At 39.5% G+C, this 66,534-nt stretch overlaps 2 protein-coding genes across 2 annotated transcripts; both read right to left on the reverse strand.

Annotated features, from left to right (window-relative positions):
* Positions 1–18,158: 18,158 nt before the first annotated feature.
* Positions 18,159–23,041, reverse strand: LOC307117272 (adenosine receptor A1; the record flags this gene model as incomplete). Its single annotated transcript, XM_079802062.1, has 2 exons — positions 18,159–18,849; positions 22,719–23,041. The coding sequence occupies 2 exons, from the start codon at positions 23,039–23,041 to the stop codon at positions 18,159–18,161; spliced, it is 1,014 nt and encodes a 337-aa protein (XP_079658188.1).
* Positions 23,042–29,929: 6,888 nt separating this feature from the next.
* Positions 29,930–35,314, reverse strand: LOC307117146 (uncharacterized protein). The gene is made up of 6 exons (XM_079801869.1): positions 35,194–35,314; positions 34,971–34,988; positions 33,408–33,558; positions 32,698–32,825; positions 32,461–32,605; positions 29,930–30,713 (listed from the first exon to the last, which is right to left on the reverse strand). The coding sequence occupies exons 2-6, from the start codon at positions 34,986–34,988 to the stop codon at positions 30,397–30,399; spliced, it is 759 nt and encodes a 252-aa protein (XP_079657995.1). The 5' UTR covers positions 35,194–35,314; the 3' UTR covers positions 29,930–30,396.
* Positions 35,315–66,534: the final 31,220 nt, after the last annotated feature.

A 66,534-nucleotide genomic window follows, 5' to 3' on the forward strand; every position in this document is an offset into this window, starting at 1 on the left:
CGCCTGAAGTCAATGATTTCATCCATTAAAACTCATCTTGAGTCATTAAAACTCATCTTGAGTCATCAAAACGTTTTTGTTTTGTTTTTTCTGTGTAAAATGTATTCATGTCTTAAAGTAGCTTAAATGTAACTCTACACCCTTGCTTTATTTATTATACGCGGATCCCTGAATATGCAAATGAGCCCCGCCTCCACTCACTCACACCAGCTCAGAAATCCACTCGTTCAGCTTTACTCAAGTTACTGTAGTAAACGCTGCACAATGGTATCGCTCTTTACAACGTCGGACACATAATAGCAATTAGCTTGACTATGTTAGCAAACAGCTAATAACGTGTTGCTAATGTTACACAAACCATGTTCCCGTTCGCCATCCCGTTCCTAAATGTACCCGATTTTTCACATCAACTGGATTAAACCTGGCTTCTCTAGAGACTCGTCTGCTTCAGAGTGGTTATAGTTAATGATATGCTAAAGTCTGTCCACACATTGACATGATTGGTTACAAGGTAGTTTGTGACGTCAGTCTTTTTTTTCACTGTAGTTTTAATGAGAAAATACTCAGCAATGGTGTTGACATGAATTTACACATGCTTTGTTTGATTTTCACCACAGGGGATCTTTAACTGTTATCTGTGCTTCCCTCTTGAAAAGCACCGGTGCACCGATAGTAACATGCACAATATGGAAAAAAGGGAACTGTAGGTAGGCGTGACGGGAACTTGCCCTAAACAAGCTCTGCAGGTGGGGATGAACATAAATGTGACAGTCAGCTGCTCAGACCTGCCATCAGTCATTTTGAGCAGTTCTCTGCTACGCAATGCCAACACCTGTGGAGTGCACCAAGCCAAAGTCAACAGTTCGGGTTGGAAAGTGAGATGACTACGGGGCCACAGACCCAAAACAAACTTGCAGAAAAACAATCAGCGTACAGGCATCACAGCCCATCCCATCCGTGCGTTTCCGGGCACATGCTTTACACAGAATTCAGGATTACAGATACTTCTTTGAAAGCGCTTAGGCGCAGGTGGGCTGATAGTCTTTTGAAAGGTATGAGGAGTAACTAGACCTGGTCAGGATCCTGCTTTGAGTTGGCATGTGCAGGAAACAGTAAGTGCCGAGGGAGGAGTACACCTCACACACATGAAAAGGTGCTCTGATCTGTCCCACAACAGGCACACTGGGTCTGACCTAGATTCCCCCCTATCCTGTAAAAAGCGGCTCTGCCAAGTAAGGCAGGGTGGGAAGGGCTGAGCCGTGGCGCGTAGCTTTGCCCCATCTCTCTCTCTCTCTCCCTCTCCCTCTCTCTCTCTCTCTCTCTCTCACTCTCCCAAACATGGGCGGAGTGTAGTGTGGCCTTTTCAAACTCACCCGGCTGGCAAGCAGACTGGCTTTTGGAAGCAAGCAATGCTGTTTTGAACTGCTGCCAAATGAGACAGCCTCTGCCGGCGCAGCTGAAACTTTTTACAGCCTCCCCTCACTCCGACAGGAAGAGACACAGGGAGCAAATTTGTAGGAGAGGGGAGAGAGAAAAAAAGCGCGAAATAAATCTTTGTAGCGTCTGCAACTAAGGCACTGCATCAAGGATTTCCTTCTGTGCCTTCACGCTCCCCTACTTTGGCAAGGCGCCATCTGAAAAAGGTGTTTAAAAGTGATGTTTTTTCTCTCTCTCTGGGAGTACTGAACGGGGAACGGATGTGCTAGGAAGTGAAGAGTTCAGCGAGTTCAGTAAATGAGAAATATGTAAATGCACCAATAACAAAGGAACCGTGACGTCACGCACTGTGCTGCCCAGGACACTGCCTGCGACCAGACGGGACAAGCGTGCACACATCTGACAAGATGCCATCTGCGTACCATAAAGAGGATGCCTGTTTTACATCAGAACTTTCTTGCACAGGAAGATGACCATGTGAAGGCTGCCGTTGCAACGACTGACACGTCGTAGTAACTTCCTCTTTCATGGTAAGGGCTTGAGCACCTGACCAACTTGTAGCGATATGACTCCTCTGCAAACTGCAATAACTTCCCCAGTGCTTATTTGAATGCCGTTTTGCTACTCTTGACTAAATGTCTGCATGCAAAGTGCAACTTGGATGATGGTGTCAAACACATGGTGAGTCATAAAACCAAATGAATCAGGCAAGTGGGATCAGCCAACTGTGGTGTCTTTGAGGAAGTACAACGGACCACTCATGTCATGTTCCCCTGATAAAGAAATCCAAAACACAGACGGTGGCAGAACAGCCTCTGGATGTGTGTAATGATTAGCGAGGACTATAACTGGACGGCTCAAACTACCTGGGACGGATGCCAAATGCTGACAAAGGCAATCGTTGCATTCTCAGGGGCGAGCAAAATCAACTCTTCGTCCTCTCGCGCTTCTTTTGGGAGGGTTATTTATATTCCTCGAGAAACCGTTTGAGTAATTGCTGAAGGAGTCGGGTCACATGCTTTGGCTAAAGGGAGGGAAAAAAAAAATCACGTAAGTATTAACCTGTTCTGAATCTGGTGTTACTCGGGTCCCGCTCGGCTGATCAAGTTTGTCCTTTAAATAATCAATTCTGACTGCTTTTATTCCAGACATCTGCTTGGGATAACTGGGACAGAGGGGTACAAGCTGACTCTCGAGTATGTCATGTTTTGCGTGCTAGTGTATCGCAGACTGTAGCAAAAGCTGTACCTCTATGCTTTTTCTACATGGCAAATACTCTTGATCTCTGCTTTCAGTGCCTTTCTTTCTCCACCTCCTCTCTCCCTCTCTCAGCTTCTGTCTTTCACTTCGCATCCTGTGCCAAAGTGGGCAGGGAGAAAGAGCTTGTGGTGAGGCGGGTGAAGCGGAGGCCGCTGTACGTGCTCTTTCTTCAGCCACAACCCCATGGAAGAGCATGTTTGGTGGTAGCACGTTTCTAGGTCTCTCTCTCTCTCCCTGAGATAGGCGTACTATGTGCATGAGTCTACCTCTTCTCGCCGCCATGACCCTGCCTTGTGTTCTTTGACGTTGAAGCCTCTAGTCTGCAGGTATTCCGTTTATTTCCCCTCCCCAGCTTTCATACTTTGTTATATTCCACAGACTATTTAGTCACTTTTTAAGCAATTCTCTTAAAGCATCACTGTCGATTATTTCCCCCAGCTGCTCTGGCTCTCTTGTTCACTGTTGTCTTCCTCTTGTAAACGTGTCTGCTTCACTCCTGAGCCCATGCCTCGGATTCCGCCATTTCTACTACCCTTCTCGGCCAAATGAATTGTTGATGTGCTTTTGATAAATGTTTTTTTGGTTCGATGCTATTTTAAAAAAAGCTTGTTTTGTTAAGATTTTTTTAAAAGGTGCAATTCCTTCGGATGCGTGTATGTTCCCTTAGTTTTTGATCATTCTTTTTGGGGTTTAAGTTTGTTTAAGATGTTTGATTTCGATGATTTAAGCATCCAAATGGTATTTGGCTGCTGCCTTAATGCTTTTGGAAGGAAAATAACTGATATTTTTGGTTATGATGGCAGTGATTTGTGGATGGCCTATGGAATGCTAAATATATATTGTACATCCCTCAAATTTCTGTATAACAATTACCTTTTATCTTTGTCGACTGTATTACTGCCAGTTTTTTTAATTTTGTTTTATATCTTTCTATAAAAAAGCGCTTAGCTGCGACATATAATTTGCATATACGAAAGCATAAACAAAGTTTATCTTGCATGTACAGTATACGAGAGCATTCGGTTGCTTGTTTGGCATTGGTAGATATAATCAAATTACTTATTTTTATATTCAGCTGGTAATCTTTCAAAAGGTAGGCTTGTTCTGTTTGGATTCGACAGCTTTTTTCCTGTTGCATTTGCAGTGCAAATTAAATGAATGGCAAAATAAACCGAGTGGTGCTAATTTGGGAAAGAGAATAATGAAAGGCAACGGTTTCGGAACTAATTGTATGTGTTATTGACCAAATTATATTTGTTATGCAGATAGGCAGAAGTAACTGATGAAAATACTGATCAGATATTACATACAGAAAACATCAAATAGGGGTGTTTAAGACCAAATTTTAGTTATTGAACGTAACGTAAGGTGATACATACGACAACTATCTTGTTAATATTTTGTGCATTTCTGTGAAGTTTACATTCAATTCCTTTAAAACAGGCTGAACAATCGATGATATCTGCTTTCTCTAAAGTAGAGAATGTGATTTGTTTTAAAAAAAAGGATATAACTTTGATGAAATGACACCAGTTGACCACCGAAATTAAAAATGCATCAAAGAAAATGATTTCAATCTGATTCACATCTTTAAAAAAAAAAAATACAAAGAAAAGGTCCCAAGATGGCGTCGACATGCCACGTGTTTGTGTGCTGCTGTACTTAGTGTATTTTACTGAGCCACTTTTTAATGCAGTCTCTTTCAAATAATAGCAAACATTTCTCTTATTTAGTAGGATATCGGCTCTCAACATGCAAACACAAGTGGAAAAGCTGTGAAAAACGGTGGTGTAAGGTTGAAATAACACATGATGTGATGATGTTTTAGCTATAAAGCAAGGATTTTTCTTGGATAATGTTCTTTTTTGTGCTTTATTACTCGTCAGCAGAAGGAACGTGGGCTGCTTTGTACAGTAAAACTGAGAGAAGTTGTGCGTATACATGTTTATTTTGCTCAGAGACACAGAGAGATGGCAACAGGAAAAAAGTGGAGCGAAGGAGGGAGGAAAGGAGAGCATTTCCTCCACCCCCTGTTCTCCTCAGATGAACTTATCATGTAGCTTCATATTTTCTCTCCTTCCCTCCCCCCCCTTTCCCATACAGCCTCGCTCCCTCCTACATTTACTGTAGCTGACGATCAGATGCACCCTGGGCTCCGACCCCACATAAGCAAACAGGAAGTTTCAAAAGAAACCGAGTTTAACCCTATAGATACTAACATTTCACTGCACACACAATCAAAATCTACAACCTCATGCTAGAATAGACAGAACGCAACAGCAGTTTTTTGTAATCTCCAAGTATTTTGACTTCTTATTTAATGTTTTATTTGGAAGAAGTGTTTATACCGAAAGTGAAAAATTCACTGCAGGTGAGAAAACACTGGAAAATGCGCAGACACGCAGCATATGCTCGGAGCCTATTAGTTACACGGCCCCAGACGGGGGCAGAGATCTAAGTCTAATCTGCAAGGTCTTTGTATAAACAAGGCAAAGCAGAATCCTTATCGTTGAGTTTCGATGAGTAACAGCAGGCTCTCCGGAGACCGCGTGACAGAGTCAACCAAGGTCAAGCCAAGCCCAACTTCCTGTTTTTTGGGGACCGCTATTTTTGCAATAAGGGCGTTTCTCTCTGGTGTAGGTTGATGACAGGGGATCATAAGCAGAATGATTAATGACATTGTCGAATGAGTTAAAGCTCTGTTGAGCAGGGACAAAGCTGTGTGGAGGGAATACCTGAGAAGTAAAGTCACTGGTTCAGTAACTAGAACAGGAAGAAATGTAGTTCAGGGTAGTACTACGCTATGTATTGTGTGCAATGATTCGTAAAAAATACAAAATATGGCTCGTGTTAAATAACTTGTGCAACAGTTGTTCTAAAGGATAACATGCTGGATTCACCAATGCTGAGAAGATCAAATGAAAAACATCTATTGTTTGTTCATTTCTCGTATTTTCTTCTTTCATGAGACATCTTTTTCGGTTATGTAGACGCAGAAGGGATTTTCAATGGGGAAGCTCCCCTGATACGTTAAACGAACGCTGCACAAAGGCATTGTCTCAAGTTCTGTATTTTTTCTCTCTCTTGTAATTGTGGCCTCTTAGTCTTCCTCTGCCAACATCCCCCACCCTTCAACGCTCTACCCACCACCCTCTTCCCCGTTCATTGAAATTCAGCCTGGCATACAGGCACTGCCCCTTTCTTGGCACCAGACTCAGGGACTCGGCGACAGAAAGGAGGGGAGAAAATTAAAATGAAAACAAGAATATGTACCAATTTCTCAATCGCTGAGCTTGTGCCAAACATTTAGCCCGTTAGCGCAAGATTATCGATAGCCATTTTCGGGTTCCATTTTCGTAACCGTCTTGGCAACCATAAGGCAGTGGGAGGCGTTCAGAAGGCTAATTGATTTGCCTGTTTACCTCCTGCGATTGGACGGGCACAAGGGCTAACGGCTGTGTCCTTTGATCGCTAGGTAAGATAGAAGGCCTTTTGTTGATCTGATTCCATTTGTTTACCTCTTTTCTGAGTTGCAAAAAAGGGAAGCAAGATGTTCCTTTGTGACTATAAAATGCTTGGTATATGATTATGCCAAGAGGTGGCATGGCTGATGCGTAGACAAATGCAGGCAATTAAAAATGGCAGCCATTTATCGAGAGACACCGAGAAAGCTTTAGCTGTTGCTGGGTGTTTTTATAATAGCTACTTTGAGAAACAGGTTTTGATATATTAGGCAGAGATTATTTGAACAACTGCAATTATAATTGTAATGCCTTTGTGATGTTTTCCATATATTCGAGACACAGGCTCTGTTCCAAAAACCTAGTAACCTAGTGAGGATTTTAAGGCACTCCTGACATGAAGGCGGTTCCAAAAGGTAAGGTGCTTTAGCCAAATTCTCAGCATTGTAAGGCATTGCATGTGTCGCAATCCCAGAATGCACTGCAAGCTCAGTGAAAAGATCAAACCAAGATGGCGAGAGAAATGTTGATTAGAAATAAATGTCATTATATTACAAAAAGTCAAAAAAAAGTGTATATTTTAGTGCATTTTAATGCTTATTAGAGTAGTCTGGGATTAGCTTAGCAACATGCTTACAACAAACTCGACTGAAATCTAATGCATTCAAGTCTTCCATATTTGTATGATCCACAGAGTTTCTGCCTTTAGTCTTCACTTATGTGCTCCATTCCTTATGCAAAATAACCATGGTTTTATTATAGTAAAAGTGTAGTAACCGTGTTTTTTTGGCTAATTGAATACCATTTATAACCACAGTTTTACCACAAATACCACGGTTAAACTGTGGTTAGAGTAGCAAAACCATGGTTAATTTGTGGTTAGCATGGTTTAACTACAATAACCATGTTTTTTGGGTTTTATTTGTAGTAAAACAATGGTTAGTTTTCAAATGGGATGACAATTATGATGCTGCATTTGTAGGATTTAGACTGCAAGGCAGTTCACTAGGTTTTGAAAAGCACAATTTAACTTGTAAAGGACAACTGTACACTCTCACAATTCCGATAAAGACGATACAGATGCTTAATACATAAATGCATAATACAAGGTGTCTCACGAAAACGCTTCTAGCATTTTCACATGATGCTACAACAGTTATTAACTTATTTTGGTTACTAATCTGGATCCCCATATGTAGGTTATAGGGTAAAGCTGATTTAAAATGAATAAACATGTTAACTTAATAACATAAGACACTAATGCCTGCAACATGCAGATTTGTTAGTGCTAAGTTGCTTTCCCTAACACTATGACTTTGTGCATTTTATTTAAGAGTCAAGCATACGGAAACACCTTGTCTCTCTAAAACAAATCAATAACATCATTTGAAAGCCATTATGTAATCTAGTTTTGTAAGAGACTTATAGGGAAATTGTTAGCGTTAAGCTCTGACGTTATCCAAAATTGGCATGTTCTTTTAGTAACACTGTTACTTTAGTATTATTTCTATAACATTATAGTATTAATTATTATTTTGAATTTGATTTGATTTTTTAATTTTCCAGTTTCATTAGTAGTTCTAGTACTTCAACTTCATCTTATTTATTTCAGGTTGCCAAGGCAACATTTCCTTTGCCCAAGGAATTCTTTTAAAGTTTTCATCTAATATTTAAAAAAATAGTAAAAACAATAGTTTTAGTTAACAGTAATACTGTTTCGAAGACATTAATAAAACCTTATATTGTTATAACCTTATATATGCTACTTTGACATTGTTTCTATACTGGGTTCACCCAACAATGAAAATTGTGTCATTATTTACTCACCCTCATATTGTTCCAAACCTGTAAGACTTGTGTTCATCTTCGGAACACAAGTTAAGATACGTTTAATTAAATCTGAGTGCTTTCTGTTTTTCCATTTACAGCCTACACACGTGCTGCGTAACACGAGAATGAACCTCATTGGTTCTCACAGAAGCGCAAATATGCTGCGTAACACAAGAATGAACCTCATTGGTTCTCACAGAAGCGCAAATATGCTGCGTAACACAAGAATGAACCTCATTGGTTCTCACAGAAGCGCAAATATGCTGCGTAACACGAGAATGAACCTCATTGGTTCTCACAGAAGCGCAAATATGCTGCGTAACACGAGAATGAACCTCATTGGTTCTCACAGAAGCGCAAATATGCTGCGTAACACAAGAATGAACCTCATTGGTTCTCACAGAAGCGCAAATATGCTGCGTAACACGAGAATGAACCTCATTGGTTCTCACAGAAGCGCAAATATGCTGCGTAACACGAGAATGAAGAACCTCATTGGTTCTCACAGAAGCTCAAATGTGCTGCATAACACGAGAATGAAGAACCTCATTGGTTCTTGCTGAAGCTAAAATGTGCTGCGTAACACAAGAATGAACCTCATTGGTTCTCGCATGTCAAGCAAGCATGCTTGAGCTTCTGTTTACCATATGTAATGTGTGAGTTGATGAATGTTTATATGTAAATAAAAGCTTAAATTAAATCTGTTCAGCGTATAAAGCGATCGTATCTCTTCAGAAAAAAAAACGGACTAAACCAATTGGATTAGTTTTACGATCTCTTTATGAACTTTTTGAAGCGTCAAAGTGGTAGTTGCATAGACTGTCAATGGAGAGATCAAAAGATTTGTGTTCTTTGTAGTGCAGAAAGGTTCTAAAAGTATGGTTCTTTAAATAACCTTTCACAAAATGGTTCCAAAACCAAAAATGGTTCGTCTATGGCGCATCGCCATGAAAAACCCTTTTTGGTTCTTCCTGGCACCTTTATTTTTTAAGGGTGTATGATCATTTTGAGCTTCAGTACAGTGTCAGTGTTTCTTTTTTGAAGAATAATTTGTGCTCATCTACTTAAGAGTAACGTTAGCAGGCAATTAAAGTCACATTTCAGTCACTTAGTGGAAATTCCCTTAGAGAAAAATACTGTATAGTTGGAAAAGTATGCCGACAATCATATTTACGTTGTGTCATTAGAATTTTGCTTTTGAACATTCTCTTTGTCCTTAAGCGCTATGCAGCACAATCACATGCAGTTTTCATAAATATTATGATTTTGTGGGCTCATTAATACAGACTCTTTCCTGAAGTCCTTGAATAAAAGTGTTGATAGACATATCCAACTGATAAAGCCATCAAAATGCTATTTACATTTTTGCTGCAATATCTATTTTTTGGTATCTTATGATTCTCTTTTCAGTTCCACCCACACTGTCTGAAAGCAACAGAAAATCTCTAATACTCTCTTAAATACTCATGTTGTAAAAATCAGGGTGGTTGTGTCTAATTTGCATTAGCATTAGCATTACATATTTTAAAAATTGACTAAAGAGGTCATTTACATATGAAAAAAAAATCTAAGCGGCACTAAAATGGACTTAAATATCTGGCAAAACACCAAAAACGCTGGTTTGTCCCCATCAAGGCGATTATACCGCACATTGGGGAACAGAAGGCCAGACTAGTTCCCTGTGTAATCTAAAAATCCAAATGCCACATCTGTCAAACCATATTAGCATATTTCACGGGTGAGGCATCATGCGCTGTCCTAAAGAAGCAACTCTATAGAATAGCTGGCCCAATCAAACATCTACTACACGGTAAAAGCTAGTAACTACGTTTATTATTATTATTATATCATAGTAAGACAATTGTGTGTTTTTTATTGATTGATAAAGCTGATGGTGTGAACATAACTATGTAAAATGAATAACTAACCTACACTGATAAGAGATAAAGATATACTTATCACAGACCTGACCTTTACCGACAGTTGGCACAGCAAAGTCATGACATGCCATCTCTCAGCTTCTGCCTCTTCTTTGTGGTACAGCAGACTGCGTCTTGTGCCAAAACTTTTCATTGCCCCCCCCCCCCCCCCCCCCCCCCAAATGGGCCAAAACAGAGCATGTGTATGTTAATTAGCTTAGAAGACTTTTGTATGTTTACAAATTGCTGAAAGTCAATTCACTGGAAGAGATTTGCATGTCTAGTTATGCAAAACAGACACGCTCCACCTCTTAACGCCATACAAACAGCTTTTTTGCATGTCCCACTTGCTTGATCAAGGTTGGAAGTTCAAGAATGAGTGGATAATGGGTAAAAATGTTGCTTTTAACAGCAAAACGTTTACATTTACAAATTAGAGACTGATTTAGTTGGATGCTCACGTTAGAATGCTGATGTTTAGGTTTGTCAGACATGCTAACATGCTAATGGACAATGGACGACTTTCACAGTAGCCTATATCTGTTGCTTTTGTTGTCTGTGAAAGAACGTTATTGACTCGAGGAGGAATCTTGGCTTTCTTGTGGTTGTACTGATGCCAGACATCCCCCAGTGCATCGAGAGGGAGACCCTTACCCTTCCAAACAGCCTCTGAGAACATTGAACGTGTGAATGGGTTTTTCGGGCACACCTCACAGAGGTTGTAAGGAATGCACAGCACTCGCACCCTAAAATGGCCGAAACGCCGCCATTTTGTTTTCCCACTATTTTGCTGTGCGGAATAGCAGAATCAGCTTTGTTAAAGCTACAGGAGACAGCTGGGGAAGCCATGTTTTACATCGTCTGTTTACTTCAAAAGCATAGCTTACGCAATGTTGTCTCGTTGGAATGAGCTCAGTTTTTGGCAAAACGGGCGCGAATTCCTGGCGAAGGATCAAGACTTTTTTTCTTCATGATCCAATGCCAGCCTCGCTAGAATGAGTGAGTAATTTTGCTTTGGCTTTCAAAATTAGCGCTTCCCTTTTAGCCTGCATCCTGGATCAACTCCTCACAGTTCCCTAGTCTTTTTCATGTTTGATCGTTTTTCCGACTCAAATAAGCACCGCTGACTCGAGTCTGGAGAACTACTGCTGTTTTTCGGCAACTACCTAGAAATAAGTAGCTCTGTGCTCTGTGACAGCACCATTCGGGTTATGTGACTGAATGACTGAAGTCAGACCATTGAAGTATCAAGTCAAAATTGAACTTGCATTAGATAATAACATATCTTCACTTTTCTGAGCTGTTTTTGCAATGACTTTTAACCAGCTGATGTCAAGATGATTTGCAGTGGATGTGTGAAGTCAGTCCTCCTTAAGTTCACACAGGGGTCGTAGCAGGTGTTGAGAATCACATTAACTATGAACATGATGCATTAATATTTGACAGCCAGAAAGTGTGTTCAGATGCTCTTGCCGAATTCCAAAAAATGTGGGGGAAAAAAGTACAAATACAGCATACTTTTAAAAAGAGTGCTTATTAAATATGAAATATACTTAAAATAATATTTTTAAGTGTGAACTGCATGAACTTGCATGATATTTACAGTTTACAATTACAGGACTTAAGTACATCTTTATATGTAATTTCACATTACTTCTATTGTCTTTGAAATATAGGTGATAGGTGATGTACTGACAAGCATTTACAATAAACTAAAATATACTTTTATTATTTGTCATATTTAAATATATTTGTAATTACACATTTATAACGATGGAGCTGCTATTTAGTACATTTAAGTTATATTAACTTTAAATGTAATATTGAATTATAATCAAGTACTTTACATGTGCTTTAGTATGTTAGTCGACACTTTAAAGCACGACAAAAGATTATTAAAATATAATGATTTAAAATATAAATCAAACTTTTGTGTGGTAAACAGTCATGAAAGTGTGCTCTCTCTCTCTCTCTCTCTCTCTCTCTCTCTCTCTAAGTGCACTTAAGTGGCCTTTTTCATTAAAATAACATTATCTGCAAGTACTGTTTTTAAAAATAAACCCGTCGGATTTGAAGTGTACACTACAAGCGCACATTCAGTCCAATTAAGCGGAACTCTTTTTTTACAAGGGTAAATATACTTGCTCAAACTGTTATGTGGAGTCCAGCTTCAATGAATATTTGACTGTATAGTCCTAACCATCTTCTCTCTCTCTCTCTCTTTCTGTCTCTCCGCAGGAATGAATCCAGCGGTCTGCTATCTGACTGCTTGACATCTGTTCTGCTGTCCTTGGGGCTGAGGTAGTAGATTGAATAGTTGTGGAGCACGGTGCTCTCTCACTGAGATAACTATACAATCTACTGTCTTTCCTAAGGCGACAGCCAAATCATCCACAAACAACATGGACTCCGTCGTCTGCAGTGTCTGCAGTCGTCCAATGAGTTAGAGAGGATATTCGATCACATTACAGAAGTAAAACGATTAATGTTGCGTGATGACTTTGTAAATACGCAAGTGTGTCAGAGGATGTGCGTCACGGAATTGCACTTTGGTGTCTTGACAGGGTGAGGTAGTAGGTTGTATAGTTTGGTGGGAGGGATCAAACCCTGTTCAGGTGATAACTATACAGTCTATTGCCTTCCTTGTGGTACCAACTCTCTGCCCACTAGTGGAAACTCTCTAAAGTTTATAGTTACAGCTATCGTTCTTTGTTTGAACAGTCCTTTAAAGGAACACGCCGACTTTTTGGGACTTTAGCTTATTCAAATCTGACGCACCCACCGCTAGCCTAGCTTAGCACAAAGACTGGAGGTAAACGGCTCCAATGATATTACACAGCGCCTGAAAATAGGCTAACTTCCGCCAACATAACCAACGTGACAACTTGCTTGCACAGAGAGCGCTGGGGACTATTTTCAGGCGCTGCGTAATATCACTGTGCCGCTGCACTCATGGTACGGCAGCAAAGTTCCTTGATTATTACGCAGGAATGAGAGAACAGTTCCTAGCCATATCGGTCTAGAAAATTGCAACTTTAAATTTTCCGTCGGTCTTAGTACACGATGTAACTATACACATCACAACATGTAAATAGGAAAATGTTGGTGTTATTTTGTCACTTATTGAGCAGTAGGCTAGCTGCAGCCATTTACCTCCAGTCTTTGTGCTAAGCTAGGCTAGCGGTGGGTGTGTCAGACAGAGTTATGGCATGCACAGAGATGAGAACGGTATGTATGGACTTATCTAACTCTGGGGGATACGGTGAGTAAGCCAAAGTCCCAAAAAGTCGTCGTGTTCCTTTAAATCTGAATGTTGTGTGCATTATGAAACATTTTACCTAACAAGTCTGAACAACATCTGTCTCTGATGCAAGCTTAACATGCTGATCTAGCATTACATATGAAGAGAAAAATCAGATTAAATGAGATTTACTGAGCTCAGATTTATGGCTTAATCAATAATTTTCACACATCATAACAGGAAATTCAGTTTCGATCAGAAAATGCATGTGGCCTTGTTCTTTGAATGGAAAAAAATATATATTTAACTGCACAATATGCATTATATGTTCTTGTTCTATGAATAAAAGAGTTTTATTCCCAACACATTTTTATTATTTAAACAGTCATCTTGTATAAACACTTTTGGCAGAAGTTAGAAGGAAACATATATTGTATATTGGTTGTGCAAACCTTATACAATTATAAAACAAACAAAATGTATAACCATAGGTAGCCATTTCTAGGCATGTAGTTTCAGGAGCTTTAGATACCTTCCTAATCACATTGTAAATGTGGATGCAAATGATTCTTGGATCATTTATAAAATCTCAAGCTGACTAGCTGAAGGTGTTACTGTAGCTTTACCCATTAATATACACGATACGTCCTTGAGAATAAATTACAGTAGAGTGCTACAACACCCATAATGAAATGAGCCTTCACAATAGATAATGCTTTACAACAAACTCTGTTAGAGAGCTACATATGGCAATTTATCTGATCAATAAAACACCTTACTCACCTGTTGAGTAATAAAAACGCCATTTCCGTGTCGCTTTTACAACTTTTCAAATCCCTCGGTTCTCGCCATCTCCAAAAAGCCAAGCAAATGTTGATTCCTGTTTTATTACGAGCTCTGTCGTGTTCTCTTTTTGCCAGCAGACTCTCCTCTGTTTGTTTAAAATGGGTGATTCCCCAGAGGTTGGAGATTTAGCGTGGTTTATGTAAACATTTCCCACTCGCTGTGACAACTAACCTCTGCCACTCCCACACCATACACAAGTCAAAGGAGCTGGAGCAACTTTTCTCGATTTACGGATATGAGGAGACGCGCATGGGGACCATTTTTGGGGATTTCCGCCTGGATTTGCCCTCCCAAATTGAAAAGCCTCCTATACCCACATGCAGTGGTCCATATACAACATTTTGGTGTCACTTTACAAGAAACCCTCTGAAATTACATAAAACCGTGTTAAAAGTGATTACAATTTGAGTATATGTTGTCTGAGCTGTAATAAACCCCCTTTGTAAATTTATTTGGTTACAATTCATTTTTGAAAGTGTGTTACTCAGGCCCTGTGTGCTTTAGCACCATGCAGACAGTTTTGGCTGTATACTAGATTCGAGAAAACACTGGAAAAAAATTATTTTGTCTGTATCACGTTGTATTCAAGATTTATTCAAATGGATCTGAAGGAAGGAATATTACCTTTTTTATGTAATTTCCACCTACCGTAATCTACAGTCTCACCACACCCATATACAGTGGTATAAATGCAAAATCCCAGTGTCATTAAATCATTTTTTACAGTGTTTGCTGACATATGCTGGAAACAACCAAAACTGTCTGCAAGGTGCTAGAGCACACGGCCTGAGATATACACTTTTTAAAAAATGAATTTATAATCAAAAAATGTAACTTTATTACAGCTCAGACAACATATACTTAAATGTTTATCACTTTTTGCAGATTTTTATGTAACTTCAAAGGGTTTCCTGTAAAATTACACCTATATTTTGTATTTAGAGACCACTGTATGTGGGTATGGGAAGCCTTTCAAGTAATTTAGTGTAAATAAGTTACTTTGTGTAAAACAAATGCCAATGTGATGCCTGAAAGTAGACATTCTAAGCTTTCAAATGGAACCACATATGAGGTCAAAGCTCCTCCACAGACATTTAAAATTTTAAGTATATATTTGATGATGACCCTGATCAGGGTCCATGGAGTTAAGAGGTTAACAGGCTTACCATAGTGAATCAGAGTAAGACAAAAACACATTTTAATGTTTAACATAATATTCATTTTGTTAATTTTGAACAAAAAAAGTGGCATAGTGTACCTTTAACTTCTGAAGGAATACATTGATGTTTAGTCTGGAAACAAACAAGTGACATCCCTCTAAATTTAACTATACAGTATATCTTAATATATAACATATTTCTTAGAACACTGTATACAGAATAATACATTTTATACACAACAAATACTGTGAAGCTAACTGAAGCAAAACTCTTCAGTCAACATCCTCCAATAAGGTTAGTCATATACTTCATTTGATAAACTATCCTCATATACATAACACATTTATCACAAATTTGGTTGGCAACAAAAGTAACTGTGCACAAATATCACCATGTAAACTTTAGCAAGTACAAGGCCTTTTTGTATAATTGTAAAAATGTCTGTCCTCAGGTTGTGGTTCACATGTCTTTTTGCTGTGAAATCCATACTGAGTTGTATAAAGTAAATGTAAGAATAACTTATTTTTATACTGTTAATATTTCAAGACGAACACTTACTGGATCATACCTTAAAATGTGAGTATCAAATATGATTTTTCAGGCTTTTGAGGAACATTTATTTGTTCATCTCTCAATCATCATTGCATTATAAGCTAATAATTTAAATAAGTCGTATTATATTGTTGTATCAATCTCCAATATACTGTACCATCCTGCGACCAAGTGGTCGCATGTTGTGACTTTTTTTCCTGCCGGTGCGACAAAATTTTGTTATACCACTTTGCCCAACTGGTAAGAGCTGCCATTTCTCTTGCATATGAGCAAACATCAAACAAAACGAAAGCAGAACAAAACCACACTACTCGTTTGAGCTGCGCGGCGCAGATTGTTTATCGGCTCAGACCAATAGAGTGGTGCAGGTATCACATAAATTTGTAGGCCAAAATGCAGAAACGAGTTAGCATTTTACCACTTCTGGTTCCATCGCCCCCAGGTTTTTGAATGGGATTTTGGTTAAACGGCTGAAATCCCAAGCTCAAGACACTTTCACGTTGTATTCTATGGCATAAAATACATCAGTACTACCCCACTCGTGATTTTTTTAAGCTGTTACGTGTCTTGAAAAAGACGGTTGCTAACACGTAGCTAAATGGGACTACAGAGGCTGTCGGGAGATTAAACGTCATCAAGTCGAACAGGTAAACTCAGTCTGCTTTTACAGCCTCATTATGCTCATAATTGTGCTCTTATAAACTATTATAACTTAAACATTCTGGGAAAAAAGAATGGGGAAAAACTGAAAGTGTTGTCGGAAGCTTAAGGATGGTGAATTTGATGTTGAGCCACCGTGGTGTAGTTCGTTGATAGCTTACCTTTAGCTTTTGACTTTAGGCTTCAAAATTCATAAAAGTTGTGTTCATCTGTGAAAATGATCTTGACAGACAAAACTGTAAGTATAATAAGCTTTTGTTGATCACAGAGCTTTTTTTTTTTTGCGATAATCCAAAATCCTATGGGAAAATCCTATTGTTTTTTTCTCGAGGGAACCAGCGCGATGCTACCTGCCGGTTGGCCAACAAAGTGACGTCATACCTGCACCACTCTATATCAAGTGTGCCGCACAGTGATGAATGTGAACAGTGTATACTAAGTGAATAATGTGGTGAAAGTGAACAGTGTAACCTAAGTGAATAAAGTGACTAAAGTGAATAGTGTAACCTAAGTGAATAAAGTGACTAAAGTGAACAGTGTAACCTAAGTGAATAAAGTGACTAAAGTGAAAAGTGTATACTAAGCTGAAAAGTAAAGCGATTCTCGATCGCCCCCAGGTGGCTGTTCCCAGTATACCTCATAAACTCCACCCCCTCCATGTATTCCAATGAGACGCGAGACAAACTAAACAATCAAATTACACCTCATAGACATTTTTTCTAAAGATATTTTCTGTCATTTTAGGTAGTTTTTATCACGCTGATGTTTGGTTTTAGTTAGTTATTTGAGGCTATAAAAACGTGGGTATGACGTCATGATTTACAGCTTCTGTGGCACCAACAGACTTTTTGGGGATTTTCGGGAGGAGATTGGAGCTTTAATTTCTAAATTTTCATAATTGTTTATTTCACACACCGACATAATAAATTTTTCTGCAGTAAACTGAACTAACAAATACTGCGGGAGTGTGGGCGGAGTTTTGATATCGCGGCTCTACTTCCTGCTCTCTTCATGCGTAGATGAAGATCCCAAATCAGTGCAAGATGTCAGTGCCATATTTGGACATTGGTGGCTTCACTTTTCTACAATGGAAGATAGTAAAGGGAAGTCATCCTCGAGCTCACGCCATGTTGTGATTACTTTAAACAAGGCTCTGTTTGCTGTCTAATCACTCTCGCGGTACTTTGATGTCATACACCGTTTCAAGTCAAACACATCTTAAATATGCAGTGGCTCTACGAAAAGTACAAGTTTGCAATTACAAGTTCTATAAGCATGTGAAGCCTTTTTACACTATTACAACACATCGCTGGGAGATCCAGTGAGAAATTGCTTGAATGTTGCGAGATCTAGTGGGAAGCATTCAAATTCGACACAGAATTCTCTGTTATAAACCACATCAGACCAAATAGCGCTGGTGTGGAAACCAGGAGAAAATGTGCCTGCCATGAATGAAGATATAGAAGGCTTTTCAGTCCACAAATCACCAACATTCACCATGGATTTAATGTAGTAATGATAACTGTAACCATGGTATTGTGGCAAAGTTACACACATTTTTTTACTTTGTTCATTTCAGGGTCTGTACAATGTTTTGAGAGTGAAATTCAAACACTTTTCAAGGACTTTCAAGTGCTTGACACAACTTTTTCCCAGTTCTTCAAAGCTCTAAATGTGAATAACTGGGTTGCAGGTCGATTTAAAGGTAAATGTTCTGCTTGTGCTCCTACAATTTTGAATAAGGGGTTACAGTGCTACTGCTAAGAACTCTGAAGATCAGTTCAGAACTAGTTTATCTGCCTGATTCATGAACCAATGATTTCGATGTGGTTTGATGCCCAGCATTCTGTTCTCCAGGCTGGGATCTCCACGAGGAACTTGAGAAGTCTCTTTGTCCTCTCCAGCAGAGAACATACCGTCTCCAGATCTCCAAGTAGGCTTCCCTGATCTTTGTGATACGAAGGGCGTAAACCACAGGGTTCACCGCTGAGTTGGCGTGAGAGAGGAGTATTCCTGCATAGAAAGCAATCTGGGGGACACCTTGTGGGCCCAATGAAAGCAGTACACAATTCATGAGATGCAGAGGCATCCAACATGCTGCAAACAACAGGAGAACCAGAGCCAGAGAACGTGCCAGCCTCTTCTCCTTGATTAGAAAAGCCCTTAGTTTATATCCACCGGGCACAGAAGTCTCGTCTTCCCTCCGGAGGCGTTTATGGAGACTGTAGAAGACCAGAGCGTAAAGAAGAGTCATGGCTGCCAAGGGGATTAGGATGCAACCCAGGTAGTTGAAGTAGACCATATAGGGCAGCGAGATGACAGCTAGGAAGGTGCAGTTGATATGGGAAGAGTTAAGGAGAGGGGAGGACAGGGAATGGCCATTGTGCCAACCAAAGAGAGGTGTGAAACCCAGCAGACAAGATATCAGCCAGCACAGGACTACTGCAGCCCATGAACGCTGCTCGGTGGCGATCTCTTTGTACCTGCAATCATAGAGCATTTGTTCATAAATGTCAGCCGCTAATTAAATGGGCAACGGGACACACACTTAAAGGTTCAATGGGTAAATTTTAGCAGCATCTAGCGGTGATGTTACAAATTGGAACCATCCACTGCTCACCCCTCCCTTTCAAAACACAAAGAGAAGCTACGGTAGCCGACACAGGACAAAGATGATGCTGTCTGGGAGAGCAGAGAGTAGCTAGTGCTCTGTAGAGCAGTTTGTCCGTTTAGGGCTACTGTAGAAACATGGCGGCACAAAATGGCGACTTCACTGCAAGGGCATCCGCGGTGTATGGAGATAGAAATGGCTCATACTAAGGTAATAAAAACATAACGGTTAATTATGTAAGGTCTTTATACTCCACTGAAAACATAGTGATATATATTATATTGCATTTCTGTCATTGGATCCTCATAAATATTACACACTGCACCTTTAACCTAAATCTACCACCCTTGTGGAAAAGAAGTTCACTTTGATATATTTGCAAAATAAGTGCAAATTAAAATATACTTTAATGTCATTTCTATTGAAACTTGTATGTCATTTACATTTAGTACATTTAAAATAGATTAACTTTAAATGTAATATCAAATAACACTGTACAGTGAAAGTTAAATTCAATACTTTACATGTGCTTTAGAAGTTAAGACATCAAAATAAGTGACATTCTTTTAAACCACAAGAGATTATTAAAACATAATGATTTAAAATGTACTTTAAAGTAAAACTTTAATTTGACATTATTACAAAGTGCACTTAAAAGATTTTAAGCTTATACTTAGGTGTGTTGAGAAACATAATCATGAAAGTGTACAGGCCTTTTATTTCATTAATATTCTATAATCTGCAAGTATATACACATTTTTTAAAAATACACTTTCAAGATTTTAAGTATGCATACAATAAAGTGCACTTCTTTTTCACAAGGGTACGCATTCTGATCTAGTACTTCTAGTGCTCCAAAATACTTAACTACAAACAATATTGATTTAATATTGATTTTTATGCATGCCATTTGACTCGTCACAGAGTAAATACCAGGCCTGATGCCTGATTTTATGCTTGGGTTGATTTTTTAGGTTTTTTTATTATTATTATTGAGAACATTATTTTCTCACATTGAGCTCTGGATGTGGGAAAAGCAGTTACGTGTCAGTTGGGAATACAGTCAACAAGTCTCATATTGTTTAGATAAATGCTGTATAATAAGTGTGAGAACACTCTTTATGGAGCCTCGAAGAATAATAAAAACAGGACAAACTCTGCAAGACCAGTGTATGTAATAAAACAGAAACTGAGAAATTAAAAGCTTTGTATTTGTAGGCCTATAGTGTTTTTTTCCATAGTGAGTGTAACAAGTGCCTTTCTTTTCTCAATCTTTTGCTAATAAAATGTCTTGTAAATAAATGGACAGTTAACCCAAAAATGAAAATTGTCATTTTTTATTTACCCTTATGCCATTATCTCACATGTGTTGTTGATATTTTGAATGATGTTGATATTTTACAATAAAAGATAGTGAGGCTGTGAAGCTCCCAAAAAATAATTATCAACCTTGACCGATGTAAACTCACAAGCCAATTTGGCGGGTATTATTATATTCTGTCACTACATCGGCATCAAAGTTTCATTCTCTAGGTAGGAGACCGTCGTCCGATAACTGGACTCATCTTGGAGAAAGGCCGCACATCCAACACTTTTGTGCCCTCTACTGTTTATATTGCGACGCTGCGGAGTGCCGATACTGCATTGCTTTCATTGAGCAACATCTGCGAGGCAATATATTGACACGATGGACATGGCAATTTTATCATTATGAAATGATATTGCTCTGGTATAATTTTGTATCATATCATAACATAATATTATATTTTGGGATATCGTTTTCGGACGCCTTGTGAGGGAAAACATGTAGTGGCTATCAATGCCCATCCAATCAATTCCCCATGGACAAAATCAAGTCCTGCCCTGTTTTTTTCTTGTTCAATAAGAGGTTTTATTCAGATATACGTCACAACAGGGAAGAAAATACTTTTTCAACTTCATGTTGACTTTAAAATCATAGTAGCCAAATTGACCGGTGAGTGAAAAAGGTCATTTCAAACCATGGACACATTATATGATATAATAGGATACTCTGTATCAATGCACCTATGCAATATTTTTCTATATATCCTAATCATTTGTTAACATGTAGCTATTCATTGCCTCAATTGAACTCAGTGTTTCTTCATTAAATTGTGTAAATTAATACATGATTAGATAACTTCATGATTTGTATATGAAACCCATTATTGGACACAGTCACCTCTCATAACAGATCACTCTAAATTGTAATGTATACATTTTCTGTAGGCTAAAGCTGCTTTGAAACGATATGTATTGTGAAAAGAGCTGTACAAATAAATGTGAATTTACTTGAATTTAACATACAGGCCAACCTTTAGCGATCCAAAATCGTTGTCAGCTATTTAATTATATGTATATCTGTGTTAAATAGCACAATGCCTGCTTCTCATCTCCATCACCTTCTCCTTCCTGATCTGCATATTCCCCTTCCCAAAGCTGAGCTTCTTTGCAAACTGATTGTTTTATGTCGCTCGTTTAAAACTTCTATCGTAACACAGCTGTTTAGCTACACTCGTCTTGCACTTCATGAACGTTAACTGAAGCGTCGCGCTGGAGGCGCCGGCGCGATCCATTGGATTTTCCCCTCAGCAGTGGAAACAACTTAATACTATGATACGTATACTATGTTATTTATAGTCATTTCATTTGTGTACATTAAAAATGACTACAACATGTCAAGCCTTTGAAAACTAAAGAAAACAACAGGATGCTTTTCTGTCTCTGTCTCGAAAACACTGTGAATACTTGACGCTCAGAAACCTTTAAGTGCCTACTACGTCTTTTGTTAAATTTGTATTATTTGACATTAAATGCATTATATAGGCTAAGTCACATTTACAAAAGGCAAAATTACATTCTTTTTTATTTTCAGTGGTGAAAAACGGTAGTTGTGGTTGGCTATGCAACTAGTGCTAACATTACAGCAAAGAAAACTGCAAATAAACATATTCCCTTTCTTTTTGAAGAACTGGGTGAGTAATTTTCAGGCCGTTTTTTCTCTCTCTCTGTCCTCTGTAGCCTCGGTTTTGATGACCGGACTTATACTTCTTTGTCAAACGCGAAGACGTCTCTAATTTTATAGTTTACCATCTGATCTCACTCAGTGATTCTAGGCTACGTAGGACAGGACAAAATAAGACGTAATTTTGTTTTATTTGTTACTCTGGTAGATTGTACATTTATAATTTTTATTACATTACTACTAGAACTGTTACTACTAATAAAACCAATCTCTGGGGGCCCCAAATGTGAGTGGGCCCTTAGAATTGTACTAACTTTCCCCCCTTAGCAGCGCCACTGGTTTGGCAATAGAAAGCTTGATGACTGCTGAAAATAAGTTGACTGAACTTTAGTTCACAAATAATATTGTTTAAATTGTTACTCCCTTTAGTTATTATTTTGGAATAAATGTCAAAATGCTTCATGATGAAATGTATACGTGGTTTTAATAAATAGAACATTACATAGTGTAAAAATACAAAACTGAATTGCATTTGGTCTCTCTTTTTTATGTATATTTTTTATTTAACCACGAAAATTAAGTGTAACAGAGACGTACATTAACATTTGATATATATATATAAAAAAATTGAGTACTTTGCCTCCATTTAAACACCACAGAACACCACTAAACGTCATCTCGAGCCTATGGTAATCATGACATGGCGTGTGTTTGCTGGTTCCCACTGTTAACACAATATTGCCAAAAGATCTTACCTGAGAGGTATTGATACCCGCAGGTATCGGTCCACAGCAATAGCCAAAAGAGACAAAACAGATGCTTGGGTCAGCACCAACACCACACAACTGACCGCCAGACAGGCCTGGAATGGGATCTCCACCCACCCGTCCACCAGCACAGCCAGTGGCACTGCCACCGACCCCACCAGGAAATCTGCCACGGCCAGAGATGCCACAAAACAGAAGGTAGGCTGACGGAAAGTCTGCGTCAAACACACGGCCCAAACCACCAGCACGTTCCCCAGGCAGCAAGCCACGGCGATGACGAGCTCCAGAGAGGTGTAGATCAACCAGGCCATGGGGAAAGCAACCAATACAAGGAAAACGAGCAAACAGAACAGTCTCAGTCGAGATGGAAAAATCTGAAGATGGATCTGAAGCAGCCTTTAACCATCTGGTCTGCTCTCCTCCACACACACTCACACTCTCTCACACACACACACACCCACCCCTGATCTTCAGTATGCATCTCTGGGGGTCTCATTTCCACTGAATAGACAATATTATTCACAGTCGCATCTGTATTTCATCAACTAATTCCATTTGCAGGCGGACAAAGATAATGATGTTGAATTCACAACCGAGTCACAATCAAAATGATGGAAAATGTGCTGCTCATAATATTTCACTTACAACCACACCCTCTGCAATACTGGTGCTGTGTTGGTACTACGAACCAAACCATACCATTATGGTTATCAACGAGTGCCCCTCGACTTTTTTGTTACCAAAGCTTCGGTACGTAATGGCACTTGCGTCTATCTGCCGCGAATGTACTGCAAATGCTCTAAAGAACGCTGCAGACAAGCAGAAATGAGATCTACAGCTCTCTGCTTGCAGTATACGCCAGCCACGCTCGCCAGGAAAATGAGTGAAACTCACACAAACACACATTTTTATCAAATCAAACATCATTAGTAGCGGTTCACTTCCGCGATTTACTACGATTGCGTTCACATTTGAGGGTGCGCACCCGAGACACGTTCACATCATCCAAACAAACCGAACTCTGACGTCTCTTAAGTCAAAAGTCCTAGTGTTAAAGCACCCTAAGTTTCGTTCCTCCAGGCATGAGACTGCACTGTGCCCGTACAACAAGTTTAAAGTCAACGGCAGGTACAATGCTTTTCTTCACAGTGGTGTGCAGACATTTTCCTATGACAGGAAGGTATGTCTTGTCAAAAGGTGAGATCTTCATCAAAGACCAAACAAATCAAGCGTAGCGTTAGTTCTGGCAGCTCACGTTAGTCAAGCTCGCATCAACTGACTCTCAGCTGATCTACAGCTACCTATAGGAATACAACACCTATCACAGCATCTCTCTATATAATCTCCTTCAGTACTATCACCAGCTTTATCCCGTTGCTTAGGAGCTAGTTACCCTCCTCCATCCCCAGCTCCTCCTCTCGTCCGGTCAGGACATGGCCTTTTATATAGGGGTGAATTCAGGGTGATTGGGACACTTTTTGCCATTGAGATGACTTGGAAAAAGTGTCCCAATCACCCTGAATTCACCCTACCTCTTCGAATCAGACTTATTTTACTTGAATTACTTGAAAAAATGTATTAAGATCATTAATGATGTTGCAAACCAAAATGTTGGTTCTGTTATTTTACTCTAAGGGGGTTATCGCTGCTCTCCCTGCATTTATCATGCTAGGCTGTATGGATGGGCAGGTAGTTTTCACCCAGAACAGATTCATACTGGCAATCCAAAACTATATGCAGATTGCCAATTTGACGATAGTGGTCCTGACAGAAATTGAATTCTAAATCCTACAAAAAAGAAAAGGGAAATATAACACTTGAGATAAGTTTGTTGCAGACAGCTGATGCAGTTGGTTTCTGGTTGTGATTCCTGTTATGATGACACGTTTCTCATGTCAAGAGTAAGTCCCCACTGTAAGGTCCTCCTGGGTCAGAAGAAAATTGGGGTAAGACATCAAAAATATTTTTTTTTGTCAGTGTAGTTGTCAAACACATTCATGTAGGAGTCACCAATCTTATGTTATTCTGTATTATTGGGGCCTTTCTGACACTTCACTCCCTCCACCTGCTGGTCAGTGTTCATTAATGCACCTTTAAGAAGCGACTGTTTTGTATTTCCTGTCGGACAACAGGGGGCAGTGCTGTGTTTGAGTCTTCCTCATGCAAAGCCTCTGATTGTGGTCAGAGAATGAAGCAGTGAAATCTTTCATAAGTAGGTGAATGACTGGAAGAACTGAAAGCTAACGGAAAACTCTTCAAGATCAGGTTATAGAAACAAATATATAAGAAATGCCAAAATGGCCACACAATAGATTCAGTTCTCCTGGCTAAAAAAACGTGTGTCACGATTTGATCCAGATGAAGATGATGAAAAAGGTTTCAATAAACAAACAGTTCTTTAATAAAACAAACTCAGGTCATCCAATCACAGGAAGGGAGTGTAACATAGGCTGTGTCCCAAAACCTAGGCAGCTGACTCATTGCCTCGCTTCCTTATCAGACAATGACTTGTAAGGCAGCGTTTGTGCTTGAAGGCACCTCACAAAACTGATTTCAGACAGACTTCTAAAGCAGTGTAACAGTTTAATGATCTACAGCAAAATAGAGCGAACTTTGGTGAGAACTAAACACATATTAAATTACTACATTAGTAATTTCTCGCTAGAAATTACATCAGAAGTGGAAAATGTTGGTCAAAAACGTACATTTACACACAAACTGCTCAGCAAACGCAACTCTCGGACGCCATCTTTTTTTTCCCAGCTCAACTGTCACCGAATGGAAAGCACAGGATTGTGGGATATCAAAGGCAGCGATGGATACAAATATGCTGCCTTCAAAAATCGATCAGATGAAGGCATCTCAGGAGACAGGAAGTGAAGCTAACATTAGATTCGGATGTGCCTTGATGCCTTCCTACCTTGAAATGTGTCCTCCGAAGGCAGCATTTTCCAGGTTTCGGACGCAGCCAGTGTGATACACACACACACACACACATGGGGACATTCCATAGGCGTAATGGTTTTTATACCGTACGAACCGTATTTTCTATCCCCTTACCTACACATCACAGGAAACTGTACAGTTTACTTTCTGTGAAAAAAACTCATTCTGTATGATTTATAAGAATTTTGAAAAGTGAGGACATGGGTAACGTCCTCATATTTCACCCTCTTTTTGTAATACCTATGTCATACCCATGTCATTATACACATTTGTGTCCTGATATTTCACAAAAACATGCCCACACACACACACACACACACACACGCACGCACGCACGCACACACACACACACACACACACACACACACACACACACACACACACACACACACACACACACACACACACACACACACACACACACACACACACACACACACACACCAGACAACAACTGAATGAAAAGGAGGAACTTAAAGGAACTGTATGTAAGAAATGTATCTTAATTAATCATAAAATGGCCCTGATATGTCACTAGACATTAAGAAATCATGTTAATTTCAAATACTTATATCACTGACAACAGTTGTCCGGCCAGGATATTGTCATTTTAAAAGTGAAGTTGCAGCCCTCAACTGATGTTGATGTTGACATGTTGTGTTTTGGCCTGAAGTGCCACCCTCCACCTGTCTACCAATCACAAAGTCAGTAGTGCTTCTGCATCGGGGTTGCCAGCTCTGCTCTAGTTACCACAGCTGCAGCTACAAACTTTTTGGATAAAAAATGTCTAACTTTTCGAAACCTAAAAGACCTCGTTATGAATCAGAAAAACGTCGTGACAATGTCCAAAATGGATTTGTATAGGAGATGCCTTTGAAAGATGGAGATGGCTGAAACCGGAGAAGTATTTGAAGACAGACGCCAACGTTGCTAATTTCCTCCTGGACAGGTAACGTTAAGGTTCATATGTTTGGCTAACTATGTTTTTGAAATGGACATTTCAAATATTTATCACAGTCGAACAAAGTTATGCATGTTCGTGCAAAGTAACGTTAGGTTAGCGCATATGGAGGAGATGGGTCATTGAATTGAAAAGGTAACGTTAAGGAATTGTTTGGGAAATAAAAACGGCGAGTCGTCATTGCTAACATTAGTAATGCAGTTTTTCTGTCATTATGCTGAGACGCTGAGCAAAACAACATTAGCACGCCCATTATGGCAATGTGAAAACGTATTTGAGACAGTAGCCTAATGTTGCCTCAGTAAAAATTATTCCTCATTCGTTCTTTGCATTTAGAGTGGACAACACATGCTGCAAGTTGACCTGTATGACACTTGTGCTTGTAACTTACTTACGTTAATGACAGACAGATACCTACCGTTACAAGTTAGACAGTTAAACAGCTAACTTACTGTTCTAACAATGTACTGTCACATACGAGCGTTCATATTTACGATTATATTTGGCTAATCGCCATTAGTAAATTTTTGCGATCACAAAACATCTCTCATGAAGCATTAACAGAAGAAAAAAAGCTTGCTGTGTAGAACTCGTCATTTGCCATTTGAAGTTCCTTGTAGCAGCCTATGTTCCTGCTGGATCCAGCAGCCCAGAGCCATATAATAATATAATATAATTTAATAATTATATTATAGCCATATAATAATTTTCAACGGCTCTGCTGCAGCCTATCTGGCAACCTCAAGTCAGGGGGGAGGGGGAGAGGAGAGACACCGCTCTTCAGTAATTTGAAAGTGATTGCAGTACCAGTTTTGGCCACAATCCTACATACAGTTCCTTTAAATACACATGGTGAACTATGGTGGTGAACTCAAATAGGTTATGACACATTAGTCAGAAACCATAGTAACAAACGACTATGGTGTGGAAACTGCAACAAAGGGAAACAGATAAAAATAGAAAGTCCATGAAAATGATACTAAAACAGGCAGTTTGTGACAGCGTTTTTTTTTTTTGTCAAAGAATTTGTCTTTTGATGAAAATCTAAATATTTTAAATCCAATTCAGTCAATGTTTCAACATCTCATAATGATAAAATGTCCCTTTTGTTCTGACTCAAAAGAAAACAAGTAAAAAACTTGTTTTGCAAAATTATGAAAATGTGTCGGACTGTATGATACCGAACTTGAATACAATTCTCAACGTAATGTATTAACATGTATAAACAAAATGTATGTGAAAACTGTGCTCGTTTTTGAAATTCATTCCTCATATGATGTGTTTTCTGCACACCAGGGTTGTACAACATGATATCTATAGAGAAAAACAAAACCTTTTTATATTGTATTATTTATTATGCAACTCATTTCAAATACAAACCACAAAACACTGGTTGGAAAACACACTTTCTATAACTTTAAACTCATCAGAACTTTATATACAGTAAGATGTTTATCAATAGAGGAACACTCTGACCTACACAGTTACTAATATTAGTTATAATTTCACTAATATCCAAACAATGCAAGAATGATAAACACAAAATATAACAGCTTCATCAGTCTCATTTCACAAATGAACGCCATAATTAGTACTTCGACATGGTTGCAAAGCTAATATTGATTTTACACAACAGCACTATAAACATTTGGCAACTTATGTTTCAGACAAAATTAAGGTCTATATTTTATATTTTGAGGTCTAATTAATTGTGATTGTGTGGTTTTAACAGAAATCCACTGGCATGAAACAATAAGCAACATCTTTCCCTTCTCGTCAATCATTAACAGTTCTGTTGTAGTGGCGGTTTTCCAGAGTACACATGCTTTGCATATTTGACCATATGTGCGTGAATATGTAGATGGTGGGCTTGTGGTAAACTGCCATCAGATGGAACACAGGGCTTTGTCAGAGATATTGTCATGTGTGTGCTCCTCGTGGTGAGGCTTATCAGTGTGAGAATTTAACAGGTTGAGTATAAAAAGCCCTTTGTTTACTGTGGATGCATGAGTAACTGTCAGACTCCAATTTCCACGGAAACTGTTGATGCCATTACATCGAAAAGTTAACACATTCTATGGTAATACCATGTTGTTCGATGATAAATCATTTTCATTCAAACATATTCTTTAAAATACCATTTTAAATACTTTGTCGAAACATATAAATTCCATCTAACTATGGTAATCTCTCATTACCATGGGAAATTTGCTTGTAATTCACTGTAACATTTGCATATTCTGCAGACTTTACTACCTGATTAAAAAAGTGGTTGACTCTGACTCTTAAAAATTGTTGGTATAACCTCATTTTAATCATGACAACTCTCTGCTTGTTAATGGGATTGACAATGTAATGTATTTGGTCTTGGCGGCCTAGATCTGCTACACCGCTGCTGCTGCTGCAGAGCACCTTGCTATAGGCCTTTATCACAGAGGAATTGAATACCGGAAGTGCGCGTCGATGTCCTGTTAACACCTAGCTGAACAAACATCACTTAAAATAAGCATCTGGAGGATGATTTAAAAATCCGGACATTTTCAGAGACAGGAGAAGAGATAAACTGATCATTGCTGTGTACAGGATTTTCCAAACTCTGCTGAATTTGTAGTGTTTTCATCCAACATAAGCCGAGGGCCATAAACATACGTGATTATTTCACCATACGGTGTCAGTGCTCGTCTAAATAGTGACTGCGATGAAGTGTGTGTGTGAGACCTTATGAATAAGATCTGAATGAACATATTTATTTATTTGTATTAAATATTTTAGTCATTATTCTGTCATTTTTCATTGACAATATAAATCCCATAGCAGATCTAGGCAGGTGGAGCTGGGGGAGGTGGAGGGGTTCTGAGGACCAGCCTACAGCAAAAATGAACCAGATTTAAATGCTGAGCAAGCAATCTCATTGGCTGCAGAATCAGCAGAGGCCGACCAGCTAGTGCCATTTAGTAAATTATGTAATTGCTAACAGATTGCATGTAAAGGACCAGCTTGTGCCATGACTGCACTACACATATAGTCTGATCGATTTAGTCATATTAAAAGCACAATATGTAAGATTTTGGGATTAAAATATCCAAAAACCAATAGAACAATGTTATACATTTTGTTGACTTAACTTACGTTATCCCGAACATTTCCAAGAATGTTTAAATCCAGAGAAATAAGCGATTTTAACCAGAACACAGACCATGTCTGTGCGTCGCCTATCAATGACATCATACCCTCGATTTCCAAAATCAAGCTACGCCTTTGTTTTGAATAAACGATGTCTGGCGGCAAAAAATGACATATTATGGCTTTAATACTTATTAAAAAACTGAACACGAACAAAACATTTTTACAATATAAATTAAACAGTTTGACATGCATGTTAAGATTAATTTATTCAGGCACATCAGGTGTCAACATTTCATGGCATTAAAAAGTAATTGAAATTAGCACAAAAATTGGCAAATATTTTATATATAAAAAACGGATTCATTACTACATATAACGCAGTGTAATGGTTAACAATCCTCAGATTTACATATTTCAAAGATCACCTTCAACTTCATAGAATTCCATGTTAGTGTACATAAAACATTCCCAAGTTCAATTGAGCCTCAATTAAGCCAAATAATATTCGAAAATCCGTGTTTTAAGTCCACATTACATCATGAACATTAAAAAGACAAAACCATCCTCTGTAAAATACTCAGTATTTATCTTATACTTTCCCAGCTGGGAGAAAGTCTTGGTGGATGGACCACATTAACTACCCATGAATCTTTGCGAGTTGTTCTGAAGGCCTCTCAGTGTTCTCTCTGTGAACTGATAGGTAAGTTTGCGCTTCACTTTGCAGATCTCTCCTGTCCGTGAATAGTTCCGCAGGGCACGGGCCATTTTCTGGTATGTCATGGTTTTCCGGTTGCCCTTGCGCCTGCCCCACATCTCTGCCAGCTTTTCCTTGTTCTGGGAGGAGAACTGGAACGTTCCGTTGTTAGACTGAACCCACCAAATGCAGCTCCGCATGTCTGGTGTCTGTAGCATCTCATATAAGAACTGAAACAGTCGCTCTTTCCTTTTACCTGAGAAATGACAACGTTTTTAGTTACTTTTAAATAGCAGAATGTAACATTTCTGCATTTGGCATCTGTCTGTCTGTCTAATCACTTATTGGTCAAGTAATTGAAAGGCCAGCGCACAATGAAAGCAGTCTATTATCAAGGCCTATTACACCCTTCAAATGTCAGATTAAAAATGAGCCTAACTCGATGTGTAAATCACTGGACTGTGAGGTTGCCTTTATCGGAGTGTCTATTTACACCAAGTGCAAATAGCGTGCCTTGTTGGCAAGTGCTATTCGCACTAGCTCCACCTAACAATGCCTGGTTGGGCTAAACAACATTATAAAAAAATGCATATTTCAACATCTTCAGTGGTGTAGTCAGTAGAGCATGTGGATCTAGCTTTTGACGCGTCGAGCCGGGTTCGAATCCGCCTTTTGCAGAGCTTGCTCTTCTCCCTTTTCCCATCACATATCACAACAGAAAGGCATTTACTTTCAATAAAAATGAAGAAAATGTTCTAAAAGTGGAAATAAATTTCCTAACGAATTGTTGAATAATAATAATAAAAGCATTTATTTGGTAGGGTTAGGGGTACGTGTGCTGATTATTGTATCCTGTTAATGTACAACAATACTGAGCTGCAAATAGTATGTATCTGTCAAAATAAAGTATAAATAGCATGTTATTACTATTTACACATATTGCAAATAACTACTTTTAAATGGTATAAATAGAATATATTACTATTTTCACTTAGTAAATAGCATCTACAGCTATTTGCACTTAGTGTAAATATCATCTATCACTAAGAAAATGTTATTTTCACTTAAATAGCATCTACTTGCAATCTACAAGTAAATAGAATCTACTTGCTATTTACACTTGGTGTAAATAGCATCTATCGACTGTTTGCACTTAGTGTATAGCCGCTGCCTAACTTTATTTGGGAGTAAAATACAAGGTGTTGGAAACATAAACACAAAATTTGACACCAAATAACCTAATCAAAATCAAGCCAAAAGAGCACTGCCAAGTGTGTCTGGATATGACTCTTCAATGTAAATGTGATTTTATGCTCATTTTAATTGAAGCAGTGTTGTTGAATTCGTCAAAGTATTTTGTGGTTCACAGAAATTAGAAATGTATTCTGGTTTGCAGTGAAATGAGGGTGAATAAATGATGACATAATTTGTCATATATAGGTGAACTATCCCCTTTAATTATTTTTAACCAGTCCATTTTAAACTGAACTCACACTGAAAAAAAACTGTAAAACATATTGTCCAATTTACTCAATCATATTATTTGCGATTTACGCATCAAAATTGTTTCTCTTCTAAACTGGATTTCTTTGCTTTCGATTAATGTAATTCTCTAAAATGTGCAATACTAGATTAAATGATTTAGGGCGAATGTGAACCAATCATGAAAATGATTTTTGCTGAAACTGTAATTCCCAGCATGCTTCGCTTGGGACTTAACAAAGAGAGTAAAAATGTTGAAATTAAGTTTAATGTTCAATTATGTTGGAGTTAATTGAACAATTTAACTTCTTCTTGGTTATCATTGTGGGGAAGAGATGAGCATTTGCTTGGACTGATACAGCTAATGTCATTATTCCATGATTTTGATATGAAGTGAACAAACTATGTTTGTTTACCTTAATTTATTTATGTTGAACCAATGTACAAGATTAAAATGTATCGACTGTCCCAAAACCGAAGGAAAACAGGACAAACGAAGGCCTAGCAATGCTGTGTTTTACCTGAGAGCGGCGCTAGTGCCATAGAGTCATACGCAATCGGTCCCTTCCTGTCAGAGGTCGGAGACGGTGGAAATTCGTGGCATCCAGAGCTGGTGGACAGCGAATCCGAATCACTGCATTGGTTTCTGTCATACTGGCAGTGTCCCTAAAACGTAGACTGTTATTAACATCCATGCATAGGTCGAACTACATGTACAGAGCTACATGTGACTGCAATATTATTGTGGTGAGACGTACCCACTCGTTGTGACTGGACTGACAGATCCACGTCTGCTGCTGCTGAGGCTGTTGTTCATGAGTCTCATCTGCTCCTGGTACTCCGCTATAATGCCATTCATATGCATAACGACCAGACCAGCTGTTCTCTATGGAAACACATCAATCATTATTATCACAAATGCTGCTCGCTACAATCAACAACACATAAAAGCTGTAAGAACTTGTGGTTATTTTAATGTGCTTTCTCCTTGTCCAACTTAACATATAGACCGTTTGTAGGTTGATTCCCTTGAAAAGTGTAAATATTGTAGCACTTTCAAAACATTGCTGTTTATTTGAGCACCTGACCAGACTGACATAGTAACAGCTCAACCAATGGTGTGAGTTTGGGGCGGGGGCCAGCTGTCTGACTGACCAATGGAGGACGTGGGGAAGGTAGACCTTGTAAAAACTGTGTGAATGAGTTTAAACAGGGTTTTTTTGTGGCAAAAAGATTAGGCTACACGATTCACAAGTACTTTTTATTACTAAATTTCCACATTTCTCCTCACTACAATGAACTGTTATCACATGTGGTATGGAATCCACGTCTTGAGATACAAATCATAATGAAGCTTTGTCAAAGAGGAAATGAGTAAACCTAACAAAACTGAAAGTGCGCTTCCATTCAATTAAAAAAGGAGAAGTGACCCTTCCCTCAGTGGTCTCCTGTGATGTTTGACACTCACCTGCCATACTGTGCTCCTCTTGATTCCTCCTCTGGACACACGGTGTTGACATGACCTCCACAGAGTGCTCCTGCAGGTATTCCTCAATCATGTCAAGGTCCAGGTTCCCTGACAATGGCTCTCTAGGGCCCAGGTCTTGGAAGTATTGAATCTGTAGGTGAGTCATTGAATCAGATGCAGGACAGACATTACACAATGAGCATCAATGGGATTATGGGTACAATTCTAATTCTTCTGATGTTGCTTTAGGAGAGACCATTTTCTCATAGATTCAAAGAACAACAAATCTGAAAATTACATAAAAAGTTTACAGTATATATACAGTTGCGCTCAAAAGTAACACAATAAGAGGGCTCATTTAACTTTACACTCTCCCCCTTTCGTAATAGTTGTGCATGAGTCTCTCAACTGTCCTCAGTGTGAAAAGAAAAGGATCATACAGTCAAAATCATACAGTCACTGCTGGAAAAGGTTGAAATATGCCAAATATGCTAGAAAAGCAAACAATTTGCAGGAGCTGAATGATTTTTCTGAATAACATTGGGCAGGAAAAACAAGGGACTCATGAACAACTATCACAAAACATAAACGCCGTGAATCATTCAGGTAACGGCACACAGTATTAACATCAGTAACATTTTGAATGGGATCATTTTTATAGATTCAACTATTATTTTTTTCTCGTGGACTATATGTAAACATCTGTTAAGTGAAATATCTTATTCAGGTACTAAATAAAAAATAACATGCTAGTTTTATGATCCCTTCTTATTTTGAAAAAAATATTAACATTTCCGCAGATTCTGTAAGGGGTATGCAAACTTTTGAGCACAACTGTATATATATTACAGCTACTGTTACATTATACACTATTTACAACTGGTTAACAGGAATATTGGAAGGAAGTTGCAACAATTTGCATGACTAGAACATTCAAGAGAATCTCCCTCTTCTGAGTAAAAAAAGAGAAAGTAAAATTTGCATTGTGAGTGTGTAAACATTTCAGAGGTAATAATATGCATATATTTGGACTGCATACGCACCCAAGCATATATAGCCTACAGCATTTTAACATTCAAGCCACAAATACCTGAATGTCGAAGCGTTAAATGTCGAAATATCAAACTAAGTGTCATTTTATCAGCATCAGCATACTTTCCAGCATACACACATTCTCGAATATTTTTAAGAGCGGCTTAGATTTACAACAAATTCCTCATTTATGTGTGTAGATCAGATATGATATTATACATAAATTGTTACAACAGCTTATTAAGTTAATGTCTTTCTCAGCACTGTAATAAACAACCATACAACAGTTAATTGAGTATTACTCCTCTAATTTGACAGGCCAAGTGGCATTTAAGGGAGCTTGTGTATGCACAATTGTGTGATATTGCTTAAATAGAGCATATGTCCATTATTTTTTTTATTTATTTAACTATCATGGAAAATCAATGAATGTTTTAAATGCGATCCCGCAGAGCTGGAAAATCATCTGTCATGCAACTAACTAGCAAACTAACTAATTCATAAATAAAAAGTAAATACATAAATACTCACAGTTTCAAGGGCCAACATCTGAAAAGAGAAACCACAAACAGCACATGAGTACAAACACCTTACAGTGACTCTACGTGCACAGAATGAACAGAATGCTGTTAGAATGCAGTTTGAGCAGTTCACACATATTTTAGAATAAGCAAATAAACCAAAACAAACAAAAAAACAACAACTGTAAAAGAAATAAGTGCAAATAACTATTGAAGCATGAATGTTCAGTTACCTCAGAGTAGTTCCAGTGATTGAGTCCACTATTAATGTGTCGCAATAGAAAAGTGGACAAGTCTATGACTGCTGAAAAAGAGCGTGGAAGAGAGGGTGGAGCTGTGCATCACCTGTAATACGCACCTGTTGTCTGATCCGACTCTTTTATATCCTCCACTTTCTCTCTCCCTTTGCTTTCTCCTCCTCCTGGAATACTCCTAACGTTGAGCCTGCCGTCCATCATCAAAATGCAAATCTCTATTAATCAAACAGTCATCTGGGTTTAACGGTATGAGCGCATCTGACAAACACTCCCTTTTGCTCTGTCTGTATCAAAGCCTTCTGGGCATTTGGTCTGCATTGTTTGCGTCCTAAAATGTGGGATATTACTTGTAACTGCCACGGTGATTATTGAGGTTATTGGTGTATTAAACAGATCCAGATAAGCTGTTTTCCTTGTCTGAAATCCTGCATTTGATATGATTATCATGCTGAAGAGTCAGGATACCGTGAAGCAGATGTTCATTTAATGTTCAGTTGTATAAAAGTCAGCTTTGACGTCTTCCTGTTCTGTGGTCAGTAAAGTTTGATGACGGAACAGTAACCCACACTCAAATCAAAAGACTGAGCCGGCCGCTTGTTGAGGCTGAAAATTCAGCTTTGATCACAGAAATACATTACATTTTAAAATATATCACAATAGAAAACAGCTATTTTAAATGGGACTAATATTTCACAATATTACAGTTTTTACTGTTTTTTTAATCAAATAAATGCAGCCTTGATGAGCAGAAGCAGATGAGCTTCTTTCAAAATACCGTCTTTAGACATGCATATTTATACATATCTCATTTCATTAAACATAGTATTTTCCATTGTTTAATCCATCATATTTATTTGTTTCTGGTCATTTCCTCCCCCTTATACACTCTCAGAAAAAAAGGTGCAGTGGAGGTACAATTTTGTATAACGTTATTGCAAAACGTATAACTGTACCTTCAAAGGTACACAATTGGTCCTTAGGGTACAATTACACAATTAACCATTGGCAGGCAAGTTCAGTCCTAGTGAGTCGCTGTCCTGCAGAGTTTGGCTCCAACCCCGAAAGACCTCTATAGAAGCTCTTATTGAGAATTAACAGAGGTTTAGATGTTGGTTTTATTGAAAATATTTATGGTGATCAGTGTTTCGTTTAGTTAGGCAGTTTGACTCTTGGCTTTAGTTTGTGGTTTTTGTTACAGTGATAACAAAACACATAATCTGTTCAAATCAAAAGAAGCCATAAAGAAAAACTGTCATGAAGAAAAACTATTGACTAAACTCATCACTGACTAAAACTATAAATAAATAATATTCACCAACAATACTTTCTCGCCACAGATCAGGCATTCTGAATTTTGATTTTTAAATGCATTCTAGGGGGAATAAGTTTAGACGCACACAGATATCAAGAATCAGCATATGAATCTCAACAATGGTGAGATACTTAATGCTGCAATGCATGCTGGGACCCATGAGTTTTATACTATGGTGGCTTAGTGGGGTTGGAGCTAAACTCTGCAGGACATCAGCTCTCTAGGACCGAACTTGCCTACCCCTGACTTAGAGGTACAAAAATGTCAATCAATGAGCCTTGGCCGCCCATGACACTGTCGCCAGTTCTCCACTGTTCCTTCCTTTGAGCACTTTTGATAGACACTGACCAATGCAGACCGGGAACACCCCATAAGAGCTGCAGTTTTGGAGATGCTCTGACCCAGTCGTCTAGCCATCACAATTTCGCTCTTGTCAAACTCGCTCAAATCCTCACATGTGCCCCTTTTTCCTGCTTCTAACACATCAACTTTGAGGACAACATGTTTACTTGCTGCCTAATATATCCCACCCACTAACAGGTGCTGTGATGAAGAGATAATCAGTGTTATTCACTTCACCTGTCAGTGATCATAATATTATGCCTGATCGGTGTATATTAGTATATAGTATAGTATATAGTATAAGTACAATGTAACAACATTTTTAATTAAAATGTTAGTACATAGTATTTAAAGACACAATATAAAGTGGGACCAAGAATTGTACTCCCCAAAAATTGTAACACTCTATTTTACAGTTATTTTACAGTTACTATAGTCATAACTATATTAATAATGCATAATTACTGTACATGCAACTAAACCAAACCAAACCAAACCCTAATACTAACCTTATAGTAAGTATAGTTACTTATTACTCAGTACTTCATTAGAGTGTAACAAAGACACTTTAAAATAAAGTGTAACCAACATTTTTTTTTTCCATGTAATTTTAATGAAACCAAATCCTCTGATAAAATGGCTTTGGGCCTGATTTCTTATAGGATGTCTTCACTGTCCCATATACAGAGGAGTTATTGTTGCTTGTATATCATCCTTTTGTTTGGATGACAGTGTTCTTTGGCACAAAATATTGCATATTTTATTAGGATCTTTGACACCAGATAGAACATGCAAAACTGCATACTGCAGACATGAGGCAGTCAGATGGCCCGTGGTGTAATAGCTCTGTCGTGACATAAAGTTTTGTTACTGCACTGGTTTAGAAATGGGGAAGTCCCTATCCAAAACAAAGTGCAGTAGGAATGTACTGTACACATCAGAGGAACAGAGAAAAGAGTTGGAAAGTGAAATAAGGAACAGTTTTATGGCAAAGTCACATTCACATACCTTTTGCTGGTAAATCCAGTTGTATTCACTTTTTGAACGGTGAATCGTTTTTTTATTCATACTCTCTTTAAAAGCAAATTTAGCATGTCTGTTATCTTATACCACTCGGTACATCTCCAAGTCTCTAATATTCTATGGCTCCTTACTGTTTCCAAAAGGGATTTTGTCAGCAATTAAATTATACTTGGGCACTGAACCCTTTGTAAACAGCACTATCAAGTTGTTTGATTTAAAAGCATGTCGTAGTGTAGAAAATAAATTAAGAGAGCCTGTAAAACTTGACAGTCAATTGTTAGTTCAACCTCTAAATTAGCACCGAGGTAATAAATGTCAAAAAGAAACATATTTTCAAGGCCACAAAGATTTTAAATTCCAAGTACAACCAAAGGTCTACATGAATATATGATTTATTACAAATAGTCAACAATGGAGCAGAAAATAATGTCATAGGTCCTGAATGCTACCTGGCCAATACAGCGTTCATATTCATGATAAAATAAATTCATAAAATCATACATCTGATCACCTTATCACAGACAAAGCCTTCTTGCAAAATGATGGCACTTAATTTCCTTTTAAAATAATGTTTTGATGATTTTTTTTTTATTTTTGGACCCCATTTAACTTTCATTGTATGGAAAAAAACTTTTCTCAGAAGACAGAAAATCATACAGGTTTGTATGGAAGCTTGTTTCCGCCACAGAATAAAACATTTTAAAAGATAATTCAGACTTTTTTTCTCAGAATTGCGTGATATGAACTCCTAATTGCGAGCTATAAAGTCAGAATCGCATGATATAAATTCGCAATTGTGAGAAATAAAGTCAGAATTGCGAGATATAAATTCGCAATTGTGAGAAATAAAGTCAGAATTGGGTGATAAAAAGCAATATTTTATCTTTTATTCTGTGGCGAAAACAACAAGGTTCCATAGGTTTGGGTATGATGACAGAGTTTTCATTTTTGAGTGAACTGTCCCTTTAAGTGTAAAATGTTATCTGTGGAATTAAAAGTGTATGATTTATTATTGGTGTAAAAAAAAGATTAGGTATAAGCAAAGATCGTCTCTTACAAAGCACACTACACTTCAAAATCATCACTGACTTTTCAAAAAAGAAAGAGAAAGAAACACTATCCACTCACATTTTTATTTCAGTTCAAACAAAACAACAGATCATCGTGTGAGAGGGCAAATCTCCTGTTCATTGACTGAGGTCAAAAGGTCAGAGCTTAACCCTCATTCTAACTTGCACCTGCCAAAATCAACGGAGGGGGAATTTCTGTTGTTGGGTTTTATGAAATCACAGACACAACAATGACAAGGCCTTGAACTGTTAGTCGTGAGAAGTGATTAGTAATGAAATCGCTGGCTTCTGTGACAGCTGGGAAAATACATCTGCCTCATTGGCTCTGCCTAGTCATAAAGTCCACCATCTGGAATATGGCACTTTTTATGAACTAACTCACCGCTCACTGCATCCTGACCTCCAGTTATCAAACTGTCCCGAGCAAGTGTTTACTCAGTAAACAGGCTTCTGAAATCCCTTTGCAACATTTGTATCGTGAGAATCTTACAACAGTCGAATCTGTTTGTGGAAATTTTATTCAAATCATGCTTTGTGAAGCTTCGAAACCTTTGCAAATCTTTTGTTTCGAAGCAGTGTTTCAGAGTGCATATCAAACCTCCAAAATCACATGATTTGTGTAAACGAGGCTGCGTCACGCCAAACTGTTTCGAAATGTTTCAACCGCTAGGGGGCGAAGATCTCTGTGAACTCATGAATCGGTGTCTATATGTTTTTTTTTAATAACTTTTTATGAATTTGTATACATTATAAATTACAAATTTGTATAGTAATATGAATACTTTGTGTCTTATTGGCCTGATTAACCAAAAATTATTTGTTAATTATATTTCGGGTGGTAAATAATGGTGTAATCCTTTGTAAATCTCCTCCCATAAATTGTATGCCTGAAAGGTAAACTCCTACAAATGCATATGCAATAACGTCAGCCACAAAAAATAACTGTCTATGCCTTTTCAGCGCTAATTTATCTTATTTAAGTGGTTTAGTAAATCCAGCCAGTAGATTGGTTTGCGCTGGTGCAAGCTGTTAGTAAATCGGGCCCATAATGCGTAAAAAGATATGATGTTTCATTTAGCAAGCCTGTTACCTATATACATAAAGGCAACTTACTGTAGAAAATATATGGATTGAAAGTTTTTTTAACAGTTATAGCCCCACCTATGGGCCGATCTCCACAAAAGTTTGCATGCTCCTTTAGAGTTATGTGCCGCATGTGCTCACGTAATGATGCAAAGTTCTGAGTTTTCGATTAGGAACGATAGGCTTTTGGGTAGACTTGGTCAAGCCTGTTTTTTAAAGGACCCAGCTATAGCTATCCAAAGGCCATAGTTCAAATTTTTTTTGATAACTATTGACCAGTCCTGAGAATTGTACTGCGGTGGTTTTTAGCGAGGTTCAGCCAAAAACCTACGACTAGTTCACCAAGGATGTCTTTTGAAATGATCTCCAATATTTAACAAAAGATTTGATGGGCAGCAGCAGTCCTAGAGGCAAAGCTGCTCAGAATGAGGAAAATTAGAAATGAGAAAAATGCAAAGGCTCCCTCGATGGCCGATTTCGTTCGAATTTCTCACAGGCCTCTAGGGCTGTGAGTCATACAGACCCAGCGAGTTTCGTTCCGATCGGCCTCCGTTAATCTTGTCTGATAGCTGCTCAAACTTCATTGGTCAATGGCGGACATGTATTTTGGTGATCTAAAGTCTAGAATCTAAAATACCCAAAATTTAGCCGAGCAAATCCATTTTTGTCCATCTTGAGTCAAGGATTCCAATTATATAAGACACTTGAGCCTACGCCTAATGGTTTAGGAGATATGATGAGCCATTTCATACTTTTGACGGCTGTAGCGACCCCCATCAGGCCGATCAGGGCTAGACTTGGTGACGTTGTAGACGGTGTGAGTACTACCAGCCCTCAAAGTTTCAAGTCTCTACTACTTACAGTTTGGTCTGCCCGATCACTTTTAGGGGAGAATGCTTATCCTTGGGAAATTTAACATTAGGGTTTCAGCGCTACGTGCTTGAACCCCCAATGAAACATTTGTAATTGGTTTGTAAAAGGTGTTTTTATGCATGTTTTTCCTGAGTATTTGTTACATTTACGCTGTTTTGACCATCACCAGTGTGTGCCGTGTCGAGCGCTTCAAAACAATGAATCATTTTGCAAAGCAATTGACCGTTCGCAAAGACTCGCCCCCTTTAGTTACTGTTGCTATGTCCGACAAGCCATGGCGCTCTCACACCACACAAACGTTCTCACGTAGAGAAAATACATTGCGGAGCAAACAACACGCTGACACACAGGACAGAGCAAGTTACTTTTGATATGAAACAAAGTCTCAACTTTGAAATTGTCATTTTTTTAAAGAAATATAAACAATAAATAGCGTTTTGTGGCTCTTTAATGTGTCGTGATCGCTGTAGCGCCTCAGTTAAAGCTGCTCGATCATGTCTTCCTTCTAGTTCATTGATAAGCATGAAATAAACATGAATGAACACTAAAAGAAATGTTGTTTCAACCGCGGAAAGACGTCAGTACACACCGTTTTTCCAAGTTCAAGTGTACCGACGTTAATCTACTAACTCTCCTGACTGCCTTTGTCGGACAAAACGGCAGATTCAGCAATGTGATTGGTTAGATCGCCTGTCAATCAAACTTGCGGCGAAGAGTGAATCGGTTCAACTGATTCAAGGTTTCGAAAAGCTTTGTTTTTCCCATCACTGATTTAATTGGTTCTGGGTTATTTTCGTGTTTATTGCCTCTTTAAAGATGAATCACTTGTTGTGTTCCTCATTTGTTAGCTGCTAAATGAATGAATGTAACTTCTGAATCAGTTTATCAGAATAAAATCTGACTGAATGTGAACTCTAAACAAGAATTTACTTTGTGAATTTCCAGATTTTGCCTGCGAGAAAGTTCAGTTTCAGTTCTGTTATCCAAAGAAATGTCGACTATGCAGTGCATACTTGAAGACGCCAGTACCAGTCTCAGGTGAATATGGCCTCAGGTTATCAGCAACGTTTGGATTACATAATTTACTCATAATTGTTTTCACGTGTTTGCCAAGTTTTTGCTTTGTTTTATTCTGTGCTTTTGTTTTGACTCTTAGCAACCACTGAGGTGTGAAAGTGGATTTGTGGAATGTTGATGTGTTGAAGTTGTGCTTTTTTAACCCCCACTGACGCAATGCACTTCTTCTTAAAGACGAGCCAAGAAAAAAAAAAGACAAACAATAATACCAACAATGACGCAACTAGTTCTACAAGGGGGAGCTGTAAACCAGACGAGCCCGTTTGGAAAACCCCGGGCTCAAGAAATATCTGGCCGTTGTGTTTAGATGCACCTGTTGCTGATTATTGATGGTAAAAGACAAAAAGGAGAGATAGCTGCAGGTGTACTTTTCAGAAACATGAGAGAGCAGATTCTTATCATATTAATATTTAATCATTTTACTCATACTTCATGCATAATTAAGGGAAAATGTGACAGGCTTGGTATTGAGAACAGTCAACAACAAACAGGGTGGCACATGGATGGTCTTTAGATCAGTTTATGTTTTATTTATGTATTTTTCTTGGTCAATTTTATTATTGACCTAACTTTTTCGTTTGTGGGGGTGGAGCTGTGTGTGTGTGTGTGTGTGTGTGTGTGTGTGTGTGTGTGTGTGTGTGTGTGTGTGTGTGTGTGTGTGTGTGTGTGTGTGTGTGTGTGTGTGTGTGTGTGTGTGTGAGCACACGCACCCGTCCATCCATGTGATGTAAAAGAAAACGTGATTCCTCAGACCTGGGGCCTCATTTATAAACGTTGCGTACGCACAAAAGAAGGCGTACGCCACTCTCTACGCAATAATTGGTATTTATAAAAAGCAAACTTGACGGGAAAATGTGCGGTCCTTCACGCAAGCTCTGACCCAGGCGTACGCACAAAAACGGGTGAAATGAGAAATGGCGACACCGTCGGCAGATGGAAGAAACACGTGAAAGTGTGTGAAACTGCAGACCGTTGTGTAAAAGAAATGGCAATACTGCCTCTCATAAATAACTTGAAGACTTCACAAAGCAAGTATTACAATTAACAGCCTACACAAACACCCGTTTGATCGATCTGCAGTGTAAAACAAACAAAATCAAACGAAAATTACAACAGAAATGCAAAAAAAAAAAAAAAAGTGAAATATGTTCTGCAACAATATTGCATGTTATGCAATTCATCCTCATAAATAATATGGTAAACAGAACGAAATAATGTACAAAACTGATATTCTCGTCAATATGTCCGTCTGGCGGAGCAGATGCAATTAGATAGACAGATAGATAGATAGCTAGATAATTAGGGAGATATATAGATAGATAAATGTATTAATTGTCCACTGGGGAAAGTTGTTTTCATAGTAAAAATTTCTTCATCAGCTACGGAATCATGGTATTCATGCAAATGCCTTGATAAAATAACATATGATGTATGTCTCAACCATTCAGAAAGCTGCAAGAAATTACATTTGCACTGAACTATTTCCCATTTCCACGTAGATAATGGGGATAGGGATTAATAGGGATTCCCCAATAATTGCCGGCAGTCTCTCATCAAGAGGGGTCAGCTCCGGTGTCCCTTTCCCCCAACCGTGGCAAACACACTCTGGCGATGGAGCGCTAGACGTTTTTTTGCCTCGACTTTGATGTCCGATCATTTCTTTTTTTTTCCGGCCACAGTCCGAGGTTGTGATGCTACAGCATTTACGGCGTCTGCAACCTTTTGCCACTCAAGTGCCTTTTTGGCATTAGTAGGCTAATGCCCACACTGTGCCCTCCAAAAAATATTTTTCTCCTCTTTTCCACCTCGCCAACGATAATTTCTACTTCACATTGAGTGAAGTTACGTTTTTTTGATTTCCTCTCTGTATTTGCCATGATTTCGCAATTGATAAATATTAACTTGTGGGCGTTTCACGGACTATTTATGGGCAACTATGGGCGTGACATGAAGCCGCAAAAGCTGCGCTACATTTAGAATTGATTGTGATTTATTAAGGGAAAACTGCGTAGGATGTGCGTGCGCACGGTTTTATAAATCCAAATATTTCTTTGCGTACGCATGTCCTATGTTTCATCCGTACGCCACTTCTGACGCAAATCCTACGCAAAGTTTTATAAATGAGGCCCCAGGTCACCTTCTTCCATTGCTCCGTGGTCCAGTTCTGATGCTCACATGCCCACTCTTGGCGCTTTCGGCGGTGGACAGGGGTCAGCATGGACACCCTGACTGGTCTGCGGTTATGCAGCCCCATACACAACAAACTGTGATGCACTATGTATTCTGACACCTTTCTATCAGAACCAGCATTAACTTCTTGAGCAATTTGAGCTACAGTAGCCGGTTCACCGCTGTTCCTTCCTTGGAGCACTTTTGATAGAGACTGACCACTGCAGACCGGGAACACCCCACAAGAGCTGCAGTTTTGGAAATGCTCTGTTGTCTAGCCATCACAATTTGGCCCTCGTCAAACTCGCTCAAATCCTTACGCTTGTCCATTTTTCCTGCTTCTAACACATCAACTTTGAGGACAAAAACGCGTCTACCGCGCCTAGTTTGATGCTTGAACATTTTGAATCCATTCGCTAGACGCGCGTTCAAGCCGCTCCAGGAGAAATATGTCATAAAACACCACTCTGCCTCTTTTCATTTTCATTAAAAATATATATTAAACATTAAAGGGTTAGTTCACCCAAAAATGAAAATTCTGCCATTAATTACTTCCCCTCATGTCGTTCGACACCCGTCAGACCTCCGTTCATCTTCGGAACAGAAATGAAGATATTTTAGTTGAAATCTGATGGCTCTGAAAGGCCTCCATTGGCTCAATGGCACTTTACACTCTCAAGACCCTTAAAAGGTACTAAAGACGTCGTTACAAAGTCCATCTCACTACAGTGGTTCTAAAATAACTTTATGAATCGGCGACAATAGTTTTTGTGCGCAAAAAAAACCCTAAATAACGACTTACATAGTGATGACGATTTCAAAACACGGCCTCATGAAGCTTCGAAGCGTTATGAATCAGTGAGCCGAATGATGATTCGGATCGCGTGTCAAACCGCCAAACTGCTGAAATTTGGCGATTCAAACCGCTGAATCGACTCACTGATTCATAACGCTTCGAAGCTTCATGAGGCTGTGTTTTGAAATCGCCATCACTAAATAAGTCGTTATTTAGGGGTTTTTTTGCGCACAAAAACTATTGTCGCCGATTCATAAAGTTATTGTAGAACCACTGTAGTGAGATGGACTTTGTAACGACGTCTTTAGTACCTTCTAAGGGTCTTGAGAGTGTAACGTGCCATTGTGCCAATGGAGGCCTTTCAGAGCCATCAGATTTCAACTAAAATATCTTAATTTCTGTTCCGAAGATGAACGGAGGTCTGACGGGTGTCGAACGACATGAGGGTAAGTAATTAATGACAGAATTTTCATTTTTGGGTGAACTAACCCTTTAATAGCTTCACAAATGTGGTCCAGGCAACTCCTACATTATCTTCACTGCATGTATATTTAAATATCGTCAAAAAAATAAAGTTATGAAACTTCTCTTTGCCCTCAGTCAAAACGATTTGGCAGACAACAAATGATAGATTCATGAGAACAAAGATCGGCTGTTAGATCTACACAAGATGCACCACTACAGGACGTCAGAGTCAGCGGCAGACGTCAGAAGGACTGGCCGAGGAAAGGCTGCTCTCGCGGGGTTAATGAGCGCTGAGTGCTGCTGATCGCCTGGATCTCACAACTCCAAAAACACAAGATTTCTTTATAAATAAACCAGAGATTTGAACTTTAAACAACTACATTCTTACCTCATGCAGGGTTTCTCATCATGTCACTTTACCACGTGACAGCAGCAAGCAGGCTCCTGATTAGTTAACGCGGCACGAATTGACGCCAAAGTTCGCTTCAAACGCGTGAATACACAAAAACACCACTCGCGTGTAACGTGCGTATTGCTCAAGATGCTCAATTCGCGTCCAATTCGCGTTATTCCCGCAAACTGGACGCGCCAATGAGGCAAAAACGCATCTATCATGCCGCAGGACCTCCAGACGCGCGTCAACGCGCCTTTCCGTTGACTTAACATTTAAATCACTCGCTCCTGATGCTCTATTCGCATTTGGTATGAACGCAGCCTAACAGGTGCCCTGATGAAGAGATAATCAGTGTTATTCACTTCACCTCTCAGTGGTGATAATATTATGCCTGATCAGTAGGTTGTTATAAGTACATAATAAGTACATATATTAGCTCCGTGCATTATTTCTTAAAGTGACAGTAGCCTAATATTCCTGCTGTCCGTGTTTTAAATGTTAATCAAACAACGAAAGAAGGAAATCACTCACTGCTCTTGACTGACAGCTTTTAGAACTCTATTTAATCTATAGATTATAGATTATATACAATTGATTACTTGATTTCATTTCTGTACCTGAAAACTATACTGTTAGATATGTTGCTTGTATTTATTTGTGATGTAGTTATCATTTGCTCTTATTTTTTTTATTTTTTTGACAGTAGTTCCTTTCCCCCTAAACAAAGCACATTCCGAACCGTACCGAAAACTGTAATACAAACCGAACCGTGAGAAATTTGAACCATAACACCCTTAATAATTACTGAATAAATCATTACTGACTGAATGAATGGACAGCCAATCAAATGAAGTTGTTTATTGTGTCTTTAAGTCTTCTGAGGTGTGTTGTTGTTGTTGGACTGAGAGCTGCTTTCTGAGTTCAACTAACCTTGACAGGAATAAGGAAAGTGTTTTCTAAAAATAACGGCAGGCTTCTATTATTAGTTAGGCCTACTGTACAAGGCAAAGAAACACGGCATACTGTAGGAATGAACTTATGATGTAATGTGTGATAAGGAAATGATTTTCAGTGTAAAAGCAGATGTTAGTATATTTGCTATAGGTAGTTTTTTTTACTTGCCATTTGTTGTAGACTTTTAGCCTTACACAACTGGCTGTTGTACAATTATTTAAATAAAATAAGTACATTATATTACTGTCAATCGCATTAAATCTGCAGTCATTATACCAAGTGCAATTACAATAAGGAATGGTTTATATATATTGTTGTATTATTATCATTATATTGATTTTTCTTTTTAATGTTCATGCTTATACTTTGTAATGAAGCCCAACGTTATTAAATTCAATTTAAGTTTTCTTAAATGTATTACATTTTAAAAATAGGTGTTACAAAATCTTTTTTTTTTTTTTTTTTTTTTTTTTTGCTGAGCAAGATAAACATCTCTTTTTCATCTTGTTTTTCAGAAGTGGTGTCTGTTTGACTGTATTTGTGTACTCCAGCATGCAAATATATCTTTATCTCTCTGATATACAAACAGGCCTTTATCAAGCTGTGCTGTATTATGTGTATTTTGAAGTGCCATTTGGTGGGGGTTTGGGTGCTGGCGTGTCACCGGTCTTAGTTGCTCGGAAAATGTATGGGTACTTGAGTCATAGTGCAGGTGTACTTTACGGTTTAAAAAGAATCCCCAACCGAATTCACACCTAGCAAACTATAAGCAAATCAGCTACATGTAGTTAGAGGTTTACTGGGAATTTCCCCCAAAGGCCCACAGGCATGTTGTTATGGACAGTTTCAATCACTGAACAAATAGAGCATAAACAAACCCAAACTTATGCTACAGTGGGGAATGATTTTTTAAATGAACATATCTAATATTTGTATAAAGATTATCCAGTGGAATTAACAGTTTATGGCCATAGACTTGGCATACCTGCAGACTAGGTAATATGGATATAAAAAAATCTAAATGTAATAATTGAACATTAGTTTATATGTTTTGTTTGGAACACACTTGTGTGTCTGCCACAATATCACAAAGAGCCTTCATGCAGCTGATTCAATCAATCAATCAATCAATCAATCAATCAATCAATCAATCAATCAATCAATCAATCAATCAATCAATCAGACAGACGCAACAGCCCAGTGTTTGGGAAGTTTTTATGTTATCCAGAACGTGGGTCAGACATAACAACCCAGTGTTTGGGCAGTTTTTGTGTTACACAGATCCTGGGTCAGACGTAAAAACCCAGTGTTTGGGAAGTTTTTATGTTACCCAGAACCTGGGTCAGACGTAACGACCCAGTGTTTGGGTATTTTTTGTGTTACCCAGATGGTCAGACGTAACAACCCAGTGTTTGGGCAGTTTTTGTGTTACCCAGAACCTGGGTCAGACGTAAAAACCCAGTGTTTGGGAAGTTTTTATGTTACCCAGAACCTGGGTCAGACGTAACGACCCAGTGTTTGGGCAGTTTTTGTGTTACACAGATCCTGGGTCAGACGTAAAAACCCAGTGTTTGGGAAGTTTTTATGTTACCCAGAACCTGGGTCAGACGTAACGACCCAGTGTTTGGGTATTTTTTGTGTTACCCAGATGGTCAGACGTAACAACCCAGTGTTTGGGTAGTTTTTGTGTTACACAGATCATGGGTCAGAAGTAACAACCCAGTGTTTGGGAAGTTTTTATGTTATCCAGAACGTGGGTCAGACATAACAACCCAGTGTTTGGGCAGTTTTTGTGTTACACAGATCCTGGGTCAGACGTAAAAACCCAGTGTTTGGGAAGTTTTTATGTTACCCAGAACCTGGGTCAGACGTAACGACCCAGTGTTTGGGTATTTTTTGTGTTACCCAGATGGTCAGACGTAACAACCCAGTGTTTGGGCAGTTTTTGTGTTACCCAGAACCTGGGTCAGACGTAAAAACCCAGTGTTTGGGAAGTTTTTATGTTACCCAGAACCTGGGTCAGACGTAACGACCCAGTGTTTGGGCAGTTTTTGTGTTACACAGATCCTGGGTCAGACGTAAAAACCCAGTGTTTGGGAAGTTTTTATGTTACCCAGAACCTGGGTCAGACGTAACGACCCAGTGTTTGGGTATTTTTTGTGTTACCCAGATGGTCAGACGTAACAACCCAGTGTTTGGGTAGTTTTTGTGTTACACAGATCATGGGTCAGAAGTAACAACCCAGTGTTTGGGAAGTTTTTATGTTACCCAGAACCTGGGTCAGACATAACAACCCAGTGTTTGGGCAGTTTTTGTGTTACCCAGCACCTGGGTCAGACATAACAACCCAGTGTTTGGGCAGTTTTTGTGTTACCCAGCACCTGGGTCAGACATAACAACCCAGTGTTTGGGCAGTTTTTGTGTTACCCAGCACCTGGGTCAGACATAACAACCCAGTGTTTGGGCAGTTTTTGTGTTACCCAGAACCTGGTTCAGACATAACAACCCAGTGTTTGGGTAATTTTTGTGTTACCCAGATCCTGAGTCAGACGTAACAACCCAGTGTTTGGGTAGTTTTTGTGTTACACAGATCATGGGTCAGAAGTAACAACCCAGTGTTTGGGCAGTTTTTGTGTTACACAGATCCTGGGTCAGACGTAACAACCCAGTGTTTGGGAAGTTTTTATGTTACCCAGAACCTGGGTCAGACATAACAACCCAGTGTTTGGGCAGTTTTTGTGTTACCCAGATCCTGGGTCAGAAGTAACAACCCAGTGTTTGGGGAGTTTTTATGTTACCCATATCCTGGGTCAGAATTAACAACCCAGTGTTTGGGCAGTTTTTGTGTTACCCAGATCCTGGGTCAGAAGTAACAACCCAGTGTTTGGGAAGTTTTTATGTTACCCAGAACCTGGGTCAGACATAACAACCCAGTGTTCGGGCAGTTTTTGTGTTACCCAGATCCTGGGTCAGAAGTAACAACCCAGTGTTTGGGAAGTTTTTATGTTACCCAGATCCTGGGTCAGAAGTAACAACCCAGTGTTTGGGAAGTTTTTATGTTACCCAGATCCTGGGTCAGACATAACAACCCAGTGTTTGGGCAGTTTTTGTGTTACCCAGATCCTGGGTCAGAAGTAACAACCCAGTGTTTGGGCAGTTTTTGTGTTACCCAGAACCTGGGTCAGACATAACAACCCAGTGTTTGGGTAGTTTTTGTGCTACACAGATCCTGAGTCAGACGTAACAACCTATTGTTTGGGTAGTTTTGTGTTACCCAGAACCTGGGTCAGACATAACAACCCAGTGTTTGGGCAGTTTTTGTGTTACCCAGAACCTGGGTCAGACATAACAACCCAGTGTTTGGGCAGTTTTTGTGTTACCCAGATCCTGGGTCAGAAGTAACAACCCAGTGTTTGGGCAGTTTTTGTGTTACCCAGAACCTGGGTCAGACATAACAACCCAGTGTTTGGGTAGTTTTTGTGCTACACAGATCCTGAGTCAGACGTAACAACCTATTGTTTGGGTAGTTTTGTGTTACCCAGAACCTGGGTCAGACATAACAACCCAGTGTTTGGGCAGTTTTTGTGTTACCCAGAACCTGGGTCAGACATAACAACCCAGTGTTTGGGCAGTTTTTGTGTTACCCAGATCCTGGGTCAGAAGTAACAACCCAGTGTTTGGGCAGTTTTTATGTTACCCAGATCCTGGGTCAGACATAACAACCCAGTGTTTGGGCAGTTTTTGTGTTACCCAGATCCTGGGTCAGACATAACAACCCAGTGTTTGGGAAGTTTTTATGTTACCCAGAACCTGGGTCAGACATAACAACCCAGTGTTTGGGCAGTTTTTGTGTTACCTAGATCCTGGGTCAGAAGTAACAACCCAGTGTTTGGGAAGTTTTTATGTTACCCAGATCATGAGTCAGACGTAACAACCCAGTGTTTGGGTAGTTTTTGTGCTACACAGATCCTGAGTCAGACGTAACAACCTATTGTTTGGGTACTTTTGTGTTACCCAGATCCTGGGTCAGACGTAACGACCCAGTGTTTGGGTATTTTTTGTGTTAACCAGATCCTGAGTCAGACGTAACAACCCAGTGTTTGGGTAGTTTTTGTGTTACACAGATCCTGGGTCAGACATAACAGCCCAGTGTTTGGGTAGTTTTTATGTTACCCAGATCCTGGGTCAGACATAACAACCCAGTGTATGGGCAGTTTTTGTGTAACCCAGATCCTGGGTCAGACGTAATGACCCAGTGTTTGAGTCATTTATCACAGGCTTTTTACAATCTCTTCAGGATAGAGCAGTGCAGCTCCATCAAATTGGTGCATTTCCTAATTAAAAAACAGTTTTGTGCACTTTTTATTTTATCTATAAATGTGTTGTGCTGTATATCGTTAAATTCTATGCAAAGCAACACACAGGGGCGTGATGTGAGTCACCTAAACGAATGTTGCATCTGCCTTTTCGCATGATGAATACACCTAATGCTTTGCATACATTTTTTTTTTATTTTACTCAAAAAGGATACAGAATAAAATACCTAGACGTTAAACTATGTTAAAAAATTTACATTATTCCTGTTATCAAAGCTGAATCTTCAGTATCATTACTCCAGTCTCCAGCGTCACATGATCCTTCAGAAATCATTCTAATGTATGATTTGATGATCAAGAAACATTACTTACTTTCGATGTTGAAAAACAGTTGCACTGCTTTATATTTTTGTGGAAAATTTTTTGTAACATTATAAATGTGTTTATTCTCACTTTTGATAAATGTAATGCATCTTTGCTGAATAATATTATTAAGAAAAACAATAGCCTCTAAACTGATGGCTGATGAAGGCTACAGTAACTATTCGTTATAAAGCAGATAAACGGTAAAACATATAATGATATACTGCTCAAATAACCATGACTGCACGAATCATAATCTGCACATGCAGCAAAACAGTTTCACAAATGTCCACAATAAAGCTGGGAAAACCCTCCCATTCAAACGCCCAATGCAGCTGAGTGCTATTGGTTACTACTGCATTATAACACTTGTGCTAATCTATGACACATAAAAGACAATAACTCTAGTGTATCTGACAACTCACACCTCTCATAAAAGTTAATGATACCAGACAAATTAAAGCAGATGTGGATTTAATTTGAAACACAAAGATTTCTTATTGTTTGTCCCCTGTGATCTATGAGGTGACAGTGTAGTCTATTACATATTACCCTTTATCCAAAAGTGATTTAGGATTAGGAATGTTGGTGATCAAACATCAAGCCCTACGGATCCAGTATGGTTATCCCACGGGACATAACTTTCCCAGCGAGTATCCAAAGGCAATAAACTTCTCTAGACAAACAAAGACCATTTTATCTGTAGCTCAGAAGAACATAGATGAATGTAAATCATGTTTTCTCAAGTGGGAAAGATAAGATAGGGGAGAAAGCCTTCCAGTGTCTCATGCAGGACTAGCCTGAAACCACAGACATCAGAATAGACCCACGGTACGAGGTGTGAAGTAACACAAACAAACACACACACACACACACACACACACACACACACACACACACACACACACACACACACACACACACACACACACACACACACACACACACACACACACACACACACACACACACACACACACACACACACACACTCTAACCCTACCCCTAAACCTACCCATCACACAAAACTTTATGCATTTTACATTTTCAAAAAACATCACTTAGCCTACTGTTTTCCTCATGGGGACCAAAAAATGTCCCCACAAGGACAAGGACAAGGATTTGGGATATTGCCATCTTTGTGGAGACATTTTTTCCCTATAACGTATGATTTACTTAGACACACACACAGACAAACATTGGGTTTCCATGTTTTAGGGGGACTTAGACATAATGGTTTTTATACTGTAAAAACTGTATAGTCTCTCCACTTACACTAACCATACCCCTAAACCTATACCCATCACACAAAACTTTCTGCAGTTTTACATTTTCAAAAAAGATTATTCTGTATGATTTATAAGCTGTTTTCCCCATGGGAACAAAAAAAGACCCCACAAGGTATACATTTACTGGTATTATACTTGTAGGGACATTTGGTCACACACACACACATTAGCTTTGTTATTAAAGTGTACTGCAGTCCCTCTGGTTATTCATACTCTCATTCTCCATCTGGTGTTAGCAATCATTTGTTCATTATTTGCAGTCAACCTTGTGATGAACAGCAAACCCTCTTCTATGAGAGTAAGGCATATGGGCAATAATGCATAGCCTATATATATATATACACTCACCTAAAGGATTATTAGGAACACCATACTAATACTCTGTTTGACCCCATTTCGCATTCAGAACTGCCTTAATTCTACGTGGCATTGATTCAACAAGGTGCTGAAAGCATTCTTTAGAAATGTTGGCCCATATTGATAGGATAGCATCTTGCAGTTAATGGAGATTTGTGGGATGCACATCCAGGGCACGAAGCTCCCGTTCCACCACATCCCAAAGATGCTCTATTGAGTTGAGATCTGGTGACTGTGGGGGCCATTTTAGTTCAGTGAACTCATTGTCATGTTCAAGAAACCAATTTGAAATGATTCGAGCTTTGTGACATGATGCATTATCCTGCTGGAAGTAGCCATCAGAGGATGGGTACATGGTGTTCATAAAGGGATGGACATGGTCAGAAACAATGCTCAGGTAGGCCGTGGCATTTAAACGATGCCCAATTGGCACTAAGGGGCCTAAAGTGTGCCAAGAAAACATCCCCCACACCATTACACCACCACCACCAGCCTGCACAGTGGTAACAAGGCATGATGGATCCATGTTCTCATTCTGTTTACGCCACATTCTGACTCTACCATCTGAATGTCTCAACAGAAATCGAGACTCATCAGACCAGGCAACATTTTTCCAGTCTTCAACTGTCCAATTTTGGTGAGCTTGTGCAAATTGTAGCCTCTTTATCCTATTTGTAGTGGAGATGAGTGGTACCCGGTGGGGTCTTCTGCTGTTGTAGCCCATCCGCCTCAAGGTTGTGCGTGTTGTGGCTTCACAAATGCTTTGCCGCATACCTCGGTTGTAACGAGTGGTTATTTCAGTCAAAGTTGCTCTTCTATCAGCTTGAATCAATCGGCTCATTCTCCTCTGACCTCTAGCATCAACAAGGCATTTTCACCCACAGGACTGCCGCATACTGGATGTCTTTCCCTTTTCACACCATTCTTTGTAAACCCTAGAAATGGTTGTGCGTGAAAATCCCAGTAACTGAGCAGATTGTGAAATACTCAGACCGGCCCGTCTGGCACCAACAACCATGCCACGCTCAAAATTGCTTAAATCACCTTTCTTTCCCATTCTGACATTCAGTTTGGAGTTCAGGAGATTGTCTTGACCAGGACCACACCCCTAAATGCATTGAAGCAACTGCCATGTGATTGGTTGATTAGATAATTGCATTAATGAGAACTTGAACAGGTGTTCCTAATAATCCTTTAGGTGAGTGAATGTATATATATGCAGTTTCCTTCAATATTTTTTTTAAAATTGAATGATCTTTTTAAAAATCTGTATGAATTAATAAACTGTATTTTGGTGTTTATTAACCTACATTTGCTGCTATAAGTGGTTTCTGCTCTATAAGCAAAATTATGACCGTGCTGGACAATGCTAACCAAACCAATCTTTGATAATAAATAAATACAAATCCCAAGGGATCAAGGATAGTCAGGTTAGCACTTTCAAGTTATCCGGTGCTGGTGATCAACATTGACAGCCATTAAAAGTAGTGATGTATTCTGACTGAATCTGTATTGTGATACCATTGATATGAATGGAAATAATAAGTGTAGCATTCTTCAGGCATTTACACCTCCTTGGGTGAGACCCACAAAATGCAGTATTTTCGTCTGCCACAAGAGGGAGCCATTGATAACAAACACTGAATCCACCTGCTCCTGCCACATACAAAATAATACGGCTACTAACCTGAAGTAACAACAATCTACAGTGTGCAGCAAGCTCATGTGTGAATGCATGTTATAGTAAGCAGAGATCTGATGTTTTTAAAGGGGTAATCGACCTATAAAATGAATATTTAGTCATCATTTACTCATCCTCATAAGTCTGACTTGCTTTCCTCAGTGGAGAGCAAAATGAGATGTTAGGATGCAAGGATGAATTTTAAGGACTGACAGTCTCAGTCACCGTACTACAGAGGGACATGGTGATGGAAAAAATGGGAGGAAACATTAGCCTTTGCGTTCTCTTGCAAATGTTTTGCGTTCCCCAAGAAACGTTGCGTTCGTTTGCAAAACTTGCATTCCCCTGAGAAATTAGCATTTGCAAACATTTTGCGAGCGAACGCAAAAACATTAACATTTAAATTTTTTTCTAATATATTTTTTTCCCATCAACATGTCGCTCTTCACTACCATCGCAACTGTATTCTTCAGAGAGGTCTGGCACAAAGGTTTTGCATTCCCTGAGACACAAATGCAAAACTGCCCAGCAAACATTTGGACATTTATGGAGCTTTTCCACTACACAGCTCACCTCGACTCGCCTCGACTCGCCTTTGTTTGGTTTTCCACTGTGTAAAAGTTGTACCTGTACCTGCTTCCAGGTACTTTTTTTCGTATCACCTCCGGCGAGGTTCTGAGCGAGCTGAGGCGATACTAAATGTGACGTGAAAACACGGCTGACTGCTGATTGGTCGGAGAGAATTGTCTCTATTCACTGCATCATCATTACACGCACCAGACGGAGTATCCTGAATAACCCCGCCATTTTTAAATAGTTTGGCCAGAGATTGCGTGATATGCCCATTACTATTATGGCAACTCGGAAGAATACACCGTGGTCAAACGAGGAGGTTTCCTTTGTTTGGTTGCCAAAGAGAGGATCCAGCGAGAGCTTGATGGGGCAACAAGGAACGAAAAAGTTTCCTGTGGCATTGCTATGAAGACCAGGTACTATTGTGGAGGAACTATCTGCAATGGAAAAAGGAGCCAAAAGCCGAGTCGAGTTGAGCTGGTACTGGTAATGGAAAAGCGCCATTAATGGCCGCCGTAAAGACGTCCCACTGACACATCCCGTCATGGTTGAAAAATAGTTCAAAATGAATGTTGAACAGACATATCTGAATGCATTTTTAGGAAATCTTCTGTTACATATTTTTACCTTATTTATGCTGTCCTACCACGACTATTTGGCCGAGGATTGCCTACGACGTTGCCGTCTGACCAATGTTTGTTTGGTGGTGATGGAAATAATATGCAAGAGAATATGCTTTTGCAAGAGGGTTCATGCTATGTCGTAATAACCGCAATGATTCTGAACTGTAAAAAGCCTTCCTGTGCATGTAGAACTTGTAATTACGAGTAAACTCCTATTTTTTTTCTGAGAGCTACGACTTGACCACTGCAGATTTAAAGGATTAGATCACTTCAAAAGGAAAATGTCCCGATATTTTACTCAACCCCATCTCATCCAAGATGTTCATGTCTTTCTTTCTTTCTTCAGTCAAAGAGAAAATATGTTTTTTTGAGGAAAACATTTCAGGATTTTTCTCCAAACCATTGATTTCCATGACAACCAAAATGTTAAAGGTCCAAATTAATGCAGTTTCAAAGGAAGGGCTTCAGAGGCTCTGCACGATCCCAGACGAGGAATAGGGTGTTATCAAAGTACCGTGAGAGCGATTCGAAAGCATACATAGCTTTATTATTCACGGTAATTACAACATGGCAGCAAAAGTGTGAACCACGCATCCTGAAAAGTAGGGGTGTGACGAAGTGATGGGAGCTTTCGAAACACTGCTTCATGAAGCTTCACAACCTTTACGAATCTTTTGTTTTGAATCAGTGGTTCGGAGCCTGGCTGTTTAGCTGAGCCATCCATGGACAAGTTAATAGCATTTTATGCATGTTTGTGTTTCATTTACACTGTTCTGACCAGCATGGGTCACTAGCGTGTGGCGTTTTGAGCGCTTCGAAACACTGAATAATTTTTCAAAGCAATTGGTTCAATTGATTCGACGCTTTGAAAAGCTCCCAAAAAGTGAAGCCAAAGCATTTTGATCGCCCTCTGGTGGCTGGCTGCAGTCCAAGTCATAAACCCCGCCCTCTCCATGTAATCAAATGGGACGCAAGCCAAACTAATAAATACAATTTCACTTCAAATAACTTTTTTCCAAAGATGTTTTCTGTCAATTTACTTAGTTCTTATCCTGCAGACATATGTTCATGCGTTCGTTTTTCCAGTAAGTTTGTATTTAGTTAGTTAATTGATGCTATAAAAATGGGGTGTGACGTCATGATTGACAGCTGTGTTCGCAAATGAGTCTGCGGGAGCAGGAGTATGGGAGGGATCTTAATTGATACCGCGATTCCACCACTGAAACGGGCTCCCTCGGTTGTAATCGTGTTCCCCAGGCCCATACGTACATGCATACCCTGACGCTACTGGCAACGACCTTTCCGGGATATTTTCACTTCAATTTTCTACAGCGCAATTTTTACAGTCTATGTTTCAAACCTGTAGCCTATGGCTTTCTATAACATAAAATAAGATATTTTGAGAAATGAATCCGTTCTTTTATCCATACAATGGAAGTCAATGCTAACAAAAACAGTTTGGTTCTACCAACATTCTTCAAAATATCTTCTTTTGTGTTCCACAGAATAAAGAAACTCACAGAGGTTTGGAACAACATGAGGATGAGAAAATGATGAAAATAATTTTCATTTTTGGGTCGACTATCCCTTTAAAAACACTTCAAGGTGCTTATTAGAAAGCAAATTTAATACTGATAAGTCTATAGATATAAATGCTTCAGTTATTAATTGTGTACTAAACAAAATAACATGATGTATTTGCTATGAATTGTATTTCAGTGTCATGCTTTGCCTTTTGCTCTAGGAGGCGCTCTAGTATATTATTTTAAATAAAAAGTATGTGATGTTGTACAAAGAACAGAAGACAGCTGTCATACAGCACCAGCACATCCGCACATATTTTGCTAGCTTTTGAAATGCAAATATGCAACACTGATGTTATGTATTATTACATTAATGCATTTAGGGAAGGAATGCCTTTAAAGGAACAAAGTATTGAAATGATAAAGACAAAAAGCATCTCATAATTCTTAGCTCTAATCTCGCTGTTGAAAGAGATGAAGAAGTCCGTCTTTCTAGCACACGCCTTTATGGACACAAACACCTTCTGCTTTTCAGGTCAATCATTTTTCTCTGGTTCTGGTTGGCTGAACTCAAATGGAGACAGTAAAATATTATCGGGCACTGATAACATTCCACCTGAGCTGTAATCGCTGCTTGCATGCCAGATACAATCATCACTTACTGTACATTTGTTTCTCTCTCTCTCTCTCTCTCTCTCTCTCTCTCTCTCTCTCTCTCTCTCTCTCTCTCTCTCTCTCTCTCTCTCTCTCTCTCTCTCTCTCTCTCTCTCTCTCTCTCTCGTGTACATATCTGTTGCATGAATCCAAACACAGCTACACACACCCTAACAAGTGCCATCTCATCTCATTCCTCTCTTTCCACTGTGCTGTTGTGAAAAGATAACTGTTTGCATGCTAAATTTCCATCACAGAAACGCCTATACATAGACTATATTCAAAATGGAAAACTAGAGTAATCTTGACTATTTTTTTAAAGTAGTATGTGCAATATGCAACAATAAACATTTCAAACTGTATACTACACTCTAAAAAACACTGGGTTAAAAACAACCCATTTGGGATGTTTTTAACCCAAGGTCTGGGTAAATATAGGACAGAACACATTTCACCCAGCAAATTGGGTTATTTATTTAACCCAGTATAATGGGTTGATGTAAAGGGTTAGTTCACCCGAAAATGAAAGTTAGCCCATGATTTACTCACCCTCAAGTCATCCTGTGTGTATATGACATTCTTCTTTCAGACAAATACAATCAGAGTTATATTACAAATATCCTGGCTCTTCCAAGCTTTATAATGGCAGTGAATGGTTATGTTGTTTTTTAAGTCCATATAAGTGCATCTATCCATCATAAAAGTGCTCCACACGGCTCCGGGGGGTTAATAAAGGCCTTCTGAAACAAAGCGATGCTTTGTGTAAGAAAAATATCCATATTTAAAACTTTATGGACTAAAATAACTATCTTCCGGCGGTCAGCGGTACACAAGTCGACTTGCGCTAAAAGAGTAACCCTTGACACGATGTACAGGAGCATCGCAAGCTTTGACGCATCTTGTGGATTGTGCTGGGCAACAAACTCAAGCCCCTCTTCTCTTTATTTTTCTTTAAAATTCTCGTTTTAAACTCTAATTCATGACGGGTGTTTTGTTTTGCTCAATCCTCTGCGCTTCTGCGTTCGTCAATACGCATGCGTCAAGGGTTCAATGGTCAAGGGTTACTCTTTCGCCGTAAATCGATGCGTACGGCAATCTGCCGGATGTTAGTTATTTTAGTCTATAAAGTTTGAAAAATATGGATATTTTTCTTACACAAACGCACCACTTCGCTTCAGAAGGCCTTTATTAACCCCCCAGTTATATGATGGATAGATGCAGCCATTCACTGCCATTATAAAGCTTGAAAGGACTTAAAGTACTTAAAGGACTTAAGCCGTAAAAGTTCTGCATAATTAAGGGCGTGGCCACTTGAGTGACAGGTGGATTGCCGCTGCTGTCACTCTTAGGGGGGCGTGCTTTCAGCAACCAGACCCCTCTGCTCCACCCACGTCCCGGCGGCGGCCGACTCCACCACTTTGGGCTTTAAAAATGCTCTTCAGAAACCTACGGGTGACGTCACGACACTACATCCTTGTATCATGTTCAGCAGGGGAACTTCTAACTTTTGACCGCCGCCCTGTTTAGCCGAAATATGCTGTGACTGGCACCATAACCTGTCCATAAACAATCAGTGTACAGTGTGCAGAACATATTTTAGCGTCATAAGTATTTATATTCTGTATCTATACAATTTAATGCTAGGCATCAGGCGTTTCCATCACACGAAAAGACGTTTAGGTGACTCCCTGTTTGTTGCTTTGAGTACGACACGGCATTGCAAGCTATTCTCACATTCTTTGAGCCAAAAGTGAATGTGGTAGCTAAACGGTACAGATTTCGACAGCGATGACAACGACATTGTGAAACTACGGATCAATATGTGGTGGCGCTGAAGGAGCTTGCGGCTACATGCGAATTCGGAGCCATGGAGGAGGAAATGATCCAGGACCAACTTGGTGAAAAAACAAATCCAAACCGCATACGGAAACGTTTACTCCTAGAAGTGGATCTTACTTTGAGAAAAGCTGTCACAATTGCCAGCCAAATAGAAACGGCAGTAGCAGAGGCAAACGTGATGAGCAAACCGGCGGATGTACAAGTTACTCAACAGTCACGTCTTCAGTACAACAGATCTGGCCGCGAAATGGGGAAAAACGCACAGACATTACGAGGAGCGACGGCAATGCACTCACCTACATCTGAAGGGAAAATGTGTTACAGATGTGGTTCAAAACAGCACACTGACAACTTTTAAAAATGCCCTGCCAAAGACGCTATCTGTAATGCATGCAAGAAAAGAGGACATTTCGCTAAAGTGTGCCGTGGACACGAAACGTAAGTGAGATTTCAATTCCTGATGTGACTGTGCTTACGGTAGAAAGCCCTTATCACGACTGTGTACTGTTCAAATTAGCGCATGTGGGACAACACAGAACGTGGAGTTAATGCTGGATACGGGCTCAGCTCAGCTCAATTATTCCAATGTCAGTGTGTACAGAAGTGAATACCAAGTACAATTGTTAAAAGAGAGCTAGATGTGGTGTCACCACTTGTCCTGTGGGTGGCACTAGTAGATCGAATGGTACAGGATTGTACCAGGAGGTGAGGAAAAGTGAGTCTGAGTAAAAGGTATGTTCATAAGTTATCTCTGCGTTGCTTGCATCTTTTCAAAGACATAACAAAACACTGGGTTATTACGTCTGACCCAGGACCTGGGTCACACAAAAACTACCCAAACATTGGGTTGTTACATCTGACTCAGGATCTGGGTTACACAAAAACTACCCAAACATTGGGTTGTTACGTCTGACTCAGGATCTGGGTTACACAAAAACTACCCAAACACTGGGTTGGTACATCTGACTCAGGATCTGGGTTACACAAAAACTACCCAAACATTGGGTTGTTACATCTGACTCAGGATCTGGGTTACACAAAAACTACCCAAACATTGGGTTGTTACGTCTGACTCAGGATCTGGGTTACACAAAAACTACCCAAACACTGGGTTGTTACATCTGACTCAGGATCTGGGTTACACAAAAACTACCCAAACATTGGGTTGTTACATCTGACTCAGGATCTGGGTTACACAAAAACTACCCAAACATTGGGTTGTTACGTCTGACTCAGGATCTGGGTAACACAAAAACTACCCAAACAATGGGTTGTTATGTCTGACTCAGGATCTGGGTTACACAAAAACTACCCAAACATTGGGTTGTTACGTCTGACTCAGGATCTGGGTAACACAAAAACTACCCAAACACTGGGTTGTTATGTCTGACTCAGGATCTGGGTAACACAAAAACTACCCAAACACTGGGTTGTTACGTCTGACCCATGATCTGGGTAACACAAAAACTACCCAAACACTGGGTTGTTATGTCTGACTCAGGATCTGGGTAACACAAAAACTACCCAAACACTGGGTTGTTACGTCTGACCCATGATCTGGGTAACACAAAAACTACCCAAACAATGGGTTGTTACATCTGATCCATGATTTGTGTAACACAAAAACTACCCAAACACTGGGTCGTTACATCTGACCCAGGATCTGGGTAACACAAAAACTACCCAAACACTGGGTCGCTACATCTGACCCAGGATCTGGGTAACACAAAAACTACCCAAACACTGGGTCGTTACATCTGATCCATAATCTGGGTAACACAACAACTACCCAAACACTGGGTCGTTACGTCTGACCCATGATTTGGGTAACACAAAAACTACCCAAACACCGGGTCGTTACGTCTGACCCATGATTTGGGTAACACAAAAACTACCCAAACACATGGGTTGTTATGTCTGACTCAGGATCTGGGTAACACAAAAACTACCCAAACACTGGGTTGTTACATCTGACCCAGGATCTGGTTAAACAAAAACTACCGAAATACTGAAAAAATAACCCCCCCAAAAAGACCCAAAAGACTCTTTTAGCAGCAGTCTTTTTTTGGTAGAAAAAAATAACCCAAGATTTTTTAGAGTGTTCAATTTTGTCACATGACCTCCTTATGTTGAGAGTGATGTCTCTCCATCAACTTGGATGGATGACTTTCATATTTTATGACTTTAAATATGTCAAATCAACGTGAATTTTAACAGTTCACCGGTCCCACTGGAAATGGTCAAGTGGAGTGCATACTGCAGAAATGCCATGAGTACTACAGTACTCAGCTTCCATCTGAGATGATTTAGTTGTCTAGTTATCCGATTTTCTTCTATGCATGTTTGGGTTGAACAATAGCAACGGTTTATATGTGTAATTTCCATCACAAAGGCCTTATTACCTCTGTTTATTTAACGAAATGTCCCTGCAAAAAACACACATCTTGAATCGTTTTATTTTTTTATATTTACTTCCACACTTTGAATGTGATGCAGAGGCGTTGGAAGAGAGTTTAGATTCAAACACTATAACCCGTCTGACTTGTCCCAAAGTAACACGTGCAACAAGTCTTTGCCTGGAAATAATTGAAGCAATCAAATTTTGAGACGATCGATAATTTATCATCATTATTTATTGCCATTTAAATCATGCCCCCCTCCTTACTTTTGCTTATATAATTGGAGTGCCAATGGCAAGACTTAAAATAGAATCCAAAATGAGATCCTTTTCTTTCCTCTGTTCTCACTGGCAGGCTCTGACTCGTGGATGTGTTTTCATGTATACTAGCTGACTGTATTTTATACTGTCAATGTGATTCTCACGAGCGAGCCAACATGAATTTAGCTCCCTGTCTTTCGTGTAAACATTCTGGGACATGAATCCTTGTGCAGGTTCACAGATGAATGTCTTCAGCAGCATTTCAAATCTAATAGAGAAAAGATTAATGTGTGTCTAGAATAAAACCTAAACTAAAACCCAAACATTTTCTGCTTTATATTTTACACTCTTCAAATCGTGTGGCTTGTTAGTATCCCTTTTAAGTGGTGGACACTAAAACAGGTATAAAATAACCTCTAGTCAAAAAAATTGACTGTTTTTGTACAGATAAAATACTTTTCCGGTACTCGAATTTGATTGGCGGCCAACATTATTCAGCTTGTGCATTTAGACGTCAGTCTGTGCATTAGTGGTGCGATTTTTCTTCGGGTTACATCTTTACACCAGTCGGTGACGCCGTGACACATTTCATTGAAACAATGATTTGTTGAAAACACTGATTCATTCAGGAACGTCAACTGTCTGTTGCTTAGAGAAGCAGTGATTCTGCTTTGACTGTGGAACTACTTTCGTTGGCGGAGCAACTGCAATATACCTCACCTATCATTAAGGTGACCAGATGTCCCCATTTTCTGGGGATAGTCCTGGGCTGTGTCCGAACTTGCCCCCTGCACCCTTAAAGGGGTCATATGATGCATTTTCTTGTTTTCTTTTCTCTTTAGTGTGTTATGTAGCTCTTTGTGCAAGATCTGCAGAGTTTTGGTCTGTGCCACACCACACGCCGCCAGTTTCGACACCACAGTTTGCCAGTTGGCGGAAAAAAACGCATATTGCTGCCATGGACGCCAGCAAACAAACTGAGTCAGAGATCGCAGATTCTACCCGACCTAAAAAGCCTCAGCATCCATCTAAAAATCTCTATGAACAGAAGCACATTAAAATGTGGATAAATCAACTCATCAACTTTCAGTGTGTAAGTCAAGCGGCAACCTCCCCCAGTTTCTCTTGTGACTTATACTGCAATTCATCGACTGGCCGCTAAGGACAGGCTCCAGAAGGGAGCAGAATCTCATTGCGCCCCATGTTCAAATGCCCAACTTAACAGCAGATTAAAACATGTTTGCAGCCTGAGACAAATTGTGGTTTTGGTCTATACGGCTAATTTTGCCCTTCATGACAACTGTGAGGGGGGTGAATTTGTGTATAACTTATTCGTTTACATTATAGAAAGCCTTAAAGTTGTGCATAATTAAGGGCGTGGCCACTTTGAGTGACAGGTGGATTCGCGTTTGTCTGCTGTCTGTTAGTCATCACGTCACCTCAGCTCCGCCCACGTCCCGCCTCTTTCCCCATTTTCTGTTATCCGGGAGTGACGCGCGATGACACGCTGACAAGATGGCAACCGCCAGCTCGTCCCTACTTTACGCTTCAAAACTGCTCTTCAGAATCCTATGGGTGACTTCACGGACACTACATCCATTTTTTTTTACAGTCCATGGTGTAAGTCTCAGTGTCGAGTCTGAGGAAGAGAGGGCGGGGAAAACAATATTTTGAATGTGGACTGCAGTACCCATTTCAACCACTAGCCATTCTACACTCACCTAAAGGATTATTAGGAACACCTGTTCAATTTCTCATTAATGCAATTATATAATCAACCAGTCACATGGCAGTTGCTTCAATGCATTTAGGGGTGTGGTCCTGGTCAAGACAATCTCCTGAACTTCATTAACTGAATGTCAGAATGGGAAAGAAAGGTGATTTAAGCAATTTTGAGCGTGGCATGGTTGTTGGTGCCAGACGGGCCGGTCTGAGCATTTCACAATCTGCTCAGTTACTGGGATTTTCACGCACAACCATTTCTAGGGTTTACAAAGAATGGTGTGAAAAGGGAAAAACATCCAGTATGCGGCAGTCCTGTGGGCGAAAATGCCTTGTTGATGCTAGAGGTCAGAGGAGAATGAGCCGATTGATTCAAGCTGATAGAAGAGCAACTTTGACTGAAATAACCACTCGTTACAACCGAGGTATGCAGCAAAGCATTTGTGAAGCCACAACACGCACAACCTTGAGGCGGATGGGCTACAACAGCAGAAGACCCCACCGGGTACCACTCATTTCCACTACAAATAGAAAAAAGAGGCTACAATTTGCACAAGCTCACCAAAATTGGACAGTTGAAGACTGGAAAAATGTTACCTGATCTGATGAGTCTCGATTTCTGTTGAGACATTCAGATGGTAGAAGCAGAATTTGGCGTAAACAGAATGAGAACATGGATCCATCATGCCTTGTAACCACTGTGCAGGCTGGTGGTGGTGGTGTAATGGTGTGGGGGATGTTTTCTTGGCACACTTTAGGCCCCTTAGTGCCAATTGGGCATCGTTTAAATGCCACGGCCTACCTGAGCATTGTTTCTGACCATGTCCATCCCTTTATGACCACCATATACCCATCCTCCGATGGCTACTTCCAGCAGAATAATGCACCATGTCACAAAGCTCGAATCATTTCAAATTGGCTTCTTGACCATGACAATGAGTTCACTGAACTAAAATGGCCCCCACAGTCACCAGATCTCAACCCAATAGAGCATCTTTGGGATGTGGTGGAACGGGAGCTTCGTGCCCTGGATGTGCATCCCACAAATCTCCATCAACTGCAAGATGCTATCCTATCAATATGGGCCAACATTTCTAAAGAATGCTTTCAGCACCTTGTTGAATCAATGCCACGTAGAATTAAGGCAGTTCTGAAGGCAAAAGGGGGTCAAACACAGTATTAGTATGGTGTTCCTAATAATCCTTTAGGTGAGTGTATGTCATTCTTACAGACAGCACCTTTAACTGTTGTTTAAAAGCAGTTGAAACCGGTTGTACAAATGCATCACTCTCACAGCCATGCTGTTGCTATTTGGAACAAGGTGCAATGCTCGTGTGATATTGCTTAAATATAATTTAAACATGTTGAATAATTAAAGTTCTATTAAAATACATAATGTCATGAACCGTTTAGACTGTTTTCCTATTGATATAGGCTTTATCCAGTTTCTGGAGCTTGCCAACAACAGGCTTTTTAACGTACAACGACCAGGCTTACTTTCTTACTCACCAATGCTCCTAGCAATGACCTGGCAACAACTCGGAACTTCTTAGAAACACCCTAGCAACCACCCAAAACACCTTTGCAATGCCATAAATCTCTGAATGGGATGGCTGATACTACTGGGAAATATTGTCCAGGATCAGGAAGATTTTAGAAGCCCATTAAGATACATTGTAGCATTTTGTTCACTATTGCAGCATTTCAACCAGAATGTTGCACAGCAAGGTCAAGGCTTAGAAATATTGAGAGTTGTTTTGCTAGCTGTGTGCTTTTATTCTGAGACGTTCCCTCAAGTGAACCAAGCAGGTGGTCATAGCAGCCAGATATGACTGCGTTCACCCGTAATTGTCTGTTCCCAGCCTCGGTAAGTGGGTAGAACCAGGTCTCCAGTTTCTCCCTCTCATCAGGCAGCCGCTGAATGGACTTCCGTGCTTGACGGAGCTCGAATAACCTGTGGCAGATTCAGACAGGTGAGAGCCAGGTAACTGCTTCCCTTTTGTGCCTTAAAAGATTGCCGATGCTTGGATAGTGTGTGTGTGGGTGGATATGAGATTGAGAGGGGAGTGTAGGCCTTTGATCTTCAGGGGCAGGGAATGGGGCAAATCTTCCAGCGGTCCCTGTAGCTCCAGCCGTATAGGTAACCCAACCCTGTTTTGG

Source organism: Gobio gobio (assembly GCF_949357685.1).
Source record: "Gobio gobio genome assembly, chromosome: 21".
NCBI lineage: Eukaryota > Metazoa > Chordata > Actinopteri > Cypriniformes > Gobionidae > Gobio > Gobio gobio.

What these genes read in the sequence shown, in the direction of transcription:
- LOC307117146 (XM_079801869.1), bottom strand. An exon ending in AGTCCAGTCACAACGAGTGG is followed by an intron (nt 32,606 to 32,697) that starts GTACGTCTCACC and finishes TCTACGTTTTAG; the next exon opens with GGACACTGCCAGTATGACAG. An exon ending in GGCACTAGCGCCGCTCTCAG is followed by an intron (nt 30,714 to 32,460) that starts GTAAAACACAGC and finishes GTCATTTCTCAG; the next exon opens with GTAAAAGGAAAGAGCGACTG.